Source organism: Xenia sp. Carnegie-2017, unplaced genomic scaffold (assembly GCF_021976095.1).
Source record: "Xenia sp. Carnegie-2017 unplaced genomic scaffold, XeniaSp_v1 HiC_scaffold_2, whole genome shotgun sequence".
Classification (NCBI taxonomy): domain Eukaryota; kingdom Metazoa; phylum Cnidaria; class Anthozoa; order Malacalcyonacea; family Xeniidae; genus Xenia; species Xenia sp. Carnegie-2017.
In genome coordinates this window covers 318680-374986 of record NW_025813482.1, presented here as the reverse complement: position 1 = coordinate 374986, position 56307 = coordinate 318680, and the positions used below count along the sequence as shown (strand labels likewise).

The following is a 56307-nucleotide window of genomic DNA, read 5'->3' as shown; positions in this document are numbered from 1 at the left end:
GAGGTTACCGGGGATCATGTAACCGGTTACCGGTTACCGGGTATCATGTAAACAGTCCCTAAATTTGTTGGACATGTAAGGGATTTATATTTTTATTTTATTTATACAAACTTAATATGCTGATTTAGCAACAATTATTAAATTTACCCTCTCCATGCAAATTGACATTCAGTAATAGAAGAAATGGATCCTGTAAAACAGTTGTTTCTTTCACGCCTAATTTCAATGTTTTAAATGAATTAAAGTGTTTTACTATAAAATATACTTTGTTTCTAACTGTGGACGACATGCATTTTTATTTTCTATGTTTAGATGTGTTCTCTTCACATGTTTGGACTGCAACTGGTGCTCAATTTTTTGTTGATGGAAAATTTTTTCTTGCTATTAACTACACTCAGGGTCTTGGACTCGAAATTTTTGTTTGGATATTCATTCACGGTAATGATTTTTTAGTATTTGATATATGGTCATCAGTTATAACATATCAAGTATAGTTATCTCTAATAAGCTAAATATACATTGTTTAAAATCCTCATTAATTTTGGATTGATTTGATGCTAAAATTCAATTTCATACTAATTTCATAGTAATTTTATTTAATTTGATTTCATACGGTTAATTTCATACTAATTTCATCTAATTGTATTTTAGTATGAAAATGATCTGCATGCGACGCAGATCGTTTGCGTATGCAGTGACCAAATTTTTTGCAACTTTAATCTTTAAAAAACTACGTATATATATGTGCCATTTATTTTTACATTATGAGTTCGGATTTCGTTTTATTTGTGTCATTTTTGAGCAAGCTCATTCAATTTTTTTCCCGTTAGCAAAAGTGTCACTTTAAAGTGTCAAAAAGAGCTAGCTCTTTTTTTCCAAAATTTATGTTTGCGTGCTGATGCATTGCTGTTAGCCGAATTTACGGAGGCAGAGATTTCTTTGACACTTATTTACAATGAATTGAAACATATGCATCGAAGCACCGAGTCGAAAGCTCAATAATATTATTTAAAAAATCCGGAGAAACTTTTATTTTTCAATATATACAAGGTGTATAAAAAAGTGAGCAGATTGGAAAACGTTGCTATAATCACCGGCACGTAAGATTTGCAAAAGACTTTGGTGGAAATGGGTAGCTAAGCTAGCTAACAATGGTTGATGTGACTGTGAAATTTTACAAATATCACACTTTTTAGAATGAGAATTCTGTTACCGAAAAGCACTTTTGTAATGACTTGCTCACATGATGCAGCTAAAAGGCATATAGGAGTAAAATATGACACATGTAGTTCAAGGTAACAAAGTTTTATGAAATTTCGCTGATGTGTAAGCGAACGTTTAGTTACCTTTGAAATTGCAAATTATTTTTAATTTTTCTTATTTAATTGTTATAATCCTCAAAAGTTATGCATAAATTTGAGCTTAAATTAATCCCAATATGAATAATTGTAGTGAAAAAATAGAAAAGCCTCTAATTCCCATGATAATCACAATTAATACCAAACTGTAAAATCGTTTCGTATTTGTCAGTAACAATAAGGAAAATTTGCTGCAATTTATACTCTTTGGTAAGATTTTTATTATATACTGAACTAAAAAAAACATAACTGCATATAATGCAAATAACAGAATTTTACAAACTAACATCTTTTGATATCTTGACCCCATATTTTCAAAGTTTGCACCGCCCAACATTCCCCTGACATGTTAGTTGAAAAGGACATTCATTAGAGAAAATATTACATGCAAAATTAATGGTAATATGTAGTATCTCTAAAAGCCGGGGGTGTAGAAAAGTTATTGTAACTATGGATGGACTCACTTAGGGCTTCAAGAGAGTGCCACCCCAAACATTTATATTTCCCTTCATAACAAATTGTTCACCCCTCAAGATATATTTTACCCCCCTCACCCGATTTTAAGCAAAAAAATCATTGGTACATTTCAACTGAGTTTTTTAGAGAAATATTTTTAGCATCTACACTAGCTTCGATGTTAATTGCACTACCAGATCGCCATGATTGTCACCAGTATGTAACACAGGAATATTCGTGAGAACTGTATTTTTATTTAAGGAACATTTTGGCTGAGAAATAGTCAGCTAGTTCTACAAGTCAAAACACAAAACTATGAATGTTAATATTTTACTGTATAGCATACCAGTCTTGGGAAATTTTCGGACTCTTTTCTGCACAAAAAATTGCTTTTCAGTAACATACACAACAAGCACTCAATGGTCTATCATTGATGCTCCAAGCCGAGTTAATCATGATTTGAAACATCCACAAAGCAAAATCGAAATTGTATGAACGAATGAAAACTATGTCCTAGTTATTTTGGTAGTGGCAAGTGCAACTTGCAAGTGCATTAAACGCTCAAATCGTTAAGATTATCTTAATGCCTTTCTTGATCGGTCATAAATGGACGATGAAACCTTCACATATGTAAAAAAAAATGGTGTAAGAAGCTGTACACGCCACAAGTCAAACTTGTATGTAAAAAAACGCATTAATTTGCATTTGATTCTGCACTAAAGACCAAGGTAGCTACATTTATGGATGTATTGATGACTTTTTAAGACGATTGATTTACTTGGAACTTGGAAGTCAGTACAACAAGTAATAATCCAAAAAGTTGTTGCACAATATACTGTGTTGACACTATCAGGCAAACGGAGGGTTTTTCAGTAAAAATTACATCAAATGATTACACTACAAATAATTTGTATTGCTAAATAGAAATGGCAACATTCAATTTTAACAAGCATGGCATTTTAAAATTCAAGCGAGAAATACTAACTGACAACTGTAGTTTTTAACATTCCATTTATTTGTCAAAAAAAACAAACTGGGATTACTTAAAAACATTTGTATTTGTCATCTCAAACGTGAACACAAAGCTCATTATAAATAACTCGGTGAAAATTCATATTTAACTAACTCATTGTTTATTTCTTTCTACTATTAATGATTGTCCATTTTCAAGGAGAGAGTAAATTCCATGCTCTTATATCAACAAATTAGTATTTATATGAATAAGAACTAAAATCATCCGTTTAAAAAAATTCAATGTATTGTGCTATGATTGTATAGTAGATTGAATGTATGAGTGCCGAAGCGAGCAAAGCTGCTATATTGCATATATTCATGCTGAGTGCAAATATTCATGTTTAGTGCAATATATTAATGTTAAGATAACAACGTTCGTGCTAAGTGCAACTATATTCAGGCTAAGTTGGCTAAGTTCAAAAATTCATGCTAATTGAAATTCATAATCTACAAGAAATACTTCTGGAAAATCGTACGGTGAAACTTCAGCGATAACTCAAGCTTTTAAAAGCTCTTTTAAGAGTGCAACGAAGATGATGGACATGATTCCCTTGCTTCCGTACTCTGTGTTTCCACTTCCACTTTCATTCGAACTAATCGATGGAGGGGTGGGCTGTAATTCAGAGGAAGTTGCAGGTTATATGTTACAAGATGATTGAAGCAGATTTTTCAAAGTATTCAAAACTCGTCGAACGCTAGATGATTGCAAAAATTTTCTGAATGGTTCATTAAAACTAAAAAACATTTCATGAAACAAGGATTAATGAATTTTAAAATAGGGGTGGAAAAAATTTATGAGCATGAAGGAGATAGTTGATGCTTATAATTTATAAACTACAAATAAACAATACATTGACATAAATTATTAAACTTACCAGGTGTGAACTAACTTATTGCAGTCATCCTTGTCAAATTTTACTAAAAGCTCCGTTTCATTAGCAGAACAGTAAAATGGCACACATAGAATTTCTGTCATTTGTGAAGCACAAATATCTGAAAAAATCCTTCTTCCATCACTGTATCGGGCATTACGAATAGTTTGGACTTTTACTGATGTCGTTTGGTAGTCTTCAAAGAACTCCGGTGTCATCTGAAATAAAATCAAAGAAATATTTATGTGTAATAAATTTCCAGTTTTTAAATTCAACTTATCAACTTTAAAAGTGCTATTGTGTCAGCTTATCAATCAATGCAATAGCTTGTGACAAAGTTGATTAATAAATGCTAAAACAATTCCATTGCCCATATTAATGACTGATTCTTTGCTAACTAGAGACCTACAGGGTGCATAAAAAAACTAAACAGATAGGAAAATTCGCCAAAGTTGTCAGCGTGCAAGGTATGGAAAAATCTTTGGTGGAAAAAGTAGTAAGACTTCCAATGGATCATCTAACAGTAAATGCAAATAGTAACCATTTTTAGAGTGAGAATTGAGTTGCCGAGAAGCACTTACGCACGAAAATGACAAGGCTAGAAAGCACTTGGAACATATACGGTTAAAATCTGGCACATGTTGTCCAAGCTTACAAACTTTCGGGAAATTTGGCCATAACGTGCACGAACGCTAGGCATCCAAATTGCGAATTATTTTGCGTTTTTCTCTTTTAAATGTCCTTTTTTAATAATTTCATCAATTATTCGTATTTGGATTAATTTAAGCTCACATTCACGCATAATTGATAAGGATTATAACAGTATGGCACTTAAACTTGAAAAATTTAGCATAATTTGCAAATTGGAAACCTAAGCGTTTGTGTACGCTTCAGCGAAATTTTCCAAAATTTTGGATTGCTTTTCAGCTGCATCATTTCCGTCACGTCCAACCATCTGTTTGTTCCACCAAAGTATTACGGCTTTTGGCAAATCTTGCGCACAGATGATTTTAGTGACGTTTTCCAAATTGCTCAGTTGTTTTTTGGTACACCCTAGCTTTAGAGCAATTTTTGACAGTCATAGCAAAAGTTTATTGCCTGATAAAGAAGTATTTGCCTTATAAATTTTGTCAAATGAAATTTGGGCTTTAATGACGAAAAAGAAAACTGAGGATCCAAAGATAGTGTAAAGTTTCATTTATTCTGGAATTGTTTTTAGAGGCTAAACACTATGTCTATGACACGAACGCTTTGTAACAGTGCAATTGTACTGATGACAAGGTTTGGCATGTGGCGTTGTATTAGAATTTTAGTTAAGTAAATTTATACTTGTTTATTTCTGATTGTGATACAAAATTAATCCCTCGTCTAAACTTTATATCTAAATCTTACAGAACAAGGATATGAATAATATTTTGCATTAGGGATTGATTTGTTTAATGTAGAGCACAAGATTCTTATATAAAAAAACATCTAGTATTTGTGGAATCACAGACGTTTACATCTAATTAGTATACTTTCTCTGCCTTTCTTGTTTTATATGTTTTTGTGTTCAAATTGCTTATCTGATTTGAGTATTTAATAACCTGTGCATGGCCATACGGGACTTGATTGTATTTTAAAAATTATTACAGCTTTTTCATTCGAGATTCAAAAAATCTATTGATTATATGGATATAAATAATGATTTTTTAATGTTCAAGTGTCCAGAAGAGCAAAATACTTTCTTTGCAATGTATATTGGCAAGTGTTCAAAGTATCACTTTTCGCAAAAATTGTTATTTGCTATATTTAATTCAAGTGTAATTTCTAACATATCAGGGAAAAAAGTTTTCAAGCTTGTCAAATTGCTCTCTATATTTATATCTGTTTAAATTTGGTCCTTTTAATAGACCTTGTCCGTCGTTCGGCAGAGCTGGAACGATATCTTTTTGTAACGTCATACAAGGAATTCCTCAATAAAATATGTATTAATACCCGACGTCATATTGTGATGTCATACTTATGTGAGTAGATGGTTGCTGACGCAGGTGAGCCAGGCTGAGGGCCTTGGAGTTCAGATTCATCGTTAAACCAGCTCCTTACGAACCTAACCACCACACGTCTGCACCTGATCACACCAATTAATTGGTGGAAAAGGCAAAAAAATAATGCTGTTTACTCTGCAAACGTACTTCGCTAATGATATGCACCTCACTGTCTCTTATTATTTTATATTGCATGCTAACTGCAGGGGGGTCTTGTGCACAATTCTGCGTACCGTTCCTTCGCTAATAATCTTGGTTATTGCATGACCTAATTATATTAACAACTAAGGATGAAGACAGAATGTGCTTGACTTATACTAGGTCATTAAAAAGCAACTTTCAACCGCCATACGTCAGACATTTCACCTAGTTTATAATATAGCAAATCAAATTTTTGGTGATAGGGGCACTGTAACAAAGCAAAAATCTTTGTTTGCAATATTTTTTATCAATCAAAATGCTTTGTTTGCAATATTGTGAAAATATCTAATTAAATATTGAGGCTACGTGTGGTAATGTAAAATGCAATGATGTTTGATAAATATTTATGTTGTAAAATTTTTCTAAAAGTTATCGTCCTGTTTATGTCTTGTACGAGTTTTAGTGCGTTTTAAACGTTGTAGTTGCTGAAATGGTAATGCAATCTATAGAGGAACGGGTGCTGACGTCTTACAAGCATGCACTACCTTTTTGGTTCCGCTACGTAGATGACACAATCACTGCACTACATGCCGCACTATGTGATTCACCGTACGCTCTACACAATGAAAACAACTATCTCAAACGCGTTTTTGAGAAAAACAACTATAACTCTGACTTTATCAAACGCAATACTTACAAACCCAAGGAACCCAACGAAACGAACAACTCAGTGACAACAGCAACGATACCTTACATCAAAGGTACGTCTGAGACTATCTCGCGTATCTTACGACCATACAACATACCTGTCGCATATAAACCAATCACAACGTTACGACAAGTACTAACAACATAAAAGATAAAGAACAATCCGATTAACGACAAGGTGCAGTTTACAAAATAAACTGCTCCGACTGCCCCACATCCTATATCGGGGAAACTGAAAGAAACTTAAACATTAAGACTTACTGAACACAAACGAGCTACTAAGAAACAAGACAAAACTAATCACATTGCCGAACATCACCGAATCACAAAGCACACTATTGACCGGGACTCGGCAAAATGCATTACTTACAGTACTGACTATCGACAACGGCTTACATTAGAAAGTTGGTGTACCAACTTGGAACAAACCCCCCTGAACAGATCACAGCAATTACCGGCACCTTTAAAACGACTTATTCACAATACAAACAAACGATCAACTAAAAACATTACACTTCACACTAATTGACAATGACAATACACAATCGACACCCAAACATTACAACCAAACACATCACACCTATTCGATAAAAATTAATCAAAATATAATAACCTAGCTCATTCATCAATAAACAGTTACGTATTTGAAGACGCACCTTGAACGTTGGCTGCGGACAAGCACCACCAACAGCTGCAGTATTGGCGACACATTGACCATTTGAGCGTCTGCCCTTTTTCAAATTCCTGCAAAAATTGTTTAAACTATTTTTGACATTGGAAGGACAACGAGAGTAAATGTTGTTACACAGCCTTGTGACGTCACCATAATCATGACTGTAGTCATTCTCAGAACATTTTTGTGTCCCTTGTGAGCATAAGGCTTCTTTCAGAGCATTTGTACATTTAAGTGAATGCCAAGTTGAACATAGAGATTTACTCTATTTGAAATGATAGCATTTTCCTGTGGATAAATTTTGGCGATGTATGGATTTAATTTCCAGTTCAATCTACAAGGACTTGCACTTTGTACGGACACACATCCTTCTCTTTTTGAAAATACGTAAAGCTTTCCATCGGGTGCTTTTCGTTTTACGATGTTGCACAAGAAGACATCAATAAGCAGCGACAGTAAAAGAAAAAACAAAATTATTACTTTAAAAGAATGTGCCATTTTTTCTTAAACAATTCGGAAAAGTTACTCGCATATGTTGATTGCAGGAATCCTAAACAGAACTAAACAATCCCAACCAAGCCAAAATCCTTTTTCTTGTCTACGTTCTATGGAAGCTGATATTTGAAAGAATGTCATGTTTACGTCACTTTACGTCATACTTCAGCGCTTACAAAAACAACGGCTTCAGCGATTGCATACATCCTTGTCATACAAGCACTTCAGCGCTTGCAAAAACAAGGCTTCTTTTATTGTGTCTAAAATTCTTTTTTTTATCTAAATATCTACAATTTATTTAAAATGTTCCTTTTTGCACTTGTAAGTTTTGTCTTGACTAAGTGTGTGTATTAAAGGGGTAGTCAGACCTTAACACAACTTTCGCTCATATGAAAGTGTATATTGTTCTTACCTCTCTCGCGAAATCCTAGGTTTCCAATTCAAATTTAACTCGAGAAATAATGCCTTAAATGTGTGTATTTTTTCCTCTTGTTCGATCGCCATTGTGTACATGGAAGCGAAGCCGCAGTCCAGCAGCGGTTTTTCGTCGTGACGTCACTGCGCGGTGATCGTTGTCAAAATTGGACAAAATATACTAGCAAAAGTAGAAATTACGCATAGGCATATTCATAGTTAAATTTTATTTTCTAAGTTTTTAAATTATTTTGCGCAATGGATACGGATTACTCAAACGATTCGTCTAGTAATTATTCTGGAAGCAGTGTTTCAAACTACGAAGAAATGATTAACGATCAAAACATGATTCAACCATATGCTTATGAGCCGATTGAAACAGACTCTAGCGACGAGCCTATGGACGACTCCGACGAAGTTCAGCTGTTGTAACAATGAATGAAGACTCAGCACAATTTGAGGGAATAGATACTCCGGACTGTATTACAGATAATCCTGTTTTTCCAAATCTTTGTTTAAATTATTGGGTATTACGACTGGCATGGAGTGAGTACAAACAACACTATGGTTATAATAGTTTACATTGCCATTATTATTAATCAGCAAATTTAAAACCCTCAAAGACAAAGTCCTCTTCTAGACCTGGTGTTTGGAAATGTGCTCGAATGCAGCTAACAGCACAAGATGGTAGTGGTACTCTAATTTCCTTGCTCAATACATTCCAACACCATCGAACCAGTTGCCTGTAAGCCACATGTCTTTGTATTTTGTGTTCAGGTTCTTCTTCAGCTCTTGAACCATAGTGTTGTTTGTACTCACTCCATGCCAGTCGTAATACCCAATAATTTAAACAAAGATTTGGAAAAACAGGATTATCTGTAATACAGTCCGGAGTATCTATTCCCTCAAATTGTGCTGAGTCTTCATTCATTGTTACAACAGCTGAACTTCGTCGGAGTCGTCCATAGGCTCGTCGCTAGAGTCTGTTTCAATCGGCTCATAAGCATATGGTTGAATCATGTTTTGATCGTTAATCATTTCTTCGTAGTTTAAAACACTGCTTCCAGAATAATTACTAGACGAATCGTTTGAGTAATCCGTATCCATTGCGCAAAATAATTTAAAAACTTAGAAAATAAAATGCAACTATGAGTATGCTTATGCGTAATATCTGCTTTTGCTAGTATATTTTGTACAATGTTGACAACGATCACCGCGCAGTGACGTCACGACGAAAAACCGCTGCTGGACTGCAGCTTCGCTTCCATGTACACAATGGCGATCGAACAAGAGGCAAAAATACACACATTTAAGGCATTATTTCTCGAGTTAAATTTGAATTGGAAACCTAGGATTTCGTGAGAGAGGTAACAACAATATACACTTTCATATGAGCGAAAGTTGTGTTAAGGCCTGACTACCCCTTTAAGTTCCCGTACCGACTGTAAGTACTTCATAATTTAGACTTCCTTAGAAATGTTCTTTTCTTTATCTTGACTTCAAATATACACACACATACATATATCTTAGTGAAAACTATGCCGAAGTACACAATGTTCAGACTCCTCTGTTAATATTTACATACACAAGTTTACATACACAAGCGTTCATACTCTCCTTAACATAATATTTGGCAAAACAATTGTTGCTGCTGGAAAGTGGAAAATGACCCATGTTTTTCCACAAACCAGTACATTACAAATTATAGAAAAGATGGAATTGATATGATTCTAATTTGATTATACAAAATTTTACGACTTGTGTTATAGTTGCGAACAAATTATCAATAAAAGCAAATTAATCATCTTTATAATTAGGACAAGCAGTTCATTTTAATTTAAATGTAGAATCACATGCAGTTTTGCTGAGCATACACTAAGTTTTCGCTGTTGCAGTCAAAAAATATCAACTGGAATCGAGAGTTATCTTATTCTCTTTCCTTGGAATTACTAATACATTAAAAATGAACGACAAATTTCTTTATAGCAAACATATTTCGGCATACTTTTCACTAAGATATATGGAAGTGCGTGTATATTTGAAGTCAAGATAAAGAAAATAACATTTCTAAGGAAGTCCAAATTATGAAGTACTTACAGTCGGTACGGGAACTTAAAAAACATGCTTAGTCAAGACAAAACTTGCAAGTGCAAAAAGGAACATTTTAGATAAATTGTAGATATTTAGACAAAATAAAAGAATTTTAGACAAAATAAAAGAAGCCTTGTTTTTGCAAGCGCTTAAGCACTCGTTGTGTTGTAATTAAAATATAAGTATGACTTAAGTGACGTAACATGACATTCTTTCAAATTTTGGCTTGACATTTTGGCTTGGTTGGGATGGCTTAGTTCTGTTTAAGATTCCTGCAATCAACATATACGAGCAACTTTTCCGAATTATTTAAGAAAAAATGGGACATTCTTTTAAAGTAATTATTTTGTTTTTACTTTTACTGTCGCTGCTTATTGATGTCTTCTTGTGCAACATCGTAAAACGAAAAACACCAGATGGAAAGCTTTACGTATTTTCAAAAAGAGAAGGATGTGTGTCCGTACAAAGTGCAAGTCCTTGTAGATTGAACTGGAAATTAAATCCATACATCGCCAAAATTTACGCACAGCAAAATGCAATCGTTTCACATGCAGGAAATCTCTATGGTCGACTTAGCATCTCACTTAAATGCACAACTGCTGTGAAGAAGCCTTATGCTCACAAGTGACACCAAAATGTTCTGAGAAGGACTACAGTCGAGATTATGGTGACGTCACCAGGCTGTGTAACAACATTTACTCTAGTTGTCCTTCTACTCTCGTAAATAATTTAAAGAAAAACAACTTTTGCAACAATTTGAAAAAAGGCAGACGCTCAAACGGTCAATGTGTCGCCAATACTGCAGCTGTTGGTGGTGCTTGTCCGCAGCCAACGTACAAGGTGCGTCTTTAAATACGTAACTGTTTATTGATGAATGAATTTCGTTCTGTCGATTGACTCAGAGATAATTTTAGGTGAGGAAAACCTAAACTTTGTGTCTTAAAGATAATTTAACGGAATTTCGTCGTTAAGTTGTTAAGCTTGCTCATTTCTTTGCTTTCTGATCGAAAGTTTAGGGTGAAATTGTACTGGGCGTAAGGTCAATTTAACAATGAATCCAAGCACACATACATATCATAGTACGTATGTAATATATAAGCTATATGTGAAATGTGAAGCGTCTGTTTGCGTGTAAGGATCAAGTAGAAGTTATATACAATAAACAAAGAATCGTCGGTAACATAATCCTGTGAAAATGTTGTTATTTTGGGAAACATTAACTAAAAACATTACGACTGAAAAGTTGACTTGTATTATAATGCCTGTTGTTATTTATTCAGTCAAGTGGAACTAAACATGAGCTCGATTCATCAATTATACAAACGAAATTCTTACTTTTCACAAACCTTTATAAAAAAGTAGAATCTTAAAGTCAAGTTATTATGGCGAAGTTAGAACTCATATATATAATGGAATCTGCTGTCTGGTGATAGTCCTATGACTAAAATCAATTTTTAAATCTTTAACGAGTTTAATATAAATGATATCAAATATACAATTTTATTTGAATTATGTTCATTTACCTACTTCATTTAACCCTATTTACTTGATAGGCTACCACGTGTACACATGGCTTGCCTGTTTTTACATTTGCTGTATGAAATTTCGTATTCTTGAGCTTCACCCATGAAAACTGCATAGGAAATACCCGCTGTTTTTGACGTGTCTGAATATGGAAGAATTAGTTGAAGTTGTACTCTACTAGCTATACAATTGTATGATTCAGCTAGATATTAAGTTTTAGATATTTGAGCCAAATGTCGATATTCATGCATCCGCTATGAAAATTCCAATACAAAATGAATGTTAATTGCACGAAATCCTTGCAAGCGATTACTCCTTTTATCAATTGTTGCGTAAGGCACAACAAATACATATTAATCATAAGGCATACACACGTCTCCTAGACCTGCCTAGATGGTTATATTTCTTAATAAATCTGTATGATCTAAAAGCTTCAACAAAATATTTTCAGCGGCTACTTGAGCTTCGCATAAACGTTAGTCATAAATCATTGAAGGATGTCCCAGCTACAATACCTATTTGTTTGAAGAATTAGTGATACAATGCTTGTTTCGGTTTTATTATAGTTTAAATTCATTGTATAAATAATTTTTAGTGAGATTTGAACAGCCAAATCATCCGACTTCTGGTTTCCAGTAAAAATAACAGAAAACCATTTTCTATCACAACGATCGATTCGACAATCACCATCGTCCAAACATGTTTCCATTTAATCACTGAGCCTAAACTGTTTTTTCGATGATTGATCATTCGACGATTATATTCGTGATATAACCATGCTTCATCTAGCTACAAGTTTTGAGCTTCTGTTCTAATTGCACTCATGCATGCACTGCGCAATGTTGATTGAGGGTCATAGTAAAATCAAATGTTTTACAAATAGTTGCCATGGTAAGGAACATTTTAAAGGCAAATAAAGTGCGCCATTGTTCATGTGTGTCTTTTCTTATGTGAATAAATTATCATATGCCGTCTGAGTAGATCTCCTTTAGAGTTGTTTTGATATTATGATTGATTCAAACGGTATGATTGCACAAGTTAATATAGGAAGATATTTGCTGTTTGCTGTGTAGAAAAACTAACATATCATGTACGAATTTATATGCCTGTGTGTTGAACTTCATGTATCCGCAATGAAAATGCTCGAAATGCAAATTTTACAACACATATATTAATGAAACATCATTGCATTATACATTAAGACACGTAGCCGTAATATTCAATTAGATATTTTGGACAATATTGCAGACAAAGCATTTGCTTTGCTACTGTGCCCCTATCACCAAAAATTTTATTTGCTAAGTTACAAACTAGGTGAAATGTCTGACGTATGGCGGTTGAAAGTTTCTTTTTAATGACCTAGTATGGGTCAGGCCAATTCTGACGTCATCCATAGTAGTTAATATAATTAGGTCATGCAATAACCAAGGTTAATAGCCAAGGAACGGTGGGCAGAATTGGGCACAAAACCCCCCTGCAGTTAGCATGCAGTATTTAATAATAAGATGCAGTGAGGTGCATATCATTAGCAAAATACGTTTGCAGAGTAAACAGCATTATTTTTTTGCCTTTTCCACCGATTAATTGATGTGATCAGGTGCAGACTTGTGCTGGTTTAGTTCGTAAAGAGCAGGTTTAACGATGAATCTGAACTCCAGGCACTCAGCCTGGCTCACCTGCTTCAGAAACCATCCACTCACATGAGTATGACATCATAATGTGACGTCGGATATTAATATATCTTGTATTGAGGAATTCCTTGCATGACATTACAAAAAATATCGTTCCAGACTTTTCGAACGACGGACAAGGTCTATAAAGAGGAGCACATTTAAACAGATATAAATATATAGATCGATTTGCCAAACTTAAAAACTTTTTTCCCTGATGTGTTAAAAATAACACTTGAATTAAATATAGCAAATAACAATTTTTGCGGAAAGTGATACTTTAAACACTTGCCAATATACATTGCATAGAAAGCATTTTGTTCTTCTGGACACTTGAGCATTTAAAATACACTAGTTATATGCATATAATCGTTAGATTTTTTGACTCTCGAATGAAAAAGAAGCAATAATTTTTAAAATACAATTAAGTCCCGTATGGCCATGCACAAGTCATCAAATACTCAAATCAGATAGTCAATTTGAGCACAAAAACAAATAAAACAAGAAAGGCAAAGAAAGTATACTAATTAGACATAAACGTCTGTGATTCCACAAATACTAGATGTATTTTTATATAAGAATCTTGTGCTCTACATTACACGAATCAATCCCTAATGCAAAATATTATTCATATCCTTGTTTCTATAAGATTTAGATATATGTTTTGGACGAGGGATTAATTTTCTATCAAAGTCAGAAATAAACAAATATAAATTTACTTAACTAAAATTCTAATACAACGCCACATGCCAAACCTTGTCATCAGTACAATTGCACTGTTACAAAGCTTTCGTGTCATAGACATAGTGTTTAGCCTCTAAAAACAATTCCAGAATAATTTAAACTTTACACTATCTTTGAACCCTCAGTATTCAATTTCGTCATTGAAGCCGAAATTTAATTCGACAAAATTCTAAGGGAAATACTTCTTTATCAGCCAATAAACTGTTGATATGACTGTCAAGAATTGTGGTTGTTAAATGTAGTTGATAAACCGTTGGAATTTTACTGTTACTTTAGATGGGGTCGCTCTACAGCTAGGGTGTACAAAAATAAACAAACTGAACAATTTGGAAAACGTCATTAAAGTCATCTGTGCGCAACATTTGCAAAAAGCCGAAAAACATTTCTGGAACAAACAGGAGGTTAGACTTCTAACAGCTTATGTGACGGAAATGACACTGCCAAAAAGCAATCTGAGCACATACACTAGAAATATGACAGATGCTTTTCAAGCTAACAAAATTTTGGAAAATTTCGCTTAAGCGTACACAAACGCTTAGCCTTAAAATGCGAATTATGCTAAATTTTTCATGTTTAAGTGCCATCTTGTTATAATTCTCATCAATTATGCGTGAATGTTAGCTTAAATTAATCCAAACACGAAAAATTGATGAAATTATTAAAAAAGGACGTTAAAAAGAAAAACGCAAAATAATTCGTAATTTGGAAGCCTAGCGTTCGTGCACGTTATGGCCAAATTTCCCGAAAGTTTGTAAGCCTAAACAACATGTGCCAAATTTTAACAGTACATGTTCCACGTGCTTTCTAGCTTTGTCATTTTCGTGTGCAAGTGCTTCTCGGCAACACAATTCTCACTCTAAAAATGGTTACTATTTGCATTTAATATAAGATTATTCATTGGAAGTCTTACTACTTTTTCCATCAAAGAGTTTTACATATGTTGCAAGCTGACAACTTTAGCGAATTTTTCTATCTGTTTGGTTTTTTATGCACCTGCAGGTCTCTAGTTAGCAAAGAATCAGTCATTTATACATATGGGCAATGGAAATGCTTCAGCATTTATTAATCAACTTTGTCACAAGCTATTGCATTGATTGATAAACTGACACAATAGCACTTTTAAAGTTGATAAGTTGACTTTAACTGAGACAGATTTTTAATAACGTTTCTTGAATCCTAGCATACGCAGGAGTTGAACCAATCCATTTTCATGTTAATTTCATTTGCATGGTAAAAGTTGCCTTAAAATTTGTTTCGCATGAAAATGGATTCGTGATTAAGCAACTATTCTTATGCTTAGGTTGTAACATTCAAAAACGTTGCCTTAGATCATTTTTTGGTTGATTGCACAAAATATGTGTCGAACATCGTCCGGATTGGAAGAACCTCACGAGAGGAGCTTAACAACATTCAACTCAGCAAAGTAATGTGATAAATACGTACTTTTCCAAAGATTTTCTTCATCAGTTTAATTTAATTTGATTATTTAGGTCATTCATGAAACGGGAATTGAGAAAAAACATCGCGCAAGCTACATGAAAGCTTGTACAGAAATGCGAATTGCAAAGAGAAACCTTAAGAAGCTCTTTAGATACTTGTCAAAACCGCATTTTACCGTTAAATCATTCCTTGAGGTATTAACAAATCAGTCTATTTAAACATGAAACAATTGTTCAATCCTTTGCTAATTTTAAGAAAATCGATCCAGGAATTGCAAAAAGTGGACAATTGTCCGGCATACGTATTTTGATCCAAGCTAAAAATTTTAAACCGAATTTTACAGTAATGCAGAGAAATATTATTATTTTCAAAGTACAAAAAGAAACGACATCTTTATTCCTTTTTATGTAACGTTATTAGGCTGCTAGCAAAGAACATATTAGCTCTCTTTTGAGCATGTCACCTGATTCAGAACAGAACGAAGAAAAGACTTTAGAAGGTTAGAAAGCAGATATATTAACTTGCTTATGTTAAGCTCTGTTGCATCAAATGCAAACGTATCGGTGCTTGTCTTTGCATATGATAACTAAGAAAAGGCCTATTTAAAAAGACACAGTTTTAAATTTTAGTTTTTGTTTATAGCTTCTTCTCTCCCTCATAAATCATAATCACCATTTGTATGGTTGAATCTTACGTCATCACATTTGATGTATATTTCGTATCAGTTACATATAATTATAGATGATTTTATTTTTCTACAAACACATTTCAACCTAAATAGAAGACGGTCAACTTTGCATCATTCCAATACTCAGTCAAACATCAATCAGTATAATTTTAAAATTATTTTGTTCAACTCATCCCATGCAAAGCATTCAGTAATTAGGTCTTATTCAGAACTCACGCCAGTTAAATATTTTGTTTATATGCAAAGATAGATTCAAATATTATGATAATTTTGTCATTAAATGATTTGTTGTTGCCTGTTTTTCGTAGAGAAATTAAAAACATGTGTGAAGACATGGCTGGAAGAGGCAAAAAGTCAAGTTGAAAGCTCCTTAACGAAAAAAAGAGTTGAAAAATTTCGCTGCAAGACAGAAAGCAGGTAATAACGTATACATTTTTGCAGCAACGTTTTCAGACTGACCTATCTCTTGGTTTAGAGAAAACAATCTTTGCTTTTCATATTTTTCCTTCTTCGTTTGTATCTCTCGATGGCCAACTAGGAACGAGGAAGAAGTTTTGCGTGGTGAAGCATTTGACTCAAATGTTACGTCTAAAGAAAGGCAACAGGATACTGTGGAAGACGAGGTGCCTTTGGACGACGTAAGTGCGTCATACGATGAAATTCAAGAGGGTGTTAACAATGAAGAACCGTTAACTGATGGTATCGAAATTTCATCAGCTGAGCCAGGTAGGCCGGGTTGAGTTAACTTTTAAGTGAAGAACGATCTAGATTGTCTTTAAAAAACTATTTCATAAATGATACAGAGGCATATTAAAAAGATTTTTATAACATGGACATGTAAACGGAATCCACATTTATTTAAATGCACGTGCTCATTTAAAAATTTTTTTGAATCGCACACATTTTCACACAATTCTATCGTATACTCTATTGTATTGTCTGTATTGAAAATTTTTTTGGTTGATTTTTCATGATACTCTTACTGTAATCATGCATGAAAAGTCCATGCTTTTTTACACTTATAGGATATGGTTTATAATGATTGAAATTTGGGAGTATCGTCTAGAGCTTTAACTTAAAGTTTTCGACTCACTTACAGCGCTGTTTATCTCAAAGTGCTCTAAGTTGTAAGGAAAGCTGTTAACACAGAATAGACATCTAACAGAGAAAGCTCACTCAGCTAAGATTGTGGCGTATTTTTCCACTACGCATGCGTGACTTCCCAGCAAGATACTATCACAAAATAAATCATTTATGGAATAGTAATGCACGAGAATGTTATTTTACTAATAACTCAAGTGTAAAGCAAAAGTTTGCCGAAATTTTTACAAAGAGTTATCATCTAACGAATAAGATAAGGTACCAAGATTTTGTAGTGCAAAACGATGTATTTGTAAAAACAACATCTATATTTTGTATTGCAATCTTGCAGAAGTATCTTCCTGGAAGGCGTGTCTCCTTAAAATTTTCTGTAGAAAAGTGAGGGACACGAACATCAAAGGTTCCTACATCAGAGGACCTTCTGTTAAGACAATCTATTCTGTGCTGTTAGTGCAATTGCCTGTTTTAAAACGGTGGTGACTTAGCGTCAGTACCAGATATTTTAATGTGATTGGTTGGTTTTAGGTCCGAAATAGCTGTAAAATGATCTGCAACAGTGCACAGTTCTGTATCAAAAGTGAAACCTGTCAGTAATGCAATTATATAGCTATATGTAACAAAAACCTGTATTAACCAAATAAATTTCGGTATTACAGCAGCATAAAAAATTAGACACAAACAAAAAAGGAGCGTCAATTGTATATTTTTTTTGATTTTGCGCAGAATATATGAAAATATACTCGGGCTTACCAAATAATGCGTAAAAACAAGGGCTGCGGCTCACTTAGATTAGATGAGTTAGGTGTCTGAAACAAACTTACTGAGAAATAAACCGTTGCTTTTCCCTGGGGTGACCAAACATGTTTGGTTTCGGCGGTGTGGTTAAAATGAAGAGAAAATAAACCACCACAAAGGAATAGTTTGGGCAGAACTTTTGTCCTCTACATCGTTAAAAATCACAAAAGCACAAAAGAAGCTTGAAAAGATAAGAATAAGCAAGCAAAATTATTGTTTTTAAGGCCTATCCTCCGAATATGTACTACTTAGCATTTGTCGTGAAAACTAAAATCAATCATTGTGCCAACTTAACTCTTCGTTTCCCCCTGATTAACATATCCCCTATTTAAAATTTAACTTACAAATTAACCGGCTGAAGCAATAAGATTATTATTCGCTTATGCAAATAACTCCTTTGTGAAGCGAATTTGCGTCAAAGGCATCTCTCTTTAGATAAATAATAATTTATTGTATAATTCATTGGTAGAAATATATTTAAACTAAATCATGATCATTTCAAGTATGAAAAACATTTTATGACAGACTAACCATGTTTTGACTATTGTTGACTTTACAGATGAAAATTCTAGTCTTCTTGATGAAGATGATCTTTGGTCATTAACTTCGACACAACGTGTTAATTTCCTTCGTGCTTTACGTGGAAAACTTATTGCAAAATTTAGGGAAGCTGTTGAATCGTTTGAAAAGGTAAGATATTCATTACCAGGAGCGTAAGAACCGGGGGGAAAGGGGGAAAGTCCTCCCTGCTGTATGTTGCAAAAACTGTCCTTACTTGGCGTTGTCTTTAAGATAATGAAAACTAGGCTTTTTCACTGTTAGACATGAAAGGTTTCATTTCTTCCCAACTTTTTTATTAGTTGCACATATACTTGCTGACTCTATACAGCTACTTTTTCTGCATGTCGAAAGATCCTATTCCTTGCATAGCTAGGTTTGTCAAAAGTTATTTAATATTTATTAATCTTTACTACAGAAAAGTATTACAATAAACTATTGCTCAATATGAACAAACATATCAGAGTTCCAATTTGCAATTAGACAATCGCAAAAGACTTTGCTAAAAAAAGAACGCAGAATTAAGTCTTTTTTCAAAATTCTAAAGAAAAAAATGCCTGTTGTCTCGCGCACACGTGGTTATAATCAATGCAGAGATTTGTAGCTAGCTATTTTCTATCTTTTTTTTGAAAATTAGTCGAAAAGTTACAATTTCTACTCGTATGTGCTTTTTTCCAACAAAGTTGTACATCTTTTGTAAGATGTTTTGTATCTATGTTCGTTGTTTTTTTGTACTTTTTTTCGTGAAGTCAGTTGCATACTAAAAATTGTCCTTTTGTCATAGCTACAGGTCTGTTAAATTCTGCGCATGTGGGTCAACAGTCAGCAAGTCTAAATTATTGGCTAGGTTATTTGTCAGTAGCAGACCATCATTCAAGGGTTCTTTTTAACATTCGATGTTTATTTTTTCAGAATAAACGTTTTCGTCAAGATTTTCTTGATGAACGCACAGTTTGCGTTCTAAAAAGTTACGATGTTATTGCCATGACAGTTACTGGAGCTGCAACTCGTTCACATTTGTTGGGTAAGTGTATATTACGTTACGTGTGATGCAGGGTTAGTCAAGATAAAGTATAGCAGCTAGACTCAAAATACTTTTATAGCAATATTGTTGATTACGAGTTTCAATATAATAAAATTACACTAATCAAATTGCTTTTTAGGTATTTTCAAATGTAAATATATACAATATTGATCTTTTGTAATTAATTCTTGCTCATTCTTGATCTGCCACTGTGCCGGCAGGTTATGACGAATGTGAAATTGTATCACGCAAGATAATCGTACGCATGCGTAATGTGACAAATCTTCTTCTAATCACTGCAGAAGTCAATGAAGAAGTAAAATTCAATAACTTCAAAATAGCAAAAAGATTATTTAGGAGTAAGGGTGTTTGAGTTCTTGGCATCCTAAAGTTGCCAGTTGAATTGTTGTAATGTTAAAGTCGCGCGTTATTTATGTGAATATGACCACGTTGCTGTTCAGAGTTGCTGTTCTGGTTTCTTACACATTCAGAAGTGAACATTATCAAATAAACAATACATTTATAATCAATGCAATGCCATGCAATACATAATTTATTTTACTGTTTTGCAGTTAAATTGCTCATAAACTCATTTGTTCTCATGGTTTTTTCAGCAATAACCCATGGATTATTTTCTGTTCTATAGAGAAATTAAAGCCTTGTGCTGTGATTGTTGAGGAAGCTGCAGCAATAATGGAAGGTCAATTGGTATCAATTCTTCCTAAATCTTTAAAGCATCTGGTTATGATAGGAGACCATTATCAGCTAAAACCAAGAGTTAACTGCTACAAACTGCTAAAAAAGAATCTTGATTGCTCCATGTTCGAGCGATTGATTAACAATAAATTTCCATTTGTCCAGTTAAAACAACAATGTCGAATGCGTGATGATATAGCCGATCTTCTTCGTGAGATAAAATCTACGACAACTTAGAAACAAAAAAGAGGTAAAACTATGTTGTTGGATTGTTAAAAAGTTTGTAGAGATATATTGAGATATATCATGAGAACTGCATGAATTGAGATGTATTGAGAACTGTATACATTGTGTTAAATACAGTTCTTTGCCAGCAAAAGTGGTTTCTTCTATGTACAGTGGAAAGTATCTCAAACTATTTTAAAACTTTTAATTTACCAACGCTTTTCTGGCTGAAAACGAATTTTTTTACCAACTGATTTTTTCCCGTATATGAAAGAGATTTGGATAGGAAGAAGATATACTGTAGCGCAAACGTGAGTTCAAGCTTTCTTTTTCTTGTTTGGCTTTTTGTCAATTGAGTTTTATTGCGTTTCACGATTGTTGCTGTGCTTAACTGACATCATTTCGACTGATTTCTGATCTTAACTATGTGAGCAAATAAGAGATTCTGCAAAGAAACTAAAACCATGATTCACTTTGTAATTTCTGGAATCTTTAAAAGCTGTTTAAATACATATATGATAAAGCTGGTTGAGTTTAATTTTAGGTATTCTTTTAATCTTTTGAATAAAATTTAGAAAATTAAAGACAACGAGCCGCCTCCGTGCATTGGAGAAAGCCTGTTCTTTCTTAAGCACACAAATAAAGAAACTTACCCCTCTGGATCAAGAAGTCCTTTTAATGATTACGAAATAAACAGGATTCTTGAAGTATCTCAATACTTGATGAGAAATGGCTATAGTCCTGCTGATATTACAGTCATCTGCCCTTACAATGCACAGGTATGTAGTTCTACTTAGAAGATGAAAATTGACGTAACTCACGAATTGATTTTCTGGCAAAGATTGATGTGTTTGTGAACAATGCTTTTAAGACAGAATTAAACATTAACTAGAATACTCCTCCTAAAGAATGACGCAAAGTGTAGTGCAAATGTAGCCATGCATGGGGTAATATCATACTTTTAAAGCAAATTTTGATGGCCAATTGCTTGTGAAATATAATTCTGATCTTTTGGGAAAGTAAGTGGTGACGGTGACCAAAATAGATTTTCAATTTGCTCTGCGTTACGACAAAAGATTATATAAAAGATTACAGCAATAATACTGATTGCGCCAATAAGTGTCGTAGCTGGTCTACAACAAGTCGATTGGCTATCTTTCACCATAAATTCATTCTTTCAGGTGATTTTGAATTTTTTCTGCTCATAATGTTTTAGAGAAGGGTTTACTTTACATTGCCGTCACAATATTAGCACAAAATGTTGTCAGCTGAATTTGACAACGCCCATTCTCGTAAAAATTAGTCTCAAGGAAACAAACAACTCTTGCATACAATAGCATAAAATCAGTCAAGGATATTTTTTTTGTAAGTCCTGCTTTAAAATTATATTTTGAGTTTGTTACGTCATTATTTTGTTTCATAGCCTCCATTCAAGTAGTCCATGTAATCCCTCCTTGCAGGCATAGTTAGCTACATAAGAATGACTAAAGTCGCCTTTAAAAGTACCATTCTTACGAATTTGAAAGACTGAAAAGAGCTGTATTTACACGTTAGTATAATAGTTTTTATAAAATAATATGATAAGTTAATCGTGCAAAGCATGTTATGCAAGACTTCTAGCGAAGCATCTGGAAGCAATAAAACAGTTTTAAGCCAAATATAAATTAAGTAGAAATTAATTTGGAGAAGTTTAACGAAGCAGGCTGTTCCATTGTGCATAGAAAAATAAAAGTAGGTTGTATTTGGTAATTAATTCATGTTGACTATTGAGAGTTTAGTTTTGATAAATACTCTAAAATTTTTAAACATCGACGTTTTAAGTCTTCATACTGTACATGCAGCAGTTGAATTTGGCCAAATATCACCTCATTTCTTTTATAATCTTTATGATTAAAACTACGTTACGTTATATTCCAGGTAAATAGAATGAAAGGAAAATTTCTTCTTGAAGCAAATAAACCTTCTGAACAGTATTTTACAAAGCTTAAAGAAATCAAGATAACAACTATTGATAGTTTTCAGGTGAAATAAATTTTCCATAGTTTACGAACTATCATTACAAGACTCAATTTATTCTTTTCAAACGTATACAGGGGGAAGAAAACAAAGTGATTTTGCTGTCGCTAGTACGCAGTAATGAGAACCAGAAGATTGGTTTCTTGAGTAGTGGTAACAGAATATGTGTCGCAATTTCAAGGGCAAAATGTGCATTGTACATTTTTGGAAATCCAAGTGTTTACACGTTGTCTGAGAAATGGGCTGTAAGTTTCACCACTTTTTCTTATTATTTGTCTGAATGTGAATGAAAATGCTGGACGAAATATCACCAATTGAATAAGTGAGTTTTCTTTTTTTTATGTAATTCATACATTGAGTTTAGGAGATGTCTTTGTTTGTCACAGTATGTTTTATTCTGTATTTTTGAAATTGTCTACTAAGAAAATAATTTAATTTTGCTTTGTCAATTCTTTAAAATTATTTATGCTGACTCATTTCTTTAAAAACACATTGTTTATGCTGTGAGTGAGTTTACAAAAATTTATATAGTAGGACTTAATGAACGGGCCATATAGTTACTCCACCAAAATAAAAGGAAAGTGTCAAGCATTTCATATTTTACTGCTGCAGAAAAGATTTTACATGTACATTAAAAGGTAAACTTTTTTATTGTAGAAAATCATCAGATTGTTTGAAAACAGAAAACTAATTAGCTTCAAGTTCCCGTTTAAAAATGAACTCGAGCAGGTATAAATAACCGAATTACTTTTCTTTTTGGTTTATGGTGTGTTTTCCATCAACGTTGAAGGCATCGAAGACCGTTTGATGAACCATGGATTACAAAAATTGGCTTTTCTTCAAATTTCTATCAAAGCAATGCGTCCAGGAATCGCCAAGCAGGAATCTGCCATTTGATTTGGCATCAAATATATTTTGAAAGTTGCACGTTTAGTCAGCCTGCACGTCTGGGTAGTGCTTGTACATTTTAGATCACCAGCATTATTGCTTTCTTTAGTACTATTATTTTAACAGTGAGTTAACACCAAATATTTACACAGCACTGAAAAAATTTGCGGGCTGGTTGCGCAACTGTTTACACTGTAACGATTGAAAAGAAAAATGTGATAACATGCTACATTAAGTTTGATCCGTAATACCTTTTATGTTTAGTTTGAAATACTCAAGATTAACGAGACTTTTTTTGTTCTCTGACAAAACTTGCTTCGTAGGAATTTTTTAAACACACTTTTAATTTATTTTTCTGTTTTAGGTAACCGACAGGGACCCTTTATGTAAGTGGCTAATTCAAAAAATTTCTCATATATTGAAATAGATTGAATAGGTTCTTAGCTAACGGCCTATAATGATCATTATTATAATGAAGGTATCAGCAGCAATGTTAGCGCCTTTTTTATTTCCAGTTAGAGTACAAATATTTTTGTCTTTCACTGGATGCATCGATAACACTTAAAATGCCTATGAAATGGAAATTTTGCAAATTAAATAATGTTTGAAATGACTAAACTTTTGAAATGACCGTGTACTTTCTAATACTGTAAATGCTTATCTCTTTTTTACTCTCGTGATTTTGACGTTTTTGTCATTTCCAGTTTATACAACTTGTGACGTCATTACATGTTTGTAGATGTAGATCGTCCAAGTTACTAGAGTTCTGAGAAGAACTGTTTTTGTTGTTGTTGACTGAGTCAAATTTGACTGTTAAGATGACTACCGCTGTCTGTTGTCGAAACGTCAGTTAACAACAACAGTCCTTCTCAGAACTCTACTAACCTGCTCGATCTATATCTACAAGCATGTAACGATACTCCCGGGATCAAACCATTTACTTTGTGACGTCATGTTGCATAATGAGTTCCCACAATATTTCAAATACTCTTCAGTTTCCTGACAACTTTAGGTTGACACTAGTACGCAGCATTTTCTACCATTAACCATGTCACAAAGAAGGGAACTCGTAAATTAAAGTATCGGTAAATATACCTAATAATTATAGTTCTCATTATGCAATGTGACGTCACAAGTTAGATATATCGGACAAAGCAAGAACCACAATATCTCAAGAATTAAGAGTGATATGCATTAACTGGTTTAGAATGTCCGTTGTCATTTTGAAATATCTCTTGAATAAGGCATTTTAAAAGAAATTAAGAAGTCCAAGTAAAAAAGCTGCTCGAACGCTAGGTCTGATAAACGAAAAACAAGACTTTGGACGGAAAAAACTTACAGAGCACCTTAATGAAGCCAATGTTGAGATACATGAAGAAGTATTACTAGGGACTTGGTGGCATTCTCCGACATCATGAAGCAAGTTACATGTATGTGCATTCTCATTAACTAAAGAAAATGTCTTTTTCCAATTTTAGTTGTAGAAGCCTTTTAAATGTCCAATTTCCAATGCCATTACAAATTCAAGTTTTCAAATTTTAAATTTTAATGCAATATTGCGAAGATCGTATTTTACAAAAATTACGACTGCCAAATAGTGTTATAGTTAAAAACTCATTCTATACTGATGATGACATGTAAGTCTTGTCGAAAAGGTTAATATAAATATTCATTTCTTATGGAGTGTCAGTGGTTTTTGTTTTTAATACAAACGTTTTTCCACTTCTTTATAGGTATACTGAACTATAGGGGATAAAAATCATCACAAGTAGGCGTATAAAAAAAAGCAAAAAAATCGGCAATTTGTAGGTCCCCTCCAGCTTTAATCACAGTTTCAAATCTGCGGTACATGATGGAATTGAATGATTTAGTGTTCTTCTGTCACGAACAACCTCATAAGCAGCCTTTATAACGCAGACACAGTTTTTTATCATTGGTACATGATGTTATGCTTGGGCCGTTAAATTCAGAGTCATTCTCTGAGATATATGAACTCTTCCCTCACTTGCTTAAGAAGAATTGGGCTTTGTCGTTAAAATTGCCGTGTCCCACTAGATAGCTGTCCAACCTGTCCTACCTGAGAAAACTGTAGGCTGGTATTTTTATGTTTAGCAGTAAGATTTGTTTTCACATGGGTTTGCAGCGATCAAGACTTGTCTCTCCAAGAGTTTTTTTTTTCGAGTAAAAGAGATGAGTTAATGCCGTGTTAAATCTGCATCTTGGCTATTATCTGTGGACTCGTCTTAAAGTAATTTGACACGAATGCTAATTCTTACAGTTATGTGGTACTGCCTCTGAGATATCATCCAGTACCGTCCTATGATCTTTGCATTATCACACTCTCAGTCCTCTTTTTTACGGCATTCACGCTACCGTGGCGAACAGATGTCTCGTTGGCTGCGACTTTCTTCATATAATGTCAACACGTTTCCACAGCTGTCCAAACGCAACAATCAATTTCCCCCGTCTTCCATTTCTTTCATCAACCAAATAATGACTTCACCGACGATTTAGTTTATTTCATATGTACCATAAAAGATATTAAAACGGTCAACAATCTCTACAAAGATTGCGGTACATTCTACTTGAGTAAAGTATAATATTTGAGAAAATCATATTCTTGGATAAAAAAATGTGCATATGTTGTAAAATTGACGTAAAATAACAACACTAACAGTCTTACTCGGCACTGCATTAAGCTGGACGCTCTACATGTACAAACATGCAACAAATTTTTGGAAACACTACTACTCCTGAAAAAACTTCGAGTAAAAGATCGAAAAGTCCATGTAATTCTTCAACTTGGCCAGAATTTCTTCAGGTGTCCAGTCTTCGTCTGGATCAAGCAGTTTTTTTGACCAAGATTCCGAGACGAACCTCATCCCTAACTGATAGAAAAAGACAACATTAACGCTGTTTTATTAGTAATAATTAAACCCCCTTTTTGATCTAATGTTTGTTTTTCATATGCTTAATCATGCATAATGCATGCTCAACCTTAATTATAAGTCAGTCTAACAGGTGTTTTTACTAAACGTGCACTTCGCGTGTATCTTCCACAATTCCTTCTCTCATCCTCGTCAGTTTCTTTAACAACAACTCCTCCATAACATTGAACATCCTTTGTGCTGGAAGATTGTAGTATTTTAACCCTTCTAGAGAAATGTTCTTCTAATCAAGCTTCCTCATGAAAATTCATATTCTCGATTTTAGATTCAAATGGTTTGTCCACTCTCAACAAGTGTTTTCTATGTCCTCTATGTATTCCGTCAGATGAGTTAAAAAATATGATCGAGGACTTTTTGTCTTCTCTACAACAAATCCCTTTCTCTGAAATCCTTTTATTCCTTGAATCCTGAAGGCATCGCCTTCATTTAAGACTGAGAAACCTCGAGTTCGTGAATTAAATTTTTCCTTTTGAAGATTCTTGTAATAATGAAGTCGATCAGAAGCAACTTCAGGATCTTCACTTCGGGTTTCCGTCGTTCTTCCGCTATATGAAGAAGTGTCTTGGTTTGCTTTGACATTAATCGCAACGCCGGACTTATAAATACCGTATCTCTTGGTGTATTACGATGGTTGAGTAATAAAACATGTGGATCAACATTATCGTCCATAGCTTTCTTCATTAACAACTTTGCTTTTTGAACTGCTCTTTCGACGCCACCGTTGCTTTGTGGATAGTTGGGCGAACTCGTAATATGTTAGAAGTGCCATACAGTTTGAAAAGCTTTAAACTTTTGTAAATTGAGTACCATCTTCACTGACAAGTACATCTGAATTTCCATATTGTGCCATTTATGCCTTTTACTTAGTAATAACAATTATTGATAATAAGTTGTACAAAAGATCAAATTCAAACCAACCTGAGTAGAAATCAACAGTAATCATATAATTCTTTCCATGAAGCATGAAAATATCCACTCCATTGCGTTGCCATGGTCTCAGCGGAGTTGAATGAGGCTTCAACGGTTCTGACGGTTGTTGAGGCTTGTTATGATTGCATATACAGAACATTTTCACTAGCTGCTCGATTTCACGATCCATTTCTGGCCAAAAAAGCTTCTCGTGCTCGTCATTTACTAGCTTCAATTCTAAGATGAGGTTGATGAACGATCTTAAGTATCTCTTTACGCAGTACAACTGGAATTACTATTTCGTTTCTCTTGAAGATAAGATCATCATAGATACTAAGTTCTTCTCTACAATCTCAGTAACTATGGATGGAAGGGGATAAAGGCGACTTTTGTTGGTGACACGAACTCATGATTCAATTGTGGTAAGCTTGGATCTTTTCTTGTTTCTTCTTGTGACTCATCCAATTTTCCTGCAGAAACAGGCAGAAGTACGTTTATCTCTAACTCTTCTTCGAGGGTATCGTTTAGATTTATTTCTTGGCAAGCTCTGTTTAAGGTATCAGCTACGTACAACTCATTTCCTTTCCTGTAGGTAACTTGTAAACCATAATGTTGCAGCCGAAGTAATATTTGTTGTAATCTCATTGGACATTCAAGTGAACTCTTGAATGTGCTTTTCAAAGGTATATGGTCTGTCTGAATCTTAAATAAATTGATGGAACTTTTCACATGCAAATATTATGGCCAGTAGTTTCTTTTTTATTTGAGCGTAACGTTGTTGTGTTTCAGATAAAGCTTGTGATGCATACACTACTGGATGACCATCTTGTTCCAAAACTACTCCAAATCCAGATATACTACTGTGACAGGAAATCTTTACTCGTTTTGTAACATCATAATATTGTAACGTCGGCTGTTTAGCACAATTGTCTTTCAAATGTTGATAAGATCTCCGATATTCATTTTTCAACTGCCGCGCAGTAGTCCTTTTTAGCAAAGATCGTAGTGGTGCTGCTTTTCAGACTGATTTGGAATAAACTTTGCGAGTTATTGTATCATACCAATAAATTGTTGAAGATTTTGCTACGAAGTCGGTTCAAGGCACCTTCAATGGCTTGCACTTTTTCATTGCTTGGTTAATGCCATAGGCTTGTGACGTAAGCTTGTGCCCGATAAACGAAACTTACAAAACTCGCATCTTGCACTTCTTCTGATTTAACCTTAACCTAACTTCTCGTGCTCGATCTAAAATTCTGCTAAGAAGTTCCTCATGTTCTTTATCCTCTCCTTCCCAGATCATTAAATCATCCACAACAGCTCCACAATCTACGATACTTCCAAACATCTCTTGCATAACTCTTTGATAAACTTCAGGCGCTGATTTTATTCCAAATGGCAGGCGCTTAAACCAATATTGTCCAAATGGAGTTTTGAAACAGGTCAGAAATAATTACACTTTTTCAAGTGGAATTGCCAAAATCCATTTGTTGCGTGAAGAGTTAAGAAATTCTTAGCCCCAGGTATTCTGGTCAGAACATCATCAACGGTTTTCATTGGATGTTCTCTTCATTGGATATTGTATTCTCTCTTCACTGCTTTGTTTAAATCTTACTGGTCAACGCACAAGCGAATCTTACTTGGTTTAACGACTTTAACCAATGAAGAAACCCATGCTTTTGGTTCAGTTATTAGCGTTACGACTCCCAGTTTCTCCATGCGATTCAACTCTTCCAGAATTCTTGGTCTAAGAGTTTTAATTTTCAGTTTTGTTGCAAATTTCAAATGTTATATTCCACTCTTCATTTGTACTTAATTTATCTGAACAGAGACTGACTAATCTTACCAAAAAAGTTTTCATTTTAGTCCGATTCAAAGACGGTGGCAAAAAATCAATCCAAACAATGCTAACTCATTTCACTTTAAACAACATACATCCAAAATTAAAAATTCAAAGTTGTCTGATAATTTCCTTTGTTAACAAATCAAAACAACTCACAAGTAAAATTCTAACTACTGTCAGATATCACAAAATTCCTTTCGCTGGTACAGCCTATCATATCGACAAAGGTTAGGATTCGCCCAGCTGCTGCATGATTTGTAAGAAAATATGGCCCTGTATATTCAAATATACAAGCTTCGTAGCAATATTTAGGAATGACTCGATGTAGACTCATTTCCATCAGATTTATTTGAGCGACAAAATTTGATAACTTACCTGGTTTTGAGGTATTTTAATCAAGCCATTTGAATCCCACCCTTTTTCATGCAAAACAATAATTTTGTACACTTCGCCATCCATTTCTGCATTATAGAATTTCTCTTTCGCTTCACGATAGAATAAGCAGTCGAAACCATCGGGTATTTTCATTTCATTTTCATCGGGCAAAATCATTTGAGCATCACTATTGTGCTCATCAAACTTGCAGTTTGATAAGTAGTCACACAAAATTTCAGCTTCATTCTTGGCTTCATCGCCCGCTAAAAATCTTGGGCCTATTGAACGACAAATACAATAAGAAAATATGAGCATATTTAGCACAATATTATGAAAAATGAAAGGTGTTGTAAAGGTATCATGTAAGAAGAAAACTAGGCTGTGACATTTCCATCACAAAACGCGACAATATCTGAGATCATCATTTTTGTGTATTTATAATTCATTGTCACATGGGTCATAAAATATGTTTGACGCAAAACGTCGGCTACATTTGTTTTATCATCTAACTTGGAATAGAAAAACAAAATCATGAAGAAGATTTGCAACAACTACTCGAATACTATTAAAATAATACACCTTTAACTTTGATTATTATTCACTGTGTAAACAATGCCGATTATGATTGGTTATCTACATGCAAATGATTCTCGATATCTGCATGTAATTTTGACGTCATATTTCGTCATATTTCTAAATAAATCTCGATATCTGTATGTCATTAAATTAACAAAAAATCGCATAAAACCAAATATATTCCATGTATTATTGAGCAAAAATGGCATAATAAATGCATATTTGTTTACAGTGCACAAAAATTGTTTGAATGATATGTACTGTGTTGAAAAATAATGACACAATCACAACTTCATTGGCAAAAATGCCTAAATGACGTCATTTTATTTTCTGCTTAACTTTTTTTTAAAGTTCATTCATTAATCTCAGAAATTGAACTATTTGTAAACAAATAATGTTATAAATAAATATTTAAAAAAGATATATTATTTATTAACCAACATGTTTCCCTATTCGTAACCACAAATCATGCCTTCTTAAGCTTGCAAGTCTATCATGAAAAAATCAATTAAGTTTATCTCTCAACAGTCTGAAGGTGAACTTTCAGGTCAGCAAAGGATAGTGGTATGTTACTTACTAATCCTTTGTGTACCGTTTTTCTGACGTCCACCTTCTATAATAGCGCGTATTGGAATCTATTTATCGTATAAGTCTTTTCTCGTAAAAGTTCGAAACTTCCATGAGTCTTTGTTTATTTGGAAAAAATAAGCAATTGTCCTCGTTTTCAATTTAACCGTAACTGTTCATCAAAATCGTTTTGTCTTGTACCATGCTTCGCCTTCGAATTGGTGATCCAAATGTTTGATGTCGGCACTGTTTTCCGACTTCACCGTACTTTTTGTATGTTGCTTCTTTTGTCTTTTTTTCACGCTTTTTTTTTTGCTTTCGCTGTCGACATCTTCACTAGCATGTTCCCATATAACCTCAATTGTTGCATTTTCCCGTCTCTTTGTGCTCGACGTTGGAGGTGACTTTCAGTGAACAAAAAGGGTACAACGCTGCTTTGTTTGTTGCACCATTGCTAGCCGAATTTGTTAAAGGTGTCAACAATGTTGATCTTGGTGCAACAATGTACGCCTTATTATTCCTATTTAGCTAAGCCTACAAAGTTGACTTAAATTTCTTATGTAACAGACAGAGCTCTGGTGTGAATGTATGTTTCTCTCCGTCTTCTTCCAAAAAGTGCTGCTCGAATAACCTCGCTCACATTTACTTTAGTTTCATCAATGATAATCTCGTTCTAGCCAAGAACGTCCAGCAGCTGGACAGAGTTTGGTAAATTCAAAAGCTTTTTTAACACTTCAATTTTTCCCACTTTAAACAAATACTAAATTTTTAGCTACTAACTCTTTTACAATGTCTTATTTTTTCAATTTTATGGTTTTTGCTTAAAACCACAATTTTTCCACTGTTCTGTAATTACTGCCCATGTCAACTGACAAATGAAAATGACTCAATAAATGTTTAATACATAACGTTCAGCAAAAAGTTAGATTGTTTTTAAAGTGATATCAATTCTTTCCTCGTTTTCTCAAAAATCTAAAACAGACTTTGGGATAAAAGTCTGAAATATGACTACAACAATGTGCAAATATTGATGCAATTAGTATGAATGAAAAATTGTGATTTGCTCTTCCAGCCTTACATAGATTGACATGTTGTAACACGACAGGGTATTCGTTTTAAATGGGCAAAGTTTTTGACATCATCTGGACATCTGCTACACTTTCTTGGTCAGAATGAGATTGTCAATGATGAAACTGAAAAAAATGTGAGCGAGTTTATTTAAACAATCCTTTATGCAAGAAGGAGGACAGAAAAATATATTGAAACCAGAGCTCTGGAGTAAAAAGGAGCAAAAAATAAGTCAACAATGTGTCTTCTGCCCAATCTACATTCAACTTAACAAGAAATAAAGCAAGTACACTATAAAACAAACATTTGGCTACGTTGCATCGAGCCGATGACACCTTTAACAACTACGGCAAGCAATGGTCTAAAAAATAAAGCAACGCAGTACCCTTGCGGTTGACTTGAGATCAGCTACCTCCAACGTTGCGCACCAAAATAAACGAAAGGCATAGGAAGTTTCAAATTATTTAAAGAGCTAAGACTAGGGCGATGATTGGATGCCTTGAGTTCCATGTGAACTATGTAAGAAAGTGAACACCAGTGCGTGAAACCCAGTACACAAAAGATCAATAGCATACCTCCTTCCTTTTGTTAGCCTGAAAGTACACCATCAGACTGTTAAGAGATAAACAAAGTAGCTTATTTGATTTTTCCACGATAGACTTGCAAATGTAGATCGTCCAGGTTGGTATGGTCCAGGTTGGTATAGGTTGGTATAGTTACACATTTCCTGTACACACAATACAATGAAGTAAGAACCAGATAACAAATACGGCTAACCTGACGTTTACTCCTCACTTGACTCTGAAGATGACTACCGCTAAGGTTGTCATCTTCGTCAGTCGACAACAAAAACGTCAGTCAACAACAAAAACGTCAGTCAACAACAAAAACAGTCCTTCTCCGGACTATACCAACCTGGACAATCTACATCTACAAACATGTAACGATACTCCAGGGTTCAAACTTTAGACTTGCAAGTATGAGAATAATTTGTGGTTACGGATATAGAACTACGTAATAGTGTAACATGTTAGTAAATAAATAAAATATCTTTTTAAAATAATTGTTTTGAAAATTATTTGTGTAATGTATTTATTTGTAAAAAAAAGACACAAAAACTTAGGGAAAAAGCAAGTGACGTCATTAGGGCAGATGATTTGCATATGAAGTCATGATGACGTCATCATTTTTCAACACAATATACATCATTCAAATGGTTTTTGTGCAGTATTTACAAATATGTATTTATTACGCCAATTTGGCTCAACAGTCAAGAAATATAATTATTTTATGCAATTTTTTGGTAATTTTAAGACGTCATCAGTCACGTAATCAATAAACATTTACAAAAATGTTGTCAGGCTTTAAATCGAATCTAGAAAATTAAACTTTCGACAAAAGTGTTTAAAAGTTTTGTCGAAAGTTTAATTTTCGACAAAACTTTTGTCGAAAATTAAACAAAACTAATTAAAGAATGACGTCATATCTACAAATAATAGTTTCTACAATTATTTACGTCATTAAAAAACAGTTTTGAAAAAGTCAAACAATGGCAATGTTTGCCACAGTTTCTAAAAACGATATGAAAGCTTTCGAACAAAAGGATGCAGAAAACACTAAAAAGTGGCGAAGCTGGCTTTGAAATATTTACAACAATTAAGAACTTGAATAAACTGAATTCTTGATATCGGCTTTTGCATGATATTAAGAATTATTCAGACCTCGGTCAATGCTGCCTACCTTGGCTTCGCTTCGGAAGATAGCATTAATTTCTGTTTGAAAAATTGCTGATATAATGCTCAACCTCATCAAATAATTATTTATTATCGGTATTCTAGCAACACCTGTATACTTATTGTCCATAATTCACGTACTTCCGAAATGGTTTCCGAAGTAAGATAAAAGCATTAAGAAAACATCGCAAATTTTTTTTTAATATTACATATACATTTTGTCGTCAAAGAACATGACATTCGAAAATATATGGATTCATAATACACTTTCAAGTTTCAGCATTCAGGATGAATGTTATGGAGGCCATGTTACTAAATATGAAATGAAAATGACGCTCGCATGCCGTTCCAATCATAACTGGCGCAGAGGCAGATGAGAGGGCAAAGGGGCTTAAAATCACCCCTGAGCTCGGATAATTTAATAACTAGTTGATGAATATTTTGTGTTTTTAGAAGATTTTCAAAATACAAGTTTTTCCTGTTTACTTGCTGACCATTCTTCATGTAATTCCTAATCAAACATTAAAGAACTCAACTTTGTTTCATATCCTAACTATGCTAGCTAAAAATATTGTTTGGCACCTACACGTTTAGATACTTAAGTGTTGATTTAAAAAAAATGACATACTTACCAGCCCTCAGTTTTATCCTACAGTCATAACTCGACTTTGGTGACATTATTTCTCCTTTAGCAACAGTGACGGATGGCCTACAGAGCCAAGCTTTAATATTTCTACAGTGTTTGAGATCAACTTCTCTTAAAATATTTTTGACCTCAAATGGTGGTTCTTCCATTTCGAGAGGATCACATTTCCATGCTTTCAATCGAACGGTGCGCACTTAAACAGAAAAAATCTATTTTGAAAATCCTTAGTCTCAAAAGGAGCCAAGTTACTCAAGGGGCAGTTACTTTCAGGGGGGAGGCGCGTAGTGTAGGAAAGAACGTAGAGTTTCGAGTTGTTATTGTCAGCATCGGTTAACTCCCATAGTTAGCTCTTAATCTACGATTTATAAACAGTATTTTTCAATTTGTTCAAAGTTGTGTAAGGTTGTGATAGTTGAAAAATGTACATGAACGTTATAGTTGGATAATAAAGAACAAATGTTGCAAAGCTTTTAAAGTTCTATAAAAAGAGCGGTTACCTTCTGGGGGGACGGTTATTTTCATGAGGTGGCTACTTAAGACACTACAGTATGTTTAAAAAGGTATTACAAAAAATTTATCGAGGAAGAAAAAAGTCTGTCCTGGTAAAATTGTGTCCTTTTTCTATAAAATATAGACTCTAACAACTCGGTCCCAGGTCTTTTTCGTAATGTGCGCCCCCTGGTCACAGTGTCTAGATTAACACAATTCATTCCTCCTTCACTTTGATATGAAAACAATAGTTTAAAACGAATTAGGAAATATTTCATTTTTATTCCAAGAACATCATTGGTCTTATGATTGCTTATTAGTAGAGACATACATCAACATTTTCCATCTTCGAAAATAAACAGCAAAATACTTTATTACCTGATGGTGTCTTAAAGGTAAAGTCAAAGCGCCATTGAGTGTGTAAAAGCTTCAAATTGAAATCATCGTTCTTTCCTTTATTTGGAAAATATTCATCATCAAAATCCTCGATTCGAACGCCTTCTTGAAAAGAGACATACCAAAATCTATCCTCATTATTATTTACATTTTGTCTCAGACTTTGACGACGACCTTTTTGCAATTTCTTTTTAACTTGAGATGCCGTAAATGATTGTATTTCTTCTACTACACAAGAGCAAAAATGATTTCTTTGAGAAGTGATGTTGTTAAGGAGTTAAGGAAAAAGTCTTGCAAGCATATATATCAGCACTTGTATGAAAAGTTAAATCACTAGAATCGGCGTGTCTGAAATAAATGCCGACATGTGCTACGCTACAGCATGGAACATCTGGTTAAAATATGAACTTTAGAAATTGATTTACACGAGTATCAGAAAATCGAGTCCATGTAAACATTATAAGTTACATTTACATTTCACAAAAAAACAACAACACTATATTAGTAATAAATTCATTACCACGCAAACAGCATTGTCATAAAGGAATGCATTTTAGTTTTAAATTGAGATGCTATAATGTATTTCCATTGCCTAAGCCAACGTTGTCACTTTTAAAGTAGATCCGTCAAATCGTCAGAGAACACTGCATAGTTCACATTGGTTAAGTTAATGTCTTTCTCAAAATTACCTATCCTCAAGTTAAAGTGGAATGGTTTTTTAAAATAAAACAACTTAATAAAAATAACAACTTCTCTACGCAAAATACAAGAAACAGTGTCATAAAAACGTATTCAAAATCATAGTCAAGAGCAGTTTAGCATGCTATCAATAACGCATAAATATGTTAAATTCATAAACCTGGCATCATAACTTATTATTAAAAAAAATTTACCTGGATCAACATTGGACACAAACATTTTTCCAATATGACACCACAAATCAATCCTCAACTTTTCCTCGTTTTCTATTTCTGACAACTTTTCCTTCTTTTTTATTTCTGCCAACTTTTGTAACGATGGTAGCAAATTCAATTTTATGTCATCGTTAATAGTTTCTCTCTTGAATATAAAAACATTTGTAAGAATTATTAAATGGTATTTGAAAACTGCGTATTTTTTAACAAATAGATAACATTTAACCGTTGTCTGTACAGTGATAGATACACGGGTATGACGTCAATTGTGATAAAAACTAAAAATGTGGCCACGAGCCGCCACCACTTGAAACATTGAAAAGTTTTCATTTTGCAAATATCACGCTTACGTGATCTATCGAATTGAAAAAATGCTATTGGCTAGCTTAATCACGTGATAAAATGTGATTGGCTAACAAAATAAACATGCAATGGCTGATCAACTACGTATGGACGAGAGGTTCTTGCCACTATAGCAGTTTAGTGGATGGCACCGTATTTCGACTTTATTCCAAAGCCATCATCAGAGAATATAAATAATATATTAATCCTAACACGGTTTCTAATATGCACATGAAAAACATGTGATCAATATTGCAGATCAATATTGTTGAAATTTCGTTATCGAAGGCGAAGTACAAATTAATGTTTGAAAACCGGGTTTTTTCTTTTCTTTTTGCTCAAATACGTTAATTGCCTATACTAGGTCTTTGTGAATATATCCATTTTCCATTCAGGAGGTTGTAATATTGTGAGATTTCTCCCTTTTATTGCTTAGTCATGTTACTTATATACAGATCATTACTTAATTATAATATACGTAGTATGACGTACGAAACACTAATAATTTGAATAATAACTATACTACACCTCTCCCCAAACTAATTAAATATATTTTTTTGTATTTTATATCTATAAGTTCGTTTATGAAAATATTAATTGTTTCTTTAAATTAACTTTCAACTTGTCCGTATCGAATAGGGGCTTTTCTTGTACGCCAAGGATACCGCCGTTCTTTTTCCTTTATACTTTCCTCAATGGGTTCTAGACTTTTTCCATTTTCTATCTTCTTGAAAAATGACGAATTACGAGTAAGCAACATTCTATCTTTCTTCGCTGTTACCATTGAACCTTTTCTTTCCACGACTTCACATGGCTTACCATCATAGGGTGTTTGTTGTTTATTAGTGGTGGCATCTTTCTTTACTAACACCATATCACCTACTTTAATCTCACTTGTCTTTACGTTCCTATTATTGTCTGCATGTAATTTCATCTTCAATTTTGCTCTTTCATCCTGTACTCGAATTCTTTCCTCTGTATCTTCATAAAATGGTTCTTCAGGTAAACGTATTTTCATTGGTCGACCGAATAAAGCCATAGATGGAGAGATTTTGGTCGAACTATGAGGTGTGGCACGATAATTTCGCAAGAACCTGTGGATTTCTTGCTTCCAATTTTTTCCCTCCATTATCGCAGCCTTTATTGTCTTTTTGATAGTACGCATAAATCTTTCCACTTCCCCGTTGGCTCGTGGCCAATAAGGAGTAACTTTTCTGTGTTTAAATCCCAAATACTTTGAAAACTCGTAAAATTCCTTGCTATTGAATGGCGGTCCATTGTCTGAACGTATCGTATCTGGTATCCCGAACTCCGAAAGTATCTTATCCAAACAGGGTATAACAGTCTTTGCGGACGTTGATCGGATTACTTCTACAATGGGATATCTGGAAAATCATCATACAAAACAAACAAATATTCACCTGTGCCTGTAGGAGCTACACCAAAGTCCATACTTAGTTCTTTCCAAGGAGATCTTGGCAACTCTGACATTTTCAATGGTTCCTTTTCACTGACTGGAGTTGTAATCTGACAGGCTAAACACGATTTAACTTTTTCATTAACTAACTCATCTATACGTGGAAACCATACCTTTTCACGTAATAACGCTTTCGTTTTTGACATTCCCATATGACCTTCATGAGCAATGTTCACTACTTTCTCTCGTAAACTTTCTGGTATGATTATTTGATGTTTTCGTAGAATTATACCCGAAGATATGCAAAGTTCATCTTTAAGTTTCTCATATGAACTAAATTCTGCTTGATTTACTCCTACCATCTTTGAACTCTCAAACCATCTACCTGTTTCAATGGCTTGAATTACTGCTCGAAGAGTAATGTCTTCTTGTAGCTTCTTCCAGATCTTTCCTGCTGATTGTTCTTGGAACCGAGTTCTGTGTAACGTAATTAACAAATTCTTCTGCTACTTTCTCTTGCCGGTTGTTTAGTTTCTCATCAGATAAGGGATGACGTGAGAGAAAATCTGCAGGATTTTCAGTTCCAGGTTGAAAACAGATTTCAAAATCATATGGTTGCAATCGCAAAGCCCATCGTTCTAATCTCGCAGATGGCTTTGATGATGGATTTGTGTATATTTTCACCAGCGGCTTGTGATCAGTGACGATGGTGAACTTTCCTCCAAACAAATATAAATGAAAATGTTCGCAGGCCCATACTATAGCTAAAGCTTCTTTTTCCAAGTGAGAATAATTTTTCTCTGTGGTAGTTAGTGATTTACTAGCGTAAGCAATTATTTTTTCTTCTCCCTTTTTCCTCTGCGCCAAGACTGCTGCAATACCAACTGGACTAGCATCTGTGAAAACCTCCGTATCACTATCCGGATCGAAATACGCACTTTCTGGCCCATCTGTTAATGCTTTCCGTAGGGCTTTCATTGTGTCGTCTTGTTCTCTTGTCCACACGAATGGGGCATCTTTCTTGATAAGTCGACGTAACGGCTCCGTAATTGTGGCGTAATGTGGAATAAATCGACAGCAAAAATTGGTCATGCCTAACAAACTTCGTACTTCTCCCACATCTTTAGGATTTGTGCATTCCTTAATTGCTCTCACTTTATTGGGATCCGGCACAATACCATTCTCTGAGAACACATACCCTTGGAATATTAAATTTCTTTTCTTAAACTGACATTTCTCTTTCTTAAGAGTTAGTCCTCGATCTTTAATTCGTTGTAATACCGCGTTCAAATTTGCATCGTGATCTTTCTCGTCTACGCCAAACACCATAATGTCATCACTGATATTAATCACGCCTCTCAGTCCATTCAACGTTTCTCTGATGGCATTTTGGAATATCTCTGCAGCACAGTTTATTCCAAAATTCAAACGTCGAAATCTCCGTAGACCAATGTGTGTTGAGAAGGTTGTCAAATATCTTGATTCTGCATCGAGCTCTAACTGGTTATAGCCTTGATTTAAGTCCAATTTGCTAAACCATACAGCACCATTTAGATCACTTATAATTTCGCCAATCGTCGGAGTCAAGTGTCGTCTCTCTTTATTGCTTTGTTTACTTGTCGCATATCTATACAAACTCGGACCTCCCCTTTTGTTTTGGTACGACCACGACTGGTGAAACCCAAGGTGTTGGTCCATCCGTTTCTCTATGACTCCGCGTTCTTCGTCTCGTTTTAACTGTTTCTCCAAGTCTTTTCTCACATGAAACGGCACCCGACGATGAGGTTGTGCGATAGGTTGTACGTCCTTATCTACGTGTAGATGAACTTGAAACCCTTTCAATTTTCCCAGTCCTTGAAAGACTTCTTGATATTTGTTAATTAGCTCTTCCACTTTGGTATCTTCTCTCACTTTTCTTGTGCCTTTTCTTTAACGGGTTCCTGTTTAGACTTTGTAGTGCCTTCTATGGATGCAACTATTTGTACCAGGCCCAATTTTGAGAACTTTTCCAGCTTATCAAGCAACCCGTATTCCCATTAACAACAAAAAATGTCTCCAACCCATATAGTTTATCGGTTTCGACCACACACTGACATTTTCCTTTAATTGATAGTTGTTTCTCCGACCCATAAGGGAAGATTTTCTCATTTGCTTGCTGCAATATTGGCTTTTTCTTCAATTTGTTAAAATTCACTTCATCCAAGAGATTTACGCTGGAACCGGTATCTGCCATGACTGACACAGGAGTACCATTTATCTTAACTTTAAATTTCGGCAGCTTTTGTTGCGCCGTCAACGTTGAAAATACATATTCATTTTCCATACTTGATTCAGACGTTATTTCTTGCACCGTATTCACTTGTCGAGGCCTTACTTGATCACGTTTTATCTGTCCGTTTCGCTTTGTTGATTCAGCGCGAGAACTTGGATAATTGTCTTGCATCCGATCTTTGCCTCTTCGATTCTCATGGCAACAAACTTGAAAATGATTCCATTTTAAACACTGTCGACATTTCTTTCAATATGCCGGGCAATTTGTTTTCCCTGGACGATGCTCACGAGCACAAAATTTGCATTTGATCTTCGATGAATATTCGAAAGCATTTGAGGTTTTATCCGTGGGCGTCTTGAACTGCTTTCTTTTATGCCAAATTCGATTCGTGCTTTCGATGCCTTCTGCTTGTGTTTTTGACATCTCCATTGTTTTTCCCATTTGCATTAATTTCTCCATCGTTATTTCTGGGTCTGCTAACGCTTTTCTCCGCAATTTTGAAGATGAACCATTTTGTATGATCTGAGTTTTTATCTCTCTGCTTTCTTCATGAAATTCGCAGGATTTGGCCAATTGTTTCAATCTCGTATAGTATGCGGATATGTTTTCTCCTGGGAGTTGTTTCGCTTGACGAAACTTATAAACTTCGAATTCTATATTCTTCTGTGGAGTGAAGTAATTTCGTAACGCTTTCTCCGCTTTTCTAAATACATCTTCTTCTCTGTCTGGCTCGTCGATTTCTAGAGTTTCGAATATCTCATTAACTTCTTCACCGACATAGTGCAGGAGCATCGCCTTCTTTCTTGCGGCGTTTGTGATGTTCATTGCCAACAACAAATTCTCCAATCTTGATACGTATTTTCCCCAAGCTTTTCTAAGGTCGGGTTCTTCTAAGTTGAACGTCGGGAAGCTAGGCAGAGCTGTCATGTTCGAAATGTAGTTTCTTCGTCCCTTAATAATCTTTGTCGCCAGATGTAATATTGTGAGATTTCTCCCTTTTATTGCTTAGTCATGTTACTTATATACAGATCATTACTTAATTATAATATACGTAGTATGACGTACGAAACACTAATAATTTGAATAATAACTATACTACAGAGGTATTGCAATAATTTTCAAATACATCTCCGCAATTTGTTTGTGTTTATAAACATGAAATTTCCTGTGACGTCAAATTCCGTACGTATGTCCACTTATAGATCATAGCTCTCGACTAATGGAATTGCTCAAATTCTTCTAGCTTTTATATAAAAATAATTATCAAGCAATTCACATCACTCTATTTATATCTTATACACAATTTGGTAGAAAATTCATTTGTAACCTATTGATGTATACATTGATAAAGAAACATATATAAACCTATATATTTAGTATTAGCTATAAATGAAAAGATGCTGTAGGAAAACTAAATCACGGAAATTGACTGCAGCAGTTCACCAATCAAGCCATGCATTTGTTGAATATAAGTTAATAACTGTACCTTGCTATGCATTATTGCCTTTACCTCAAAAACATATGGCGAGATTAACATTTATAATCAATACAAACAGAAAACAAAAGTAGCGTGATAGTCTACAATATACAAAGCAAAATGTCAAATTTTAAACTAGATTTTGCTTCACTAAAACTTTAGTCAGTAGTTTTAGAAGTTTTGTAAGAGACAATCTAAAAATTTGTGTAATAGGCACTTTAAATAAAGCAATCAAGACTAATAAAATATACAGTAACTGATTTCGCGTTGAAATGTTCAATAATGTCTAGAATGAAGAAGTGTTCAAACAGTGAGCAACAATTTTCAATACTTGAAATATCACGACACTTCCCATTCCAAAACAGCAGAAAATATACAAAGAATAAACAAAAAATTGAAACGACGACATTGTTTTTGGTCGGTGCTGTTATTTTTGCTTTCCTAAATGTTGTCATATGATCCCATAATGTATTTACCTCACTACGATTTCTATCAGCTGTACAATAAATCCTATATTGTTCGCCTTTGATATAACCACGCAGTGCAAGATTATACTGATGGAGGTTATACTCGTCCTCTTCGTTTTCGTTGTCTAAGCAAACGAAACGTACGTCGCCTCCATATTTTTCTCTCTGCATTTTGTCTTCAAAAGATAACTGAAAAAGATGGTAAAAATTAAACGTCGTCAATGCCATTTTGCACCAGTATATAAAGACTCCTTAATGGGCTGGATAGTTAAAAGTTATTTACGCACGCATTAATTTGCTTTCAAACTCAAATTTTTTGCACAAGGGTTTTTCAAAATATATGCTTTAGTAAGTATTTAAAAAACAAACAGCTGGAAACCTAACCGACAAAGACCATGATTTGACGCAGACGTCACTGTGTGCTGTATAAGCCATTGTTGGTGCTCTATAGAAAATCCATCAATTTAAAAGAGTTGTGACTGTAAATTGGAGAAATTACGGCAACTCTGTTTGATACAGGAAGGCAATGAATTGACAATAATCACAGCTTATTTTCTTTCTGATAAAAATAGCTAAGCTTTTTAAATGACGCTTGGGTCTTCATTAATTCGCTAAGCAAAGACAAGAAGTGAACTGCATTCCCAAAGCATTCATCTTCTTTCCTTTTTACTTAGTCTATTGAAATGCTTAGTAATCAATGAAACAATATTCTAGGTGATATCACCTGAGATATTTCCGAATGTAGCTCGTTTTCCATCTAAAAAGACATTTTACTGCAATTCTACAGGCCATGGCGATCTCACGGTGCCAAAGGAAGTGCCAAAACTCGCAATTTAAGAAAATCACAAGTTTGGATACAACCTTCAATTTACATTTGATTTTTAATCTTAGTAAGGGAACTGTGCAATATAATCGAATATTTTATAGTGGAGAAAGTTGACTGTAGAAAACACCATATTAAACTGCGTTCTTAGTTTACAGTTGGAAAAATTTTTTTCTATCCACCACAATGAGAAAAGAAAATGATTGATTAATTTTTCTTATTCGTTTAACAATAATAAGCTGAACCTATTAAAGTTTTATCTATACTTCACTTCTCTTCAACTTAACCATCCACTTCAATCACTTGACTTCACTTTACTTCCACCTCAAATAACACTTCATTCCACTCCACTCTACTTCCCTCCAATCCACTCCACTCCACTCCACTTCAAACCACTCCACTTCATTTCACTTCACTTTACTTCACTCCACTCCACTTCACTAAACACTTTTACAACTCACCAATATCTCGAAAATAAGGAATCGGGCATGACGACAATTACTTTCTTCACCGATGATTTTAACATCAACAACATCCCCATGTGGGTCTATAACAGTTTACAAAGCTTTAAAATGAAATACGAAACATAGTTGCAGTTATTACCCCATGCATTACAGCATAAATCTAGGACAATATCTTTTCGTAACAGAACAGCCACGTTACGTAACATCCAATGAGCAGTGAATACAAGACAAGCGAAATCAATGCGTTAATCAACATTAAAACGAAAACTGGTTGAACGTGGTCCGAACGGACGATATGCAGTTTACAAAACATTGTTACGGAAACAATTTTTACTCGCTTGGAAAGACAAACGATACAGTGAAGACTGTTTATCGATGAATCTAATTACGAAAAATAAGGACAAAGGCGGCAGGTTTCCGTTTATGTAAAAAATGAAAAATTTTTAAGTTCTTGTGTTGAACCAGAAATTTCTAAACCAATATAAAGAAGTACTAAAAGAACTTGTTTACATTATGCTTGACAAACTTATATCTGTTTAAAAAGCTAAAAAATGTCATACACAATATTATGTGTAATAATGTTAACTTGTTCCATATCATAAAATTTTCATATATAAATACATATTGTATCATTTGTAAGCGCTTATTGTACTTTTTCAAGTGACAACGTGTTAAATATCAACTAAAGACACCATCGCATTGACAGGAATCAGACTTTTCACCTTCACTTTGTATTATTTTATTTGGTTTGAACAACATCAATCAACATAGGTGAGGCGCAACCAGCAATATGTGCTCCCTGGATATGTTTCTCCGCAAAATATGTAGATCATGCATTGCTTTTATCAGCTGAAAACTCACTTAGGTAAAATGGAAACGATAGGCAACTCCATTGAAAACCGAATAATTATGCACAAAACTTCGCATGTTTTTTGTTTGAGAAAATACCAAAAAATTCCAAATGGACATGGTAAGATGAAAATGAAAAACTAGTTATATAATGCCTTTAAAACAAGACATAAAATTTAGTAATGTTGTAATCTTTTAGGTATTTTACCATGCAACAACAATATGATAAAACAGTACAACAAACAAATAATCATTATAACTACAATAAGATAATAATGTTCAATGTTCAATCCTAAGAGAAATGAAGAATTTTTACCTTCAAACTTGGGTACCCATATTCGTGCTCCATATTTGGTTTCTATGTATTCTTTCGTTTTGCGATTCCCTCCAAGCATCACAGGAATATGTTTTTTCAAGATCGAAAGCCACTGGAAACGGTCTTCTTTCTCTTTAAATTCTGTCTACAAAAAAGAACGGTTATGTTTTACAGTTGGTATCATTTCAAATTACATAGACAGCAAATTATCAAAATAGCTATTTTCCGTTAATCGTTGGTTGGAAGGCACACTACGGAGTGATTAGACAGCTTTAGCAAACGCAACGCGAAGTCAACTAGGACGTTTAAATGTTGAGGAGAACTGGGTCGAGGACGATGTTGTACTGTCAACTTATTTTGGTTTAGCATTTTTGAGACGGGGAGTCGAGGACGTGAAAATTTATAGTTCACTTTCAAAGAGTTTATTTTCTTCGATGAGACGAGTGAAAAACACATATTCCTAACAAAATACAAATGTTTGTTCAAAAAATAGTGAATTGGAATTCAATATATGTTTGATTTTCCGTCGTTCACTGAAGGCGAATCGCAGCAATGTTTTGGAAAAACAAGTTAGTTTGTTTATGCACTTATTCTTCATGAAAATCTTTTATTTTGACACCTTAGACATCGGCCATGTCTTTATCAACTCTTTAACATGTGATATTGAATAGATTTTAATTAAAAACAAGGCGCTTTTAAAATAATTACATGTACGATGTGAAAACAGTAAAGAACAAGTCGTAGCAAAGCTACTTCCTTTGGCGACGACGCCGTGAAATCGTCTTCTTTGACGCGTCCTGCATGTTCAAGATGGCGGATGAACATCAAAATACAAAAAGGTAGGAATCGAACAGTTTTAAGTGTTTAAAGCATTTTTTTAGCAATAAGATATTGTTATGTTCAGTTTGTACTGAGATAAGGGCAAATTATTTAACACAGAGTACTAAATCAATCTTTTTTCAAATATTACAACTCAACTAATATTTCGTTATATTTTTATATTACACAAAATATTATATATTTATAATTAGTTTATTTGTTTGGTTTCCTTTGCATTCTTAATTATTTTTGTAATTTTAGCAAAAAAGCAATGACTTGGACAAATGAACATAATGAAATTCTAGTTCGTGAAATGTACTTATTCCAACCATGGAACTTCAAAAAAGGATCACAGCAACGAGGTAATGCATGGGAAATGATCAGTGATTCCTTAAATGATATGGATAGCCCAAAGTTTAACGTGACGCAAAAGTCTGTTCAAGACCACTACACTTTACTTCAAAAACAACAAAAGAAAAGATTAAGAGAGGAGGAAAAAGCTTCTGGGATCTTTGCAGAGCCGTCTGCAGTAGAAACTTCCATTGAGGAAATTATTCAATTTTTCAGAAATAGAGATGAAGAAAAGAAAATTTTGGAAGAGAAACAAAAACAAAACTCTGTTGCAGAAGTAGAAAATGTGCGAGCACACCTTGCCACGCCATTAGAGAGATTTAGCAAACACGACGTATCGTCTAAGACGCCGTGAAAATGGCGTAAATATGGCGTGGACCCAACCATATATGGGAATATCACGCCATTTTTACGCCATTTTCACGACGTCTTAGAGGCTTAGACGATACGTCGTGTTTGCTAAATCTCTCAATTTTCACGTCCTCGTCGACGTCGCGTTGTGTTTGCTAAAGCTGTCTATTAACACAATTGGTGACACAATTTATTCAAAACTCATTCAAACGTCACTGATGATATACGACATGACAACGCTAGGTGGCAACCACTGAACTAGCTTATAGCTCAATGGTGGTAACACTATATCAAATATTGTTACAACGAAGTTGGAAACATTTAGCTTTGACTGAAGCAAAGGCTTTTTTTAAAAAAGGAAAAGACGTCAAGAAATGAGTTAAAAAAAAACGAAATAAACGGAACAGTTTTCTAGTTCATTCATTAACTGGCATCCACAAAACAGACATGCTAATTGCGAACTGTTGTTTGACTTACAATTATTTGTTGTATAAGAGATTCTGCTTGAAGACATTTGTTTTTCTCACCAATGATAACAAGTTGAACAAAATCCCCATGCTGTTCTATAAAAACGAAGGAAGAGATAATAGTTGATAAATTGTGACGAAAATGTTCAACAAACACAATAAAATGCTTTCTACATTTAATATATACAACTTAATAAGCATTACTTATGAAAAAAACCCCGCATATCAGAAAATTATCATAACCAAAAACTGACACAGAAACATTAAGCATCAAAAATACGTAGCTATATTTGTGATCAAGCTGGGCATAAAATAACGCCAGGCATAAGCTACAATATTCGGACAATGTTTTTCAAATCATTAAAGCTTCAACAAAAAAAAACACACACACACAAACCCACTTGCCTTCTCGAACAGGAACATAGATTTGAGTTTCAGACTTTGCAATGATACTGTTAATCACAGTGTGACCTTTTCCAACGACTACACCAACGTACTTTCGCTCGATAGAAACCTCTTTTTTATAGTTTTTGAGATCCTGAAAGTCATTCTGTGTAAAAATAACAATGAGATCAATAGACTGTACAGTAGCTAAGTAAATCATTTCACATTAATGTATTGGTAATGAATAATAAGAAACATGAACACCAAATAAGTAATCAGCAAAACGCTTAGACAAATTTTTTGATCAATAACTGAAAATATTGAATTTCATGCAATGATTTCCACAGTTAGCAGATGTTTCTTCAAACTTCGTGGGGTGAGTTTCACCGCCAAATGGGCAAGAAAACTCCGGCTCTAGCTTAATCATGCTTTAGCTACATCAGACAGTTTACATGTCCGAAAATTTAAGATATTTCAAAGGAATGAAGAATTCTTTTTGTCATGCAAAGCGAGCAAATTTCTTTCTTTTCATATTAATTTTGTGTTCAATGAATTGACAAACATGTCGCGCCTTGCATACACGAGAGTTTTCAGGCTTAAAGATGAAGCAGAAAATTACAAAGGCTTTATAAAGGCTAGCTGGCCAATGCTCCCAGGTAGAACATACCGCTTCTCAGTAACGGTAGTCCTGGCCAGAGATAAAACTCATTCAAACGTTACTGATAACGCAAGACATGAGAAATACAATAATCGCAAAGAAGTACGTAAGTTTCGACAGTTTGTCCTTGTAGTGATTAACAAAACTATCAATTTTATAGATTAAAAGGAGCCATTTTCAACTTTGGTATGAATACTAAAGCGTGTTGGCTAATAAATCATCGCATATTTTTGAGAACATTTTATGCACTTGCTATAACCGACCATCAGCGATAAACGTCACCGATTCTAACGGCGCTTTGCGATGAATGGTAACTACACTTAACTTACAACTTTTTGTCGTATGAGAGATTCTGCTTGAAGACACTTGTTTTTCTCACCAGTGATAACAAGTTGAACAAAATCCCCATGCTATTCTATAAAAACGAAGGAAGAGATAATAGTTGATAAATTGTGACGAAAATGTTCAACAAACACATTAAAATGCTTTCTACGATATATACAACTAAATAAGCATTACTGTATGAAAAAACCTCGGCTATTTACCAAAAACTGACACAGAAACATCAAGCATCAAAAATACATAGCTATATTTGTGAACAAGCTGGGCATATAACAACGCCAGGTATAAGCTACAATATTCAGACAATGTTTGGAACTTTCTAAATCACCACAGCTTCAATAGGAAAACACACAAACCCACTTGCCTTCTCGAGTGGGAACAATGATTTGAGTTTCAGAGTGTGCCATGATGCTGTTGATCACTGTGTGACCTTTACCAACGACTACACCAACATACTTTCGCTGGATAAAAACCTCTTTTTTATAGTTTTTGAGATCCTTGAAGTCATTCTGTGTAAAAATAACCAAGAAAAATGTGATCAATAGACTGTATGTACAGTAAATCATTTCACATAAATGTATTGGTAATAAATAATAAAAAAACATAAACATCAAACAAACGATCGTCAAAAATGATCGTCAAAACGCTCTAACAAATTTTTTGAAAACTTGAAATTATTGAATGTCAATGATTTCCACAGATAGCAGAAGGTTTTTAAAATTTGGAGGAGGGGGGAGGGGTTAATCGCCAAATGCGGCTAAAAAACTTCGGCTCTAGCTTAATCATGCTTTAGTTTCATCAGACAGTTTACATGTCCGAAAATTTAAGATATTTAAAAGGAATGAAGAATTCTTTTCCCCATGCAAAGCGAGCACATTTCTTTCTTAATTTTCACATTAATTTTTTGTTCAATAAATTGACAAACATGTCGCACCTTGCATACGAGAGTTTTCAGGCTAAACAATGAAGCAGAAGATTACAAACGTGATATGATTGTGTTTGAATTTTCTTATAAAAGCTAGCTGGCCAATGTTCCCAGGTAGAACATATCGTTTCACAGTAACAATAGTCCAGGCCAGATATAGCTAAAACTCATTCAAACGTTACTGATAACGCAAGACATGACAAAACAATAATCGCAAAGAAGTGTGTAAGTGTTGGCAATTTATCCTTGTAGTGATTAACACAATTTCCAAATAGTGTAACAACGAAATTTGCAACTTTAACCTCCATTGAAAGAAAAGTTTTTTAAAAAAGACAACAAAATCAAGAAAAGAGTTTTTAACAAATCAACGAAATGAACGAAAGACTTTTCAAGTTCAATATTTAACTGACCTAACATGCTACAACCATAATTGAGTATTGTTTAACTTACAATTGTTTGTCGTATGAGAGATTCTGCTTGAAGACATTTTTTTTTCTCACCAATGATAACAAGTTGAACAAAATATCCAAGCTGTTCTACAAAAAAAAAGGAAGAGATAGTAGCTAGTTGATAAATTATGCCGATGTTAAAACTTCAACAAACACAAAAAAATGCTTTCTACAATAGAGTATACTATGCATGCATGCATGCATTACTTAAGAACTTGCATTCATATCAAGAATCCCTCAATCAAAACTGAAATGGAAACATCAAACAACAAAAATATATCTGTTATCAAGCTGGGCATATAACAATGCCAGGCATAAGCTACAATATTCGGACAATATTTTGAACTTTCTAAATCACCACAGCTTCAATAGGAAAACACACAAACCCACTTGCCTTCTCGAAGGGAACAATGATTTGAGTTTCAGAGTGTGCCATGATGCTGTTGATCACTGTGTGACGTTTACCAATGACTACACCAACATACTTTCGCTCGATAGAAACCTCTTTTTTATAGTTTTTGAGATCCTGAAAGTCATTCTGTGTAAAGCAATTTGATTAGTGGGCTGCACAGTAAATTATTTGACATGAATCATGAATGCAGTGGTAGACAACCACTTTGTTATCTTGCAGTATAAGTGACAATCATGTGAAATATTGCAAAAATTATAATGTATATTAGTAGAACCAAAACTACAGAATCATTGAAAAATGTACATAAAAAACATGGACTACTCCATAACTTCCATTTTTGAAATACAAAATGACTTCTCTGACAAAGTGTGTGTCTAATGCTTCATAGTAGCCACCAGTTGCAACTTCAATGCAGATAAATACTTAATGTTTTCTTTATAAGCATTATAAACATAATTAATTAAACTAATTGCTACAATATTACATTGAAATATGCCATCTATCTTAGGGAAAGATTCATTTGAATTAAAGTAACAACTAATTGCTTTGATAGTCTAACTATCTTTCCAAAATTTAACTAAATATTACATAAGCAGTAGACTAGCAGCGAGTGCATGGGCATATCCAGGTGGGGCACAAGAGTGCACATACTTTTTCAGGGATGTAAGAGGATTGAGAATTGAGGGAGCTTATATTCACATAATCGTATGTTATAATCAAAGATCAATCACAATTTACTTCAATAGAAACTGATAAAGTAGAATGTGCCCATATGATTAGCCACCCTCCACCTTCTCTTCAAATTATTCATGTTCTGGCATCCCCGCTTTCTGAGCTTAGATATTGTCAAAACTTGTCTAATTAGATCATCAATCAAATTACCAACCAACATGAACTACATACGAAAAGCTTTATGTCACAAGCAATAATCATATCACAGATATACTTACAACACTTTTCAATATGTCTTTCTGTGCCTGTTTGCAGGCTGTTGGAGAACCACTTATGTTAGAACCTGATTCACCTTTGTTCAATTTTTTTGACATTTTGTTTATTCTTTCCAATAATGTGTTCCATATATAATAAATTGATCAGGCACACAAACAAACATTTTTGTAATGTTGGGATATTTTCAACAAAATCAGTTCTAAAAGAAAGAAAAATATGGTCCTCATTTCTAAATTTAACTCACCAGCAAATACTGTAAATATTACCAATGAACTGTTGCATTTACAGGGCCTGACATACAGACGCTTATTTCTGCTTATGTCAATGGCAAAGTTAACCTCCTTCAAAAAATAAACTTTATAACATTTCAAACTTATACATGAATTTGTTCCATGTTTGTAAATGTAGATCATCCAGGTTGGTATAGTCCTGAGAAGGAATGTTTTTGTTGTTGTTGACTTATTACTGTTGTTGACTTTTGTCGTTGTTGACCATTTACTTTATGAATTTGTTTGTTAGGAAGTTTAAATTTATGTTTGAACATTTTAAATCTAAAATGCAACGGTTCTAGGGTTATGGATTGCCTCAACAATGTCAACTCCTTTTTTAAAGTTAAAAATAAATCCTCCAGGCTACCACCATAGTAAAGGTGAGTTTCCACAATCCACACATAAAGGCATTTTGGAATTGGGGGATTTTTGCCACCCACAAAAAATCTTGACAGTGGCATTGATTTTTGTTCACATATTCTATTAAACGCCTGTATTTTTCAGCGTGGTTAACAAAAGCATTTCATTATCACTACAAGAATATGTGCGGTTGCTCCGTTGTGGCCAAAAAAATCAGAGTCTGTTGTCAGTTAGTTCGAACAAACTCCTGTTAGTCAATTAATGACGATGCAGCTATACTAATTCTCGATAATAGAACATGTATATGAGATTCGATCGAAGTTATCACCAAAAACTTGAACTAGAAATAGAGTATATAAACATAATAAATACCTCGGCTTGGTATAGATTAACGCCACCTTTACCAAATCTGATTATAAAGTTCTTCCTTTATCACTTTATCAGTGTTTATGAATGCCTATATTCATAACATGTCAAAGAAACAATAAAAAGTGCCGATTTAGTAAATGCCATAAATAAATTATTCTGATCACGAGCGTACGAACCGGGGGGGAAAGGGCGCGTCCCGTAAAAGGCCAACAAGCTGAAGTGCTTTTTTTGCATAAAAATTGACTTTTTGTTGAAGGTAATAAATTTCAACATCAAAGTTGCTTTTGATATTTAAAAACATTGCAATGTGCCGTTTTTCATAACTCATAAGCTATTTATGTGCATTTGTAAAGTCTTAACGTTCATACTATTTATAATCAAGAGTAGTGCTATTGTCACTTATAACTGAAATTAATAAAGGAAATTTTTTATATTTTTTTAAGAACAGTTTGAATAAGGACACTTTATACCTCACACATTTAAGTGGGTTGTATCCTGGACTCTCCATCGAAGGCACTCATTGGTGGCTCTGCAATAGAAAACCAATATTTTGGGGTGGGGACAGAGTTAGGGTTAGGGTTAGGGTTAGGGTTAGGTTTTAAGGGCGAGTGGCTGAATGGTTAATGGCGTGAGCTGTAAGCCAGACGGCGCGGGTTCAATCCCGGCTCGTGGCACATTTGGCAATGTGTCTGTAAACCTAGCCCGGGTTGACCAAAGCCATGTGAGGGAAATTTGGTAGAGGAAACTATGTCGTCGGATGGACTGTACCTGCATCTGCATTGTTGCAGCCTTGTCACACGGTGTCACGCTGATATCATCGTTGTGGTTGCGTGAAGGGTACGAGTGATTGTAGTCTGGTCAGCTGCTTTCACTATAATTTCAGTAACCAGGATTTTCCACTTCGTGGAACCCTCATACGTCGAAATCGACGGAGTCCATTATGTAAGAGTCAAGGGGGGTGGGGGGCAAAATCGTTTCCCGGATGTTCAGCTACAGTGGCCGACCAATGTGTCCGACTTTGGCCGAGTATGATTTCATTACTTAATCGTATGTATTATGAACTTAGCCCCATATGCTTCCCCGCCATAATAATTTGACCGCAATTTTGAATAGAAGAAAAATATTTTCAAAATGGATGGCGGGAAAGTCAAAAATAGGTACGCAATGCGCACACGTAGGTACCCAACAAAAATATTTGGCTAAGAAATAAAGTAGATTCAACGGGCATAATTCAAATAAAATTATATATTTAATATTAATTACCCAAAAATTGTTCAAAATTTGAAAATGTTCTTTAGTTTCATGACCCAGCAATTGTCTAGTCCTTTCTGCATTTTTCGATGACCCCAGTTTAAACTTCGATTGCATGTCAAGTGACTGCACTCACAAGCTTTGCACAAGAAAATGACGTCATTTAGATTTCTCGCCACTTTTAAAGGGTTTTTTCTTACTGACTGCCATTTTTGCTATAGTTGTGTTTCAAAACAGTTTTCTGACGTATCTGAGATGTCGTTCACACAACCGATAAATCGGTTAAATCGATTAAATTCACCAACAAAATATTGTAAGTTTGTGTGAGTAAATCGAGCAATGTGTAATCAATACGAATAATACTGAATTGGTCTAATGGCAGACAGCTCATCGCACCAAGTACACGAGATGCTAGTACTGATTGCTTGAAATTGATGTTTGTCATCGCCATTCGGTCTACATTAGATCAAATTCTTGGCTTTCGATGTTAGTTTTTCATGAAGTTTTGTGAAGAAGAAGATTGTTCGTTTGTATAATCGATTAATTGAGCTCATGTTTAGTTCTGCTTGAAATATATGACAACAGGGAATATAGTTCAAGTCAATTTTTGTGTTGAATGTTTTGACTTAATATTTCTGAAATTTAGGAACATTTTCTTATGATTAGGCCATGTGCTGATGGAAAATCACTTAGGCTTGGTCTTTGTACGAAGACAGACGCTTCTCAGTTCACACTGTCGCATGTACTATGTTGTGTATTGGATTCATTGCCATTCTCTGATTGACTTTACACACAGTACAATTTTACGGTAAACCTTGGATCAGAAAGAACAAATGGGCAAGCTTGAATACTTTATACTAAATGTAGTAAATCGAGCAGATACCAAAAACAGCTAAAATAGCTTTATTTCCACAAAAGAAAAGATAAAATTTATTTTTCTTAAAGTAAATTAAATGAGTGATTTATTTCATTTATCGTATGTTTTCACTCAAATCTCTCAACTACATCCAAAACAAACTGTCTTCCTCCGTATGCTTAAGTATTAATTCTTTGTAAGAACCGACGTAACAAAATTTTTAAAGAGATCCGCTTTAGATTTTTAATTCTATTCGAGTACTCAGAGTCAGCAAGTACTCTACTAAAAAATCTGTTTATAGTACTACATAAGAACAGTTCCATATATAATCCCGCAAGAATTATTAACAGAGAAAGAAAATATGCCATGACCAGAAGAGTTAAGACTTGGTTGAGGTATGACCTATCAGTGGTATCGCCCTTCTAAATTTCCAAAAAATGAGCAAACAGACAATTTTTCTCTAACAGAGGAAGCAAACAAGTCTGTTCAACAAAATAACAATGGAAAACGCAACTTTGGAACATTAAGCTACTGAAAACAATTGCAAATAAAGGAATAACGACAAGGTTGAAAATGTAAAAAGTTGCATTACATTTTCACGATTTGCTGTGATATTTTTGTAAATCTCTTCTCCTTAGCTGATCTTATTATCGACATTTGTTGGCACCCCTCTTCGGTGCCTATATATGCATGTTCTAGGACTACCGTTTTTCCCATGTAAACATGTCAGCCCCAGTGGTCAGCCCTGCTGACAGGGCTAAAAGTAGAATTACCATGGTAACTAGTACGTTCATTCTTCGTTCCTTTTTGCAATGGCGTGGGACAAATGAAGTAATATATTGATAACCAGTAACTTATAGCTGAGTGACAACGATAGAAAAAACAAAAACAGGTAATACAAGAATCGTTATAAATGTTCAGTTAGCCATGTTAGGTTTTTTAATTTTTACGCAAAAAACCGCCAGGGACTTATACGAACCATACTCCTGGGTTCAAACCATTTACTTTAAAGTTAACTTCATTAACTGTATATTATAACTGTGGAAATAACTGTTCTGCTTCAATTTATTTTTCTTGACTCATATTCATTTCTGCGTCCCTCCAGAAATCAACAGCCGGGGGGGCTCCGTCCCCCTGCCACCACGCCACTGTCCCTGACCATCTACGATAACCAAAGAATTCTCTCAGTCAACAAGTGGAGGTCGTTTGACGCTTAAGCCCGGTTTTCATGTAATCGTCTCGATGGTCTGTCGTCTGAAAGCGTGCAGGGACGATATCACACGCAATCATTTCAAGAACAGAGTTCTATCCAGACGATTGTAATCGCCTTCATCGCCTCGTTCGTTTCGATCGTCTCGAAAATGTTTCCATAAAAACGCTCTAATCATCCCTGCACGCTTTCAGACGACTGACGATCGAGACGATTATATAGAAACCAGGCTTTAGATTCCCACCAAACCAAAAAGAGTCAAAGTGTTCCGCATCAAGGTCAGCTTAACACGTTTGGTTCACCGAGGCCCTATGTCCTTTGTGAAAAGGTGAGTACTTCGTGTACGTTCCTCGGTGAGCAGCGACATTCGTGTTTTTCTGCACAACTAGAACAAAATGAATTATACCCGTTTTTTATTGACATTCTGAATCTCCCTGGATTGTCATCAATGAGTTGCTCGACATTTTCAATTATTGTAAACTACCATTATACTTATATATAGCACACTTTCACATAAAGTAATTTATAGACAAATCATTATGATTCTAACACAACTCAATTCAACTTGCCCTAAAACATATATATGAGAGTTATGAATTTGACTTAATGACTGACCGACCCCCTCTCCTCTTAACCAATTTATCGGCAGACGTTGGTAATTTTCAGAAGTTACTACCAATCAATGTTGCCCAATGGGTGGTTTTCCCACCCAATTGGGCTGGTTTATAAGCCTGTTTGCGGGAAATTTTGGGAGGTTGCGGGTTGCGGGTTTTTGGGCTGGGAATAACTTTTTGCGGGATTTTTTGGGCTGGAAAAAAATTTGATGATCTAGCCTCCTCGTGTTTTTGTTTTTGTCGTGGTAAACAGCAATTGTGCTAATCTAACATGGGAAAGTGGGCAAAATACCAGAAAAAGTATTGTAAAGACCGGGAAAAGGAAGAAATCTTGAAAGAATGGATTTTGAGTGTAACAGGAGATGACCAAAAAGCATATTGTAAGTACTGCAAAACTCAAATTCGAGCACATCATGGGGATCTAGTTTCCCATGCAAAAACTGAGAAACATAAGCGCAACAAGCAACCTTTTTCCAGTTCAAGAACCTTATTTGAGTTAGGTTGTCAAAGTAAAAAAGTAGACAGTTCTCTAAAATTTACAGAGATAAAGATTGCTGCCCACATCGCGTGTCATTCTAGCTTAAACACCGTGGATCATCTTGGCGAGTTATTTAAAGATGTCTCAGGGAAAGATGTTAAACTCCACAGAACAAAGTGTACTGCATTGATTAAATGTCTGTCAGGACCAGCAATGTTAGAACAGCTACTTCAAGAATTGGTCGATATCCCTTATTCACTTATTATAGATGAAACATTGACATTGGCA

The 56307-nt window shown here is 34.4% G+C and overlaps 3 protein-coding genes and 1 long non-coding RNA gene across 4 annotated transcripts; 2 read left to right on the top strand and 2 right to left on the bottom strand.

Annotated features, from left to right (window-relative positions):
* The first annotated feature begins 10837 nt into the window (after positions 1-10837).
* On the top strand, positions 10838-20726 carry LOC124440397 (NFX1-type zinc finger-containing protein 1-like). Its single transcript, XM_046990790.1, has 9 exons — positions 10838-11089; positions 15488-15610; positions 15678-15821; positions 16048-16126; positions 16624-16732; positions 16854-17041; positions 18771-18901; positions 19682-19793; positions 20440-20726. Exons 1-9 carry the CDS (start codon positions 10838-10840, stop codon positions 20724-20726), a joined length of 1425 nt encoding a protein of 474 aa, XP_046846746.1.
* A 560-nt stretch (positions 20727-21286) lies between these two features.
* LOC124439900 (regulator of nonsense transcripts 1 homolog) lies at positions 21287-24243 on the top strand. Its single transcript, XM_046990183.1, has 5 exons — positions 21287-21493; positions 22632-22736; positions 22808-22975; positions 23388-23459; positions 23983-24243. The coding sequence occupies exons 1-5, from the start codon at positions 21437-21439 to the stop codon at positions 24043-24045; spliced, it is 465 nt and encodes a 154-aa protein (XP_046846139.1). The 5' UTR covers positions 21287-21436; the 3' UTR covers positions 24046-24243.
* Positions 24244-26365: 2122 nt separating this feature from the next.
* Positions 26366-49335, bottom strand: LOC124440396. Its single transcript, XM_046990789.1, has 11 exons — positions 49254-49335; positions 48243-48387; positions 46505-46590; positions 44507-44651; positions 43339-43424; positions 42064-42243; positions 36059-36224; positions 35148-35393; positions 34267-34473; positions 29691-29968; positions 26366-26506 (listed from the first exon to the last, which is right to left on the bottom strand). Exons 2-11 carry the CDS (start codon positions 48283-48285, stop codon positions 26366-26368), a joined length of 1578 nt encoding a protein of 525 aa, XP_046846745.1. The 5' UTR covers positions 48286-48387; positions 49254-49335.
* A 321-nt stretch (positions 49336-49656) lies between these two features.
* Positions 49657-51739, bottom strand: LOC124440115. Its single transcript, XR_006946563.1, has 3 exons — positions 51614-51739; positions 50615-50811; positions 49657-49790 (listed from the first exon to the last, which is right to left on the bottom strand). It is a non-coding gene; the product is annotated as an uncharacterized LOC124440115 (long non-coding RNA).
* Between the last annotated feature and the right edge of the window lie 4568 nt (positions 51740-56307).

Coding starts and splice junctions, on each gene's coding strand:
- LOC124439900 (XM_046990183.1), top strand. CDS start 21,437: ATGAGAAATGGCTATAGTCCTGCTGATATTACAGTCATCTGCCCTTAC. Junction 21,494..22,631: donor TCTGCCCTTACAATGCACAG/GTATGTAGTTCT, acceptor GTTATATTCCAG/GTAAATAGAATGAAAGGAAA. Junction 22,737..22,807: donor CAACTATTGATAGTTTTCAG/GTGAAATAAATT, acceptor AAACGTATACAG/GGGGAAGAAAACAAAGTGAT.
- LOC124440396 (XM_046990789.1), bottom strand. CDS start 48,285: ATGGCACACTCTGAAACTCAAATCATTGTTCCCACTCGAGAAG. Junction 42,244..43,338: donor TCCTTATTTTCGAGATATTG/GTGAGTTGTAAA, acceptor CATCTTTTTCAG/TTATCTTTTGAAGACAAAAT. Junction 36,225..42,063: donor CTGATAGAAATCGTAGTGAG/GTAAATACATTA, acceptor TTTATATTCAAG/AGAGAAACTATTAACGATGA.
- LOC124440397 (XM_046990790.1), top strand. CDS start 10,838: ATGCACAACTGCTGTGAAGAAGCCTTATGCTCACAAGTGACACCAAAA. Junction 11,090..15,487: donor GTCCGCAGCCAACGTACAAG/GTGCGTCTTTAA, acceptor TCTTATGCTTAG/GTTGTAACATTCAAAAACGT. Junction 19,794..20,439: donor AACTCGTTCACATTTGTTGG/GTAAGTGTATAT, acceptor TCTGTTCTATAG/AGAAATTAAAGCCTTGTGCT.